This window comes from Trachurus trachurus (assembly GCF_905171665.1).
Source record: "Trachurus trachurus genome assembly, chromosome: 16".
In the NCBI taxonomy this organism is placed as follows: Eukaryota; Metazoa; Chordata; class Actinopteri; order Carangiformes; family Carangidae; genus Trachurus; species Trachurus trachurus.
Genome location: NC_139902.1, coordinates 31,805,535 through 31,877,623, shown reverse-complemented (window position 1 = coordinate 31,877,623; position 72,089 = coordinate 31,805,535). Strand labels below are relative to the sequence as shown.

The 72,089-nt window shown below is 41.3% G+C and overlaps 7 protein-coding genes across 7 annotated transcripts in view; all 7 read right to left on the bottom strand.

Moving 5' to 3' along the window:
- Positions 1 to 4,981, bottom strand: part of LOC310999799 (uncharacterized protein) — a gene marked incomplete at both ends in the record, with an annotated part of 5,130 nt that extends 149 nt beyond the window's left edge. Inside the window, 2 exons of the mRNA XM_083990365.1 lie at positions 1 to 1,699; positions 3,320 to 4,981. The exon at positions 1 to 1,699 is cut by the window's left edge and continues 149 nt beyond it. Coding sequence (XP_083846491.1) covers positions 1 to 1,699; positions 3,320 to 4,981 — 3,361 coding nt within the window. The remainder of the gene's footprint in view (positions 1,700 to 3,319) is intronic.
- A 3,187-nt stretch (positions 4,982 to 8,168) lies between these two features.
- LOC310999798 (tripartite motif-containing protein 16-like) lies at positions 8,169 to 9,839 on the bottom strand (the record flags this gene model as incomplete). The annotated part of the gene is made up of 2 exons (XM_083990364.1): positions 8,169 to 9,302; positions 9,369 to 9,839. The coding sequence occupies 2 exons, from the start codon at positions 9,837 to 9,839 to the stop codon at positions 8,169 to 8,171; spliced, it is 1,605 nt and encodes a 534-aa protein (XP_083846490.1).
- A 2,021-nt stretch (positions 9,840 to 11,860) lies between these two features.
- Positions 11,861 to 17,036, bottom strand: LOC310999797 (uncharacterized protein; the record flags this gene model as incomplete). Its single annotated transcript, XM_083990363.1, is given in 3 exon segments — positions 11,861 to 13,711; positions 15,295 to 16,980; positions 16,983 to 17,036. Coding segments are annotated over 3 exon segments (3,591 nt in total).
- An 8,095-nt stretch (positions 17,037 to 25,131) lies between these two features.
- Positions 25,132 to 31,746, bottom strand: LOC310999796 (uncharacterized protein; the record flags this gene model as incomplete). Its single annotated transcript, XM_083990362.1, has 2 exons — positions 25,132 to 26,802; positions 30,088 to 31,746. 2 exons carry the CDS (start codon positions 31,744 to 31,746, stop codon positions 25,132 to 25,134), a joined length of 3,330 nt encoding a protein of 1,109 aa, XP_083846488.1.
- A 4,135-nt stretch (positions 31,747 to 35,881) lies between these two features.
- LOC310999021 (tripartite motif-containing protein 16-like) lies at positions 35,882 to 37,549 on the bottom strand (the record flags this gene model as incomplete). Its single annotated transcript, XM_083989320.1, has 1 exon — positions 35,882 to 37,549. One exon carries the CDS (start codon positions 37,547 to 37,549, stop codon positions 35,882 to 35,884), a length of 1,668 nt encoding a protein of 555 aa, XP_083845446.1.
- Positions 37,550 to 51,100: 13,551 nt separating this feature from the next.
- LOC310999030 (tripartite motif-containing protein 16-like) lies at positions 51,101 to 52,954 on the bottom strand (the record flags this gene model as incomplete). The annotated part of the gene is made up of 1 exon (XM_083989332.1): positions 51,101 to 52,954. The coding sequence occupies exon 1, from the start codon at positions 52,772 to 52,774 to the stop codon at positions 51,101 to 51,103; it is 1,674 nt and encodes a 557-aa protein (XP_083845458.1). The 5' UTR covers positions 52,775 to 52,954.
- A 3,043-nt stretch (positions 52,955 to 55,997) lies between these two features.
- LOC310999033 (tripartite motif-containing protein 16-like) lies at positions 55,998 to 57,999 on the bottom strand. The gene has a single exon (XM_083989335.1). The coding sequence runs from the start codon at positions 57,982 to 57,984 to the stop codon at positions 56,323 to 56,325; it is 1,662 nt and encodes a 553-aa protein (XP_083845461.1). The 5' UTR covers positions 57,985 to 57,999; the 3' UTR covers positions 55,998 to 56,322.
- Between the last annotated feature and the right edge of the window lie 14,090 nt (positions 58,000 to 72,089).

Sequence of the window (72,089 nt, the reverse complement as noted above, 5' to 3'; positions counted from 1 at the left end):
GATACACTCCTACTCTGGAGGACTGAGGACCTGAGACTGGAGTCTGGATGTTGTTGAACATAAATGTGAAACTGTTGTTGTAACAATCTAATGACCAAGATTTGTCGTTACCTCCAAACCAACTTTTATCCCCTGCTCTGCTGATATTCTTGTATGCGACTGCTACAGAAACTCCTTCTCCTCTCCACTCCACCTCCCAGTAACAACGTCCAGTCAGACTCTCTCTACTCAGGACCTGAACATATGAAGTGAATCTGTCTGGGTGACTAGAATAAGACTGATCTTTACCCCATGTTACTTTCCTGTTTCCCTCAGATAATAACAGGCAACTGTTTGCTGTGTTTGGATCCAGTGTGATTTCCTGTGAATATCTTAAGAAGTCAGCTCTGGTCTTGGGCTCTGGTGGTGGTGTCAGTAAAACATCCACTTGAGTCTCTGTCAGTGAGACGTTTGTCCATGTGTCTCTCAGAAGGTCCTGTAGTTTGTCTCTGAGCTCTGACACAGCTGCTGTCACATCCTCAAAGTGTCTGAGAGGACGGATGTTGATGCTGGATGAGTGTGTAGATGGACTGAGTGCTGACAGTGAGGGGTAGTTGTGTAGAAACTGGGTGTGATCCTCTGTGTGCGACAGCAGCTTCAGCTCAGCGTCTTTCCTCTTCAGCTCAGTGATCTCCTGCTCCAGCTTCTTCTCAAGCTCTTTGACTCCACTCACTTGAGTTTCCTGCTGGGATCTGATCTGCTGCTTCAGCTCAGAGCTTCTTTTCTCCATCAGACGGATCAGCTGAGTGAAGATCTTCTCACTGTCCTCCACTGCTTTATCAGCAGAGCCATTGATGGCCTCCACCTCCTGTTGAAGCACCTTCACGTCTTTCTCTCTGAGCTGGATTCTCTGCTGGATGTTTTGTCGACTCAGCTCCAGCTCTCTCTGCCTCTCAGTCCTTTCTGCTGCAGCTGAGACTGTGTCGTGGCCTTTATGTTCATCCACAGAGCAGAGATAACAGATACACTGCTGATCAGTGCGGCAGAAAATCTTCATCACCTCATCATGACGAGAGCAGATGTTCTCCTGGAGCTTCTTGGAGGGCTCCACCAGCTTGTGATTCTTAAATGAAGGAGATTCATAATGAGGCTGCAGGTGTTTCTCACAATAAGAGACCAGACATACCAGACAGGACTTGACAGCTTTGAGTTTCCTCCCAGTGCAGACATCACAGGCCACATCTTCAGGTCCAGCATAGCAGTGATCAGCAGCAGCAGCTTGGAGTCCAGTCTTCTTCAGCTGCTCCACTAAAGCTGCTAACATGGTGTTTTTCACCAGAGGAGGCCTCGGTGTGAAGGTCTGCCTACACTGAGGACAGCTGTAGATTTTCTTCCCATCCTCTGCATCCCAGTGGGTTTTAATACAGCTGAAGCAGTAGCTGTGTCCACAGGGAATAGCCACTGGATCCTTCAGTAGATCCAGACAGATGGAACAAGAGAAAGTCTCCTGGTCCAGATGAACTCCTTTCTGCGCCATTTCACCTCTCACAGACGACGACGACGACTGTCTGAGTTTCTGTTGCTCAGAAGTGAAACTAGTCTGAGCTCTGATCTCAACAACATGTGTCTGTGCGGTGAACGGGGCCTGTCGGCTCCTCCTCTTCACCACATGTTGGTTCCACCCATCTTCAAACTGTAGATCTGAAGGGGAGGGAACAAGGAAACACATGATCAGGGAGCAGCAGCTCAGTGTGTTTGAGAGCAGATAATCAGATATTTCCTCATTCCAGTGCGAGGAGCAGCAGCTGTAAATCTCAACTCCTCCTATTTACAATGAAGTCTGGTTATATTCAGTGGTGGACAGTAACGGAGTAAATTTACTTGAGTACTGTTCTTTAGTACATATCCAGAGGATTTGTACTTAACTTGAGTATTAGATTTCTTTGGTACTTATTACTCTTACTTGAATACATTTCCAAGACAAATATTTTTACTTTTACTCGAGTTAATTTCTAGGAAGGCTGAAAAGTACTCGTTACTTTCAGGTCTGCTCTTTTTTTTTTTTTTTTTTTTTAATCCTATTGGACACAAGCTGTGTTTGTCAAAGAAGGAAACCCTAACCCCTAAAAGCAGCACATCAGTGCAGCTGCTTTCAAAGAGTTCATTCTCAGAAACAAGAGTTAAAAGCTCCTTAAATTCATTTAGAAAAAATTATAGTAATTCATTGATGTGAAAAATAAGAAATTTACTCTTACTCTTACTTTTACTTAAAGTAAATTTAAACGCATGTACTTTTGGATACTTAAGTACCTTTAGAAGCAAGTACTTTTTTACTCTTACTCGACTGAGCTACTTTTACTTGTAACAGAGTAAATTTTGACCAGTAGTATTTGTACTCTTACTCAAGTACTGGGGTGAAGTACTCTGTCCATCTCTGGTTATATTATTGTTACCTTATAGACTCAAGAAAACATCCATTCCAGACATGGAAGATGCTGCTCAACATATTTATTTTCAGTTCCCACACACCATATACATACAAAGTGCAAAAATATAAATCACACAAAGTTTATTGTCAACAACATTAACTATATATTCAAACATTTCACTCAGAGAATGCAAACATTGGTCTGTTAGCTGTCATACATCATTCTCTGTAGTGTAATGATCTCATCTATTGATACCTGGAGTTCAACATACACTGATTGTTTCTGTAAAGTTGGGACAAGAGCAACAAAAGGCTGGAAAAGTAAATGATAGGAATAATAAACAGCTGGAGGAGCAACTAGTTAGGTTCATTAGTAACATGGATATGATTATAATCATGATGTTTACACTTTGATTAAAGCTCATAGACCTTATTAGTGAGTGGATTTTAACAACAACAACATTTGATCTGACAAACACATCAATGTAAATGTGATTGTAGATTTCTTAGTTTCCACAGTGAGAACAAAGCTCAGTGATACAGGAAGGTCAAACAACAACAACACAAACACATCAACACAAATATCCAGCAAACATTCAGAGCTCAGAGAAGTTTCTATTTCCATGTGGAGAAATGTGAGTTTAGGTAAAGAAACATCATCATGAGCAGTGATCTCCTCCACGGCTCCAGCTCCACCTCAACAAACTCAAACATCAACACAACAAGAGAAATGACAACAAGAGGTCAAAGTCCCGCCCACAATGTTTAATGATTGACAGCTGATCTCTGTGCAGTGCAGAGACACAACAGCAACGAGCTTTTAGCAACAAACATGGAGAGTAAAGAAAGTGATGAACTAAAATACAGATTTTAACCAACTGCTCCTTCAATGATCTTTGTCTATTTGAGTTTACACAACTCTGCTGTGACTCCACTATAAGGCCAGTAAAGCCGAACTCCAGCGTGTAGAGGCTGAGTGAATGTGGTCTGGACTCTGTGGAGGAGAGTCATGGTTTCAGAGACACTGTAGAAGGACAGAATACCTGCTCTGTGATCCAGATACACTCCTACTCTGGAGGACTGGGGACCTGAGACTGGAGTCTGGATGTTGTTGAAACTAAATATGAAACTGTTGTTGGAACAATCTAATGACCAAGATTTGTCATTACCTCCAAACCAACTTCCTCCCCCTGATCTGCTGATATTCTTGTATGCGACTGCTACATAAACTCCTCCTCTCCACTCCACCTCCCAGTAACAACGTCCAGTCAGACTCTCTCTGCTCAGGACCTGAAGATATGAAGTGAATCTGTCTGGGTGACGAGAATAAGGCTGATCTTTACTCGTAGATGTTACTTTCCTGTTTCCTTCAGATAATAACAGTTCTCTGTATGCTGTGTTTGGATCCAGTGTGATTTCCTGTGAATATCTTAAGAAGTCAGCTCTGGTCCTGGGCTCTGGTGGTGGTGACAGTAAAACATCCACTTGAGTCACTGTCAGTGAGACGTTTGTCCATGTGTCTCTCAGAAGGTCCTGTAGTTTGTCTCTGAGCTCTGACACAGCTGCTGTCACGTCCTCAAAGTGTCTGAGAGGACGGATGTTGATGCTGGATGAGTGTGTAGATGGACTGAGTGTTGACAGTGAGGGGTAGTTGTGTAGAAACTGGGTGTGATCCTCTGTGTGCGACAGCAGCTTCAGCTCAGCGTCTTTCCTCTTCAGCTCAGTGATCTCCTGCTCCAGCTTCTTCTCCAGCTCTTTGACTCCACTCACTTGAGTTTCCTGCTGGGATCTGATCTGCTGCTTCAGCTCAGAGCTTCTTTTCTCCATCAGACGGATCAGCTGAGTGAAGATCTTCTCACTGTCCTCCACTGCTTTATCAGCAGAGCCATTGATGGCCTCCACCTCCTGTTGAAGAACCTTCACGTCTTTCTCTCTGAGCTGGATTCTCTGCTGGATGTTTTGTCGACTCAGCTCCAGCTCTCTCTGCCTCTCAGTCCTTTCTGCTGCAGCTGAGACTGTGTCGTGGCCTCTATGTTCATCCACAAGGCAGACGAGACAAATACACTTCTTATCAGTGCGGCAGAAAATCTTCATCACCTCATTATGACGAGAGCAGATGTTCTCCTGGAGCTTCTTGGAGGGCTCCACCAGCTTGTGTTTCTTAAATGAAGGAGATTCATAATGAGGCTGCAGGTGTTTCTCACAATAAGAGACCAGACATACCAGACAGGACTTGACAGCTTTGAGTTTCCTCCCAGTGCAGAAATCACAGGCCACATCTTCAGGTCCAGCATAGCAGTGATCAGCAGCAGCAGCTTGGAGTCCAGTCTTCTTCAGCTGCTCCACTAAAGCTGCTAACATGGTGTTTTTCACCAGAGGAGGCCTCGGTGTGAAGGTCTGCCTACACTGAGGGCAGCTGTAGATTTTCTTCCCATCCTCTGCATCCCAGTGGGTTTTAATACAGCTGAAGCAGTAGCTGTGTCCACAGGGAATAGCCACTGGATCCTTCAGTAGATCCAGACAGATGGAACAAGAGAAGGTCTCCTGGTCCAGATGAACTCCTTTCTGCGCCATTTCACCTCTCACAGACGACGACGACTGTCTGAGTTTCTGTTGCTCAGAAGTGAAACTAGTCTGAGCTCTGATCTCAACAACATGTGTCTGTGCAGTGAACGGGGCCTGTCGGCTCCTCCTCTTCACCACATGTTGGTTCCACCCATCTTCAAACTGTAGATCTGAAGGGGAGGGAACAAGGAAACACATGATCAGGCTGCAGCAGCTCAGTGTGTTTGAGAGCAGATAATCAGATATTTCCTCATTCCAGTGCGAGGAGCAGCAGCTGTAAATCTCAACTTCTCCTATTTACAATGAAGTCTGGTTATATTCAGTGGTGGACAGTAACGGAGTAAATTCACTTGAGTACTATATCCAGAGGATTTGTATTTTACTTGAGTATTAGATTTCTTTGGTACTTATTACTCTTACTTGAATACATTTCCAAGACAAATATTTTTACTTTTACTCGAGTTAATTTCTAGGAAGGCTGAAAAGTACTTGTTAGTTTCAGGTCTGCTCTTTTTAGTGTTCACACTATTGTTCTTCTGTTCGGCCATTTTCTTCCGCCTTTTTACAGTCTTCTTCTAGTCCTTCATACTTTGTGCTATTTCAACAATTCATACATCAAATCGTGTAGCTTTTTCTGGACATTATCGGAATTACATTACTTTTCTCTTTTCAAATATTCATACTTTTTGCAATATTCAACTATTTCTGATTTTTTTTCCCCCATAGAGAATGCATTGGAACAGTCTTCAAACTCTTCAAATCTTCTTACTTCTTTCAGCCACTAAAGCTTCACCATACTTTCTGCTAGAGATTTCATTCAAATTCTAAGCTGTAGACAAACTTTTTAAGTGTTCCTCTATGACTCAGCTTATTGATATCTTCAACAGTTTCTGATATTTGGCAGTATTAAAATCATTAAGTTTTTTGACAAAATCCAGCTCTATAATGGGTGAATGTTGCGTCTAACGAGCAGAGCTAGAGTGTTGACATCGTCAGCCAGAGTGGAGAGAGGCAAAAAAACATTCTCGAATTTTTCTGGCTAAACTGTCAGCACGGCCACAAATTAAACTCTAGACACATTATTTTCTCCAGTTTTGTTGCCACACTTGTCTTCTGGCTAAAATTCTGGTCAACAATGCAAAGAGACTTAGATAATAATTTAAAATATTTTTTAAATGCAGCCAGGGAGCTCTCTGCTCTCATTCACCCCAATGCATTTTTTTCACAGCAGCAGGAGAAGGAGCTCAACTTTGTAACTTGCTGTTAAGTGCTTTTTAATTCGTTTTAATTCACCAAAAAATGGTCACAGGTCACAAAAAAGTCCTCTTCTTACTTGGTGTGGCTAATTTCTGCACTTTCCTTACTTTTTTTTTTTTAAGCAGAAGCCAGTGATCCTCTTATTAAAGGTTTTCTTTGCCTCTCACATACTGTCTGTGTCTGTAGCCTAGTGGTCAGCTCACTGGGCTGAAGACCTGAAGGTTGTTGGTTCATATCTTGCCTCAACAACAATTATAGTGAATTACTTTCCCGGTCGTCCTATGTTGACTTCTGATAACTTTCTTCATGTTGAACCTGCTGCTCTCAGCCTGAAATTCACAGAAATTTTAATTGTAAGTCATTCAAGCTTCACTCTCAAGCTTTCTTGGTGTTGACACAGTGTGTTTCCAACAGGTGCAGCTTTGGACTCATTAACTTCAGAGTGAGACAGAGTGCAGCTCATCGACAGACAACAGTCTTTGCAACTGTGTGTACACTGTGGCCTAGAGGCAGAGTGAAAGTCTACTGACCATGAGGTTGTGGTTTTGATTCCTACCTTGGTCAAACATTTGTATGGTGATCACTGCTTGTACTATTTGCTAATTCTGCAATAGCGTCCAGCTGCTTTCAGCATTCACACGCATTTCCATCAGGAAATGCTACTTTATCTAGTTTTTTCTAAAATCCTATTGCACACAAGCTGTGTTTGTCAAAGAAGGAAAGCCTAACCCCTAAAAGCAGCACATCAGTGCAGCTGCTTTCAAAGAGTTCATTCTCAGAAACAAGAGTTAAAAGCTCCTTAAATTCATTTAGAAAAAAATATAGTAATTCATTGATGTGAAAAATAAGAAATGTACTCTTACTCTTACTTTTACTTAAAGTAAATTTAAAAGCTTGTACTTTTGGATACTTAAGTACCTTTAGAAGCAAGTACTTTCTTACTCTTACTCGACTGAGCTACTTTTACTTGTAACAGAGTAAATTTTGACCAGTAGTATTTGTACTCTTACTCAAGTACTGGGGTGGAGTACTTTGTCCATCTCTGGTTATATTATTGTTACCTTATAGACTCAAGAAAACATCCATTCCAGACATGGAAGATGCTGCTCAACATATTTATTTTCAGTTCCAACACACCATATACATACAAAGTGCAAAAATATAAATCACACAAAGTTTATTGTCAACAACATTAACTATATATTCAAACATTTCACTCAGAGAATGCAAACATTGGTCTGTTAGCTGTCACACATCATTCTCTGTAGTGTAATGATCTCATCTATTGATACCTGGAGTTCAACATACACTGATTGTTTCTGTAAAGTTGGGACAAGAGCAACAAAAGGCTGGAAAAGTAAATGATAGGAATAATAAACAGCTGGAGGAGCAACTAGTTAGGTTAATTAGTAACATGGATATGATTATAATCATGATGTTTACACTTTGATTAAAGCTCATAGACCTTATTAGTGAGTGGATTTTAACAACAACAACATTTGATCAGACAAACACATCAATGTAAATGTGATTGTAGATTTCTTAGTTTCCACAGTGAGAACAAAGCTCAGTGATACAGGAAGGTCAAACAACAACAACAACACAAACACATCAACACAAATATCCAACAAACATTTAGAGCTCAGAGAAGTTTCTATTTCCATGTGGAGAAATGTGAGTTTAGGTAAAGAAACATCATCATGAGCAGTGATCTCCTCCACGGCTCCAGCTCCACCTCAACAAACTCAAACATCAACACAACAAGAGAAATAACAACAAGAGGTCAAAGTCCCGCCCACAATGTTTAATGATTGACAGCTGATCTCTGTGCAGTGCAGAGACACAACAGCAATGAGCTTTTAGCAACAAACATGGAGACTAAAGAAAGTGATGAACTAAAATACAGATTTTAACCAACTGCTCCTTCAATGATCTTTGACTATTTGAGTTTACACAACTCTGCTGTGTCTCCATTAGACGAGTAAAGACCAACTCCAGCGTGTAGAGGCTGAGTGAATGTGGTCTGGACTCTGTGGAGGAGAGTCATGGTTTCAGAGACGCTGTAGAAGGACAGAATACCTGCTCTGTGATCCAGATACACTCCTACTCTGGAGGACTGAGGACCTGAGACTGAAGTCTTGATCCTGTTGAAATAAAATGTGAAACTGTTGTTGGAACAATCTAATGACCAAGATTTGTCATTACCTCCAAACCAACTTTCCCACTCTGCTCTGCTGATATTCTTGTATGCGACTGCAATATAAACTCCTTCTCCTCTCCACTCCACCTCCCAGTAACAACGTCCAGTCAGACTCTCTCTACTCAGGACCTGAGGCCAGTAAGTGAATCTGTCTGTGTGACTAGAATAAGACTGATCTTTACCCCATGTTACTTTCCTGTTTCCCTCAGATAATAACAGACGTCTGAATGCTGTGTTTGGATCCAGTGTGATTTCCTGTGAATATCTTAAGAAGTCAGCTCTGGTCCTGGACTCTGGTGGTGGTGACAGTAAAACATCCACTTGAGTCACAGTCAGTGAGACGTTTGTCCACGTGTCTCTCAGAAGGTCCTGTAGTTTGTCTCTGAGCTCTGACACAGCTGCTGTCACATCCTCAAAGTGTCTGAGAGGACGGATGTCGATGCTGGATGAGTGTGTAGATGGACTGAGTGCTGACAGTGAGGGGTAGTTGTGTAGAAACTGGGTGTGATCCTCTGTGTGCGACAGCAGCTTCAGCTCAGCGTCTTTCCTCTTCAGCTCAGTGATCTCCTGCTCCAGCTTCTTCTCAAGCTCTTTGACTCCACTCACTTGAGTTTCCTGCTGGGATCTGATCTGCTGCTTCAGCTCAGAGCTTCTTTTCTCCATCAGACGGATCAGCTGAGTGAAGATCTTCTCACTGTCCTCCACTGCTTTATCAGCAAAGCCATTGATGGCCTCCACCTCCTGTTGAAGCACCTTCACGTCTTTCTCTCTGAGCTGGATTCTCTGCTGGATGTTTTGTCGACTCAGCTCCAGCTCTCTCTGCCTCTCAGTCCTTTCTGCTGCAGCTGAGACTGTGTCGTGGCCTTTATGTTCATCCACAAGGCAGACAAGACAAATACACTTCTTATCAGTGCGGCAGAACATCTTCATCACCTCATTATGACGAGAGCAGATGTTCTCCTGGAGCTTCTTGGAGGGCTCCACCAGCTTGTGATTCTTAAATGAAGGAGATTCATAATGAGGCTGCAGGTGTTTCTCACAATAAGAGACCAGACATTGCAGACAGGACTTGACAGCTTTGAGTTTCCTCCCAGTGCAGACATCACAGGCCACATCTTCAGGTCCAGCATAGCAGTGATCAGCAGCAGCAGCTTGGAGTCCAGTCTTCTTCAGCTCCTCCACTAAAGCTGCTAACATGGTGTTTTTCACCAGAGGAGGCCTCGGTGTGAAGGTCTGCCTACACTGAGGACAGCTGTAGATTTTCCTCCCATCCTCTGCATCCCAGTGGGTTTTAATACAGCTGAAGCAGTAGCTGTGTCCACAGGGAATAGCCACTGGATCCTTCAGTAGATCCAGACAGATGGAACAAGAGAAGGTTTCCTGGTCCAGATGAACTCCTTTCTGCGCCATTTCACCTCTCACAGACGACGACGACTGTCTGAGTTTCTGTTGCTCAGAAGTGAAACTAGTCTGGGGCGTCGCGTGGCGTAGTGGTTAGAGCGGGCGCCCCATGTATAGAGGCACAGTCCTCGCTGCAGTCGGCCCTGGTTCGAGTCCCGCGTCGGGCGCCATTTGCTGCATGTCGTTCCCCCTCTCTCTGCCTCCCCATTTCCTGTCTGTCTCAACTGTACTATCTATAAAGGCATAAATGCCCAAAAAATATACAAGAAAAAAAAAGAAAGAAGTGAAACTAGTCTGAGCTCTGATCTCAACAACATGTGTCTGTGCAGTGAACGGGGCCTGTCAGCTCCTCCTCTTCACCACATGTTGGTTCCACCCATCTTCAAACTGTAGATCTGAAGGGGAGGGAACAAGGAAACACATGATCAGGCTGCAGCAGCTCAGTGTGTTTGACAGCAGATAATCAGATATTTCCTCATTCTAGTGCGAGGAGCAGCAGCTGTACATCTCAACTTCTCTTATTTACAATGAAGTCTGGTTATATTCAGTGGTGGACAGTAACAGAGTAAATTTACTAGAGTACTACATATCCAGAGGATTTGTACTTTACTTGAGTATTAGATTTCTTTGGTACTTATTACTCTTACTTGAATACATTTCCAAGACAAATATTTTTACTTTTACTGGAGTTAATTTCTAGGAAGGCTGAAAAGTACTTGTTACTTTCAGGTCTGCTCTTTTCTTTTCTTTTTTCTAAAATCCTATTGGACACAAGCTGTGTTTGTCAAAGAAGGAAACCCTAACCCCAAAAAGCAGCACATCAGTGCAGCTGCTTTCAAAGAGTTCATTCTCAGAAACAAGAGTTAAAAGCTCCTTAAATTAATTTAGAAAAAAATATAGTAATTCATTGATGTGAAAAATAATAAATGTACTCTTACTCTTACTTTTACTTAAAGTACATTTAAAAGCATGTACTTTTGGATACTTAAGTACCTTTAGAAGCAAGTACTTTTTTACTCTTACTGGAGTAACATGTCGACTGAGCTACTTTTACTTGTAACGGAGTAAATTTTGACCAGTAGTATTTGTACTCTTACTCAAATACTTGGGTGGAGTACTCTGTCCATCTCTGGTTATATTATTGTTACCTTATAGACTCAAGAAAACATCCATTCCAGACATGGAAGATGCTGCTCAACATATTTATTTTCAGTTCCCACACACCATATACATACAAAGTGCAAAAATATAAATCACACAAAGTTTATTGTCAACAACATTAACTATATATTCAAACATTTCACTCAGAGAATGCAAACATTGGTCTGTTAGCTGTCACACATCATTCTCTGTAGTGTAATGATCTCATCTATTGATACCTGGAGTTCAACATACACTGATTGTTTCTGTAAAGTTGGGACAAGAGCAACAAAAGGCTGGAAAAGTAAATGATAGGAATAATAAACAGCTGGAGGAGCAACTAGTTAGGTTCATTAGTAACATGGATATGATTATAATCATGATGTTTACACTTTGATTAAAGCTCATAGACCTTATTAGTGAGTGGATTTTAACAACTACAACATTTGATCTGACAAACACATCAATGTAAATGTGATTGTAGATTTCTTAGTTTCCACAGTGAGAACAAAGCTCAGTGATACAGGAAGGTCAAACAACAACAACAACAACACAAACACATCAACACAAATATCCAGCAAACATTTAGAGCTCAGAGAAGTTTCTATTTCAATGTGGAGAAATGTGAGTTTAGGTAAAGAAACATCATCATGAGCAGTGATCTCCTCCACGGCTCCAGCTCCACCTCAACAAACTCAAACATCAACACAACAAGAGAAATGACAACAAGAGGTCAAAGTCCCGCCCACAATGTTTAATGATTGACAGCTGATCTCTGTGCAGTGCAGAGACACAACAGCAATGAGCTTTTAGCAACAAAGATTGGAGACTAAAGAAAGTGATGAACTACAATACAGATTTTAACCAACTGCTCCTTCAATGATCTTTGTCTACTTGAGTTTACACAACTCTGCTGTGAATCCATACCAGTAAAGCCGAACTCCAGCATGTAGAGGCTGAGTGAATGTGGTCTGGACTCTGTGGAGGAGAGTCATGGTTTCAGAGACGCTGTAGAAGGACAGAATACCTGCTCTGTGATCCAGATACACTCCTACTCTGGAGGACTGAGGCCCTGAGACTGGAGTCTTGATGCTGTTGAACCTAAATGTGAAACTGTTGTTGGAACAATATAACGCCCAAGATTTTTCGTTACCTCCAAACCAACTTTCATTCCCTGCTCTGTTGATATTCTTGTATGCGACTGCTACATCAACTCTTCCTCCTCTCCACTCTACCTCCCAGTAACAACGTCCAGTCAGACTCTCTCTACTCAGGACCTGAGGCCAGTCAGTGAATCTGTCTGTGTGACTAGAATAAGACTGATCTTCACTCATGAATTTTACTTTCCTGTTTCCCTCAGATAATAACAGACATGTCTTTGCTGTGTTTGGATCCAGTGTGATGTCCTGTGAATATCTTAAGAAGTCAGCTCTGGTCCTGGGCTCTGGTGGTGGTGACAGTAAAACATCCACTTGAGCCACTGTCAGTGAGATGTTTGTCCACGTGTCTCTCAGAAGGTCCTGTAGTTTGTCTCTGAGCTCTGACACAGCTGCTGTCACGTCCTCAAAGTGTCTGAGAGGACGGATGTTGATGCTGGATGAGTGTGTAGATGGACTGAGTGCTGACAGTGAGGGGTAGTTGTGTAGAAACTGGGTGTGATCCTCTGTGTGCGACAGCAGCTTCAGCTCAGCGTCTTTCCTCTTCAGCTCAGTGATCTCCTGCTCCAGCTTCTTCTCAAGCTCTTTGACTCCACTCACTTGAGTTTCCTGCTGGGATCTGATCTGCTGCTTCAGCTCAGAGCTTCTTTTCTCCATCAGACGGATCAGCTGAGTGAAGATCTTCTCACTGTCCTCCACTGCTTTATCAGCAGAGCCATTGATGGCCTCCACCTCCTGTTGAAGCACCTTCACGTCTTTCTCTCTGAGCTGGATTCTCTGCTGGATGTTTTGTCGACTCAGCTCCAGCTCTCTCTGCCTCTCAGTCCTTTCTGCTGCAGCTGAGACTGTGTCGTGGCCTTTATGTTCATCCACAAGGCAGACAAGACAAATACACTTCTTATCAGTGTGGCAGAAAATCTTCAACACCTCATTATGACGAGAGCAGATGTTCTCCTGCAGCTTCTTGGAGGGCTCCACCAGCTTGTGATTCTTAAATGAAGGAGATTCATAGTGAGGCTGCAGGTGTTTCTCACAATAAGAGACCAGACATTGCAGACAGGACTTGATAGCTTTGAGTTTCCTCCCAGTGCAGAAATCACAGGCCACATCTTCAGGTCCAGCATAGCAGTGATCAGCAGGAGCAGCTTGGAGTCCAGTCTTCTTCAGCTGCTCCACTAAAGCTGCTAACATGGTGTTTTTCACCAGAGGAGGCCTCGGTGTGAAGGTCTGCCTACACTGAGGGCAGCTGTAGATTTTCTTCCCATCCTCTGCATCCCAGTGGGTTTTAATACAGCTGAAGCAGTAGCTGTGTCCACAGGGAATAGTCACTGGATCCTTCAGTAGATCCAGACAGATGGAACAAGAGAAGGTCTCCTGGTCCAGATGAACTCCTTTCTGCGCCATTTCACCTCTCACAGACGACGACGACTGTCTGAGTTTCTGTTGCTCAGAAGTGAAACTAGTCTGAGCTCTGATCTCAACAACATGTGTCTGTGCGGTGAACGGGGCCTGTCGGCTCCTCCTCTTCACCACATGTTGGTTCCACCCATCTTCAAACTGTAGATCTGAAGGGGAGGGAACAAGGAAACACATGATCAGGGAGCAGCAGCTCAGTGTGTTTGAGAGCAGATAATCAGATATTTCCTCATTCCAGTGCGAGGAGCAGCAGCTGTAAATCTCAACTTCTCCTATTTACAATGAAGTCTGGTTATATTCAGTGGTGGACAGTAACAGAGTAAATTTACTTGAGTACTGTACTTAAGTACATATCCAGAGGATTTGTACTTTATTTGAGTTTTAGATTTCTTTGGTACTTATTACTCTTACTTGAATACATTTCCAAGACAAATATTTTTACTTTTACTCAAGTTAATTTCTAGGAAGGCTGAAAAGTACTCGTTACTTTCAGATCTGCTCTTTTTTTTTTCTAAAATCCTATTGAACACAAGCTGTGTTTGTCAAAGAAGGAAACCCTAACCCCTAAAAGCAGCACATCAGTGCAGCTGCTTTCAAAGAGTTCATTCTCAGAAACAAGAGTTAAAAGCTCCTTAAATTCATTTAGAAAAAATTATAGTAATTCATTGATGTGAAAAATAAGAAATTTACTCTTACTCTTACTTTTACTTAAAGTAAATTTAAAAGCACGTACTTTTGGATACTTAAGTACCTTTAGAAGCAACTTTTACTTGTAACGGAGTAAATTTTGACCAGTAGTATTTGTACTCTTACTCAAGTACTGGGGTGGAGTACTCTGTCCATCTCTGGTTATATTATTGTTACCTTATAGACTCAAGAAAACATCCATTCCAGACATGGAAGATGCTGCTCAACATATTTATTTTCAGTTCCCACACACTATATACATACAAAGTGCAAAAATATAAATCACACAAAGTTTATTGTCAACAACATTAACTATATATTCAAACATTTCACTCAGAGAATGCAAACATTGGTCTGTTAGCTGTCATACATCATTCTCTGTAGTGTAATGATCTCATCTATTGATACCTGGAGTTCAACATACACTGATTGTTTCTGTAAAGTTGGGACAAGAGCAACAAAAGGCTGGAAAAGTAAATGATAGGAATAATAAACAGCTGGAGGAGCAACTAGTTAGGTTCATTAGTAACATGGATATGATTATAATCATGATGTTTACACTTTGATTAAAGCTCATAGACCTTATTAGTGAGTGGATTTTAACAACAACAACATTTGATCTGACAAACACATCAATGTAAATGTGATTGTAGATTTCTTAGTTTCCACAGTGAGAACAAAGCTCAGTGATACAGGAAGCACAAACAACAACAACACAAACACATCAACACAAATATCCAGCAAACATTTAGAGCTCAGAGAAGTTTCTATTTCCATGTGGAGAAATGTGAGTTTAGGTAAAGAAACATCATCATGAGCAGTGATCTCCTCCACGGCTCCAGCTCCACCTCAACAAACTCAAACATCAACACAACAAGAGAAATGACAACAAGAGGTCAAAGTCCCGCCCACAATGTTTAATGATTGACAGCTGATCTCTGTGCAGAGCAGAGACACAACAGCAATGAGCTTTTAGCAACAAACATGGAGACTAAAGAAAGTGATGAACTAAAATACAGATTTTAACCAACTGCTCCTTCAATGATCTTTGTCTATTTGAGTTTACACAATTCTGCTGTGTCTCCATCAGACCAGTAAAGCTGAACTCCAGCATGAAGAGGCTGAGTGAATGTGGTCTGGACTCTGTGGAGGAGAGTCATGGTTTCAGAGACGCTGTAGAAGGACAGAATACCTGCTCTGTGATCCAGATACACTCCTACTCTGGAGGACCGAGGACCTGAGACTGGAGTCTGGATGCTGTTGAACCAAAATGTGAAACTGTTGTTGGAACAATCTAATGACCAAGATTTGTCATTACCTCCAAACAAACTTTCACTCCCTGCTCTGCTAATATTCTTGTATGCGACTGCTACATTAACTCCTTCTCCTCTCCACTCCACCTCCCAGTAACAACGTCCAGTCAGACTCTCTCTACTCAGGACCTGATAATACCCAGTGAATCTGTCTGGGTGACTAGAATAAGACTGAACTTCACCTCGTCTTACTTTCCTGTTTCCTTCAGATAATAACAGTAGTGTGTTTGCTGTGTTTGGATCCAGTGTGATTTCCTGTGAATATCTTAAGAAGTCAGCTCTGGTCCTGGGCTCTGGTGGTGGTGACAGTAAAACATCCACTTGAGTCTCAGTCAGTGAGATGTTTGTCCACGTGTCTCTCAGAAGGTCCTGTAGTTTGTCTCTGAGCTCTGACACAGCTGCTGTCACATCCTCAAAGTGTCTGAGAGGACGGATGTTGATGCTGGATGAGTGTGTAGATGGACTGAGTGCTGACAGTGAGGGGTAGTTGTGTAGAAACTGGGTGTGATCCTCTGTGTGCGACAGCAGCTTCAGCTCAGCGTCTTTCCTCTTCAGCTCAGTGATCTCCTGCTCCAGCTTCTTCTCCAGCTCTTTGACTCCACTCACTTGAGTTTCCTGCTGGGATCTGATCTGCTGCTTCAGCTCAGAGCTTCTTTTCTCCATCAGACGGATCAGCTGAGTGAAGATCTTCTCACTGTCCTCCACTGCTTTATCAGCAGAGCCATTGATGGCCTCCACCTCCTGTTGAAGCACCTTCACGTCTTTCTCTCTGAGCTGGATTCTCTGCTGGATGTTTTGTCGACTCAGCTCCAGCTCTCTCTGCCTCTCAGTCCTTTCTGCTGCAGCTGAGACTGTGTCGTGGCCTTTATGTTCATCCACAGAGCAGAGATAACAGATACACTGCTGATCAGTGCGGCAGAACATCTTCATCACCTCATTATGACGAGAGCAGATGTTCTCCTGGAGCTTCTTGGAGGGCTCCACCAGCTTGTGATTCTTAAATGGAGGAGATTCATAGTGAGGCTGCAGGTGTTTCTCACAATAAGAGACCAGACATACCAGACAGGACTTGACAGCTTTGAGTTTCCTCCCAGTGCAGACATCACAGGCCACATCTTCAGGTCCAGCATAGCAGTGATCAGCAGCAGCAGCTTGGAGTCCAGTCTTCTTCAGCTGCTCCACTAAAGCTGCTAACATGGTGTTTTTCACCAGAGGAGGCCTCGGTGTGAAGGTCTGCCTACACTGAGGGCAGCTGTAGATTTTCCTCCCCTCCTCTGCATCCCAGTGGGTTTTAATACAGCTGAAGCAGTAGCTGTGTCCACAGGGAATAGTCACTGGATCCTTCAGTAGATCCAGACAGATGGAACAAGAGAAGGTCTCCTGGTCCAGATGAACTCCTTTCTGCGCCATTTCACCTCTCACAGACGACGACGACTGTCTGAGTTTCTGTTGCTCAGAAGTGAAACTAGTCTGAGCTCTGATCTCAACAACATGTGTCTGTGCAGTGAACGGGGCCTGTCGGCTCCTCCTCTTCACCACATGTTGGTTCCACCCATCTTCAAACTGTAGATCTGAAGGGGAGGGAACAAGGAAACACATGATCAGGGAGAAGCAGCTCAGTGTGTTTGACAGCAGATAATCAGATATTTCCTCATTCCAGTACGAGGAGCAGCAGCTGTAAATCTCAACTTCTCCTATTTACAATGAAGTCTGGTTATATTCAGTGGTGGACAGTAACGGAGTAAATTTACTTGAGTACTGTACTACTTAAGTACATATCCAGAGGATTTGTACTTTACTTGAGTATTAGATTTCTTTGGTACTTATTACTCTTACTTGTTTCCAAGACAAATATTTTTACTTTTATTGCTCCAGTTAATTTCTAGGAAGGCTGAAAAGTACTCGTTACTTTCAGGTCTGCTCTTTTCTTTTCTTTTCTAAAATCCTATTGGACACAAGCTGTGTTTGTCAAAGAAGGAAACCCTAACCCCTAAAAGCAGCACATCAGTGCAGCTGCTTTCAAAGAGTTCATTCTCACAAACAAGAGTTAAAAGCTCCTTTAATTAATTTAGAAACAATTATAGTAATTCATTGATATCAAAAATAAGAAATTTACTCTTACTCTTACTTTTACTTAAAGTACATTTACAACCATGTAGGCTACTTTTGGATACTGAAGTACTTTTTTTACTCTTACTCGACTGAGCTACTTTTACTTGTAACGGAGTAAATTTTGACCAGTAGTATTTGTACTCTTACTCAAGTACTGGGGTGGAGTACTCTGTCCATCTCTGGTTATATTATTGTTACCTTATAGACTCAAGAAAACATCCATTCCAGACATGGAAGATGCTGCTCAACATATTTATTTTCAGTTCCCACACACTATATACATACAAAGTGCAAAAATATAAATCACACAAAGTTTATTGTCAACAACATTAACTATATATTCAAACATTTCACTCAGAGAATGCAAACATTGGTCTGTTAGCTGTCATACATCATTCTCTGTAGTGTAATGATCTCATCTATTGATACCTGGAGTTCAACATACACTGATTGTTTCTGTAAAGTTGGGACAAGAGCAACAAAAGGCTGGAAAAGTAAATGATAGGAATAATAAACAGCTGGAGGAGCAACTAGTTAGGTTAATTAGCTCATAGACCTTATTAGTGAGTGGATTTTAACAACAACAACATTTGATCTGACAAACACATCAATGTAAATGTGATTGTAGATTTCTTAGTTTCCACAGTGAGAACAAAGCTCAGTGATACAGGAAGGTCAAACAACAACAACAACAACAACAACAACAACAAATACATCAACACAAATATCCAGCAAACATTTAGAGTTCAGAGAAGTTTCTATTTCCATGTGGAGAAATGTGAGTTTAGGTAAAGAAACATCATCATGAGCAGTGATCTCCTCCACGGCTCCAGCTCCACCTCAACAAACTCAAACATCAACACAACAAGAGATGACAACAAGAGGTCAAAGTCCCGCCCACAATGTTTAATGATTGACAGCTGATCTCTGTGCAGAGCAGAGACACAACAGCAATGAGCTTTTAGCAACAAACATGGAGACTAAAGAAAGTGATGAACTAAAATACAGATTTTAACCAACTGCTCCTTCAATGATCTTTGTCAAGGGAATTTACTTTTTCTGGACATTATCGGAATTACTTTTCTCTTTTCAAATATTCATACTTTTTGCAATATTCAACTATTTCTGATTTTTTTTCCCCCATAGAGAATGCATTGGAACAGTCTTCAAACTCTTCAAATCTTCTTACTTCTTTCAGCCACTAAAGCTTCACCATACTTTCTGCTAGAGACTTCATTCAAATTCTAAGCTGTAGACAAACTTTTTAAGTGTTCCTCTATGACTCAGCTTATTGATATCTTCAACAGTTTCTGATATTTGGCAGTTTTAAAATCATTAAGTTTTTTGACAAAATCCAGCTTTATAATGGGTGTGTGTTGCGTCTAACGAGCAGAGCTAGAGTGGTGACATCGTCAGCCAGAGTGGAGAGAGACAAAAAAACATTCTCAAATTTTTCTGGCTAAACTGTCAGCACGGCCACAAATTAAACTCTAGACACATTATTTTTCTCCAGTTTTGTAGCCACACTTGTCTTCTGGCTAAAATTCTGGTCAAAAATGCAAAGAGACTTAGATAATAATTTGAAATATTTTTTAAATGCAGCCAGGGAGCTCTCTGCTCTCATTCACCCCAATGCATTTTTTTCACAGCAGCAGGAGAAGGAGCTCAACTTTGTAACTTGCTGTTAAGTGCTTTTTAATTTGTTTTAATTCACCAAAAAATAGTCACAGGTCACAAAAAAGTCCTCTTCTTACTTGGTGTGGCTAATTTCTGCACTTTCCTTACTTTTTTTTTAAAGCAGAAGTCAGTGATCCTCTTATTAAAGGTTTTATTTGCCTCTCCCACACTCTAAAAAGTGTGACTGGGCTAAATTAATATTTACAAAATAAAAACTAGTAACCTATACATGAAAAAAATGACTTTGTGCAGTTTGGTATATTATTATGTTGATTTAATCAAATTTGAACTATTTATCAATTGCATTTTACTCATTTTTGTTTGAATAATATCAGCTCAAAATCACTGAGTAAGATTTAAAGCAGATATCAGCTTCACGGCCGTTTCGGCTAATGCTGCGTTCAAGGCAGGCTTTTGAAACCGTAAGTTACAGCTTCAAGTCACAACTACGACTTGGTAGCGTTCCAGGTAACCCGTAGCTCGTGTTTTTACCATCCTGTTGTCTGTGAAAGTTCCCTATAACGGCCACTCGTAACTTCCGACCCGTGAACTCGTACCAGATCGAACTGGTATGACTTCACAGGAAGGAAAAACACAAAGTACGAGTTTCTTTGAACGCACCATGAGTTAGCAGCCCCCGCCCTTGTCAGGCATCAATTGGTCCTCGTGCTACGTCACCACATTCACGTGCATCCCTTGGCTGCACACACAGCCCTTCATGCCGTTCTCTCTCCTCATTGGATAACACTTGTATCCCACAAGGAAAATTTTCTCCTCGGGTTACAGCAGAGCAGAGTGACGGAGAGACTCGTGTTTAGGCTGAAATACTTCATGTAAGTGATTGCTGACGGAAAATAGGACTATTTAGGACTTATATTAACAAAAACATTCCACTGATATCTGCTTTAATTATATTTTATCAGTAAAGTCAACAAAGTCGAAAAATTAATAAATTCTACTCAATGGGAACTCTTTGGTGTTAATCGCCGTAGCTACACTTCCGCCTGAGGCACCACACCAACATGTCTGCACAGCCAACACCGTCTTGTCTGTCATCTGCTCAAGGTAAGAAGCTTCAATAAAGACACTTTATTACTACGTTGCTCCAGCAGTTGAACACTGTTTTGCATTACCGCAAGTTATCTAACAAGTTTAACAGCATTGTATTAAGTTTAATATCGCGATTCAAAATCGGAGCTTCACCCCTCCCCCGCTTTTACCCTCTAAAGACGCTAACGGTCGAGCGAGAAGGCACACGTTTTTTTGAGGAGTGAGTAAATAAGAGTTTATTTATTGCACCCTGTGTCGGTTGTACTGTACTGGGGTGGGGTATCGGTAGCTGCGACACATGTAAACACTGCAGCATTTTTTCAGTCTTTCTTTCTATTTAATCACTTTGTCTGGCATTATGTTTACAGGGCGTCATGTTCTGGTATTTTTTGATAGAGGCTTGTGTGTTACCTGGTCGCAAAATGTTTTTTCCTACTATGGCCACGCCAAGACTCGCCTTTTAAATGTATTTTATAAAATTTTTTATAGGCACGAAAAATTCTGGTCACAAAATTATATTATTATCCTGTTATCATGTTTATAGGTGATGACCTTGTGGCAGTCTATCACAAGCAGACATAAAAACAAACATGTTGTTTTTTATCCCCCTCCAGGGCCTGAGGAACAGAAAACATATGTTATGATTGCCATCCAAATAATTATGGACCTTACTGTACATAGAAAAGTAAGTCTAAACTTTTATTACTCGTTTAGTTTATTTTCATGTATCACCCCCTCTGAGTTTGTGCTTAAAATATCAATTTATCCAAATGACTTAAAGCTATGCATTTCTTAGATGCACGCATAATCAGCAATTCAAGACCACTGTAGGCTATGTATTGCAATTGTGATTTGTCAACTATTTGATATAAAATAAGTTATCGTCATCTCATATATCATGTTTTTGTGTATTTTCAAGATCAAATATGGTTTACAGGCTACATCATTTGTCGTTCATATTCAGGATGAGTTTCACAGAATCACATGTCCAAGCTGGATGAATACTCTCTTCTGAACCTCCACCATTCAAAGGGTGGGACCACGGGACTGAGGTGGCAGACTATCCTACTGAAGGTATTGTAACTTTGACCATATGTTTTTTTAATTTATATTTATATTAAATCTACAGGAGGACATGTTAGCCTGTGACTGTATGCATAACTTTTTAATTTCAGACATTTGTATGTTATTTCAGGCTCCTACCATCAACATAACCAGAGACATCGTTATTGTCCGATGTTGTACCCTGGGGATTCAGCTCCTTAAAGAGTATGATGTAAGTTGAAAATACATTTTAATATGTAAAGAAGTCTGTCTCTGTCTCTCTGCTGTACAGTCTAAAATACAAAATGTTCTTGTTATTGTACGTAGGATGAAGACAGTGTGGCAAGCGATGAAAATCAACAGCATCCAAACTAATCTGTCAGAAGACCTGAGGACATCGGAACAAAGGTCCTAACAGCTCTGGGTAACTTTCCAAAGGCTTGTGCCATGCTCATTGGCTTGACACATAGTGAATCTTGCCTATCCCAAGGAGCTCAGGTACACTTCTGAAGCCTTTCAGAAACACAGTCCACTTTCACATAGGCAGACACACAAGTGGTTGTTGTTCTCCAGAAATATGTTATCACTCTGCTTGCAGGCCTCATAGCTCCAGAAAATTTGGAAATATACATATACATCTGTTTTATCTGATGTAGTTGTTGATGTTTCAAAGATTGCGGATGGTCTGTATGTAATTGTTAAGTCACTGTCAAATGGTTTACTTCAATGCTTTGCCTGAGTTTCAGTGCTGCAGTTCTAGTTTGTCATAGTCATTTGAGGGGAGGGTTATAATTTTAAGGACTCAATATTGGCATAACTTGCTGCTGTGTTGCATGGGATGTTGCATGTTTTAATGGAGGAATTTGGTTTGGACATAATGATTTGGGTGCCACTTTAGTTAATGAAGAACCAAGCAAAAGTACCTGACCTTTATCCCAGACTTGAGCCAGTCAGCACAGGGATGTTTTGATTTCTTTTAATTGTTAAAAAACATATTTGCCTTTTTTATCATTTCTGCAAACATTTTAAAGGTTTTTGCAGTTTAAAAAAACTTACTGTGAATCACACCCAAAAGTCCTTCTGTGCATGCAACAGCAACATGTTATGGGCAGAGGTCAAAGGTCATTCTGCACTTTATATTTACATTTATAGATCTCTCTGATCTTTCCTTGTGAACATGAGACCACTTGAGAATTAGCTTTGATCAAAATACATAATAAACAGATTGTCAGCATACATATCCTTATTGTATACATTATGTCTGTTTTTCTATACTGCCTTCCTCTCTATGTCTTTGTATTTTTGCATTTTACCAAAAAGAAATCTTTTTGAAAAATGTTAAAATGTGTATGTAAACAAAGCTGCATAAATAAATGTTTACCTGCTGTTTTCCTACATGGTAATTTGTTAACTGACTTTCAGTAAATTCTTGCAACAAGAAGACATGGTATTGAGTAGATTCAACATAAATAAATTATGGCAACAAAGTGACAATTAATAACATTAAATAGATTTTAAGTCATGTGGTACCAATTATAAGTTGATATAACTTATTTCATTTATTTAATCCAAATCATTCTTAACCAAATATTTAGAAAGATAGCCTCAATTTCACACATAAAATTAGTGAATATAAAGCATTATCATCCACATATTTAGTAAATCTAAATCAATTCCACCTAATTAATTAGTAAATCTAAATCACTTTATCACAAATATTTGGTAAATCTAACTTAATTTTCTTCAGATACCTAGTAAATATTTATTCAATAGTTTTGTTTTGTTTAAATTTACTTAATTAAATCAATAGTTTTTAATCAAAGTTGAAGTAATAAAATTCTATTCAATTATATTAGGGGAATATATATTAATTGTCACTTTGTTGCCTTAATTTTTTTAAGTAGACAATGGTCAAACTTTTTTGAATGCATACTGTCTGTGTCTGTAGCCTAGTGGTTAGCTCACTAGGCTGAAGACCTGAAGGTTGTTGGTTCAAATCTTGCCTCAACAACTATTATAGTGAATTACTTTCCCAGTCGTCCTATGTTGACTTCTGATAACTTTCTTCATGTTGAACCTGCTGCTCTCAGCCTGAAATTCACAGAAATTTTAATTGTAAGTCATTCAAGCGTCACTCTCATGCTTTCTTGGTGTTGACACAGTGTGTTTCCAACAGGTGCAGCTTTGGACTCATTAACTTCAGAGTGACACAGAGTGCAGCTCATCAACAGACAACAGTCTTTGCAACTGTGTGTACACTGTGGCCTAGAGGCAGAGTGAAAGTCTACTGACCATGAGGTTGTGGTTTCCATTCCTACCTTGGTCAAACATTTGTATGTTGATCACTGCTTGTACTATTTGCTAATTCTGCAATAGCGTCCCGCTGCTTTCAGCATTCACACGCATTTCCATCCGGAAATGCTACTTTATCTAGTTTTTTCTAAAATCCTATTGAACACAAGCTGTGTTTGTCAAAGAAGGAAACCCTAACCCCTAAAAGCAGCACATCAGTGCAGCTGCTTTCACAGAGTTAATTCTCAGAAGCAAGAGTTAAAAGCTCCTTAAATTCATTTAGAAAAAATTATAGTAATTCATTGATGCGAAAAATAAGAAATGTACTCTTACTCTTAATTTTACTTAAAGTAAATTTAAAAGCATGTACTTTTGGATACTTAAGTACCTTTAGAAGCAAATACTTTTTTACTCTTACTCGACTGAGCTACTTTTACTTGTAACAGAGTACATTTTGACCAGTAGTATTTGTACTCTTACTCAAGTACTTGGGTGGAGTACTCTGTCCATCTCTGGTTATATTATTGTTACCTTATAGACTCAAGAAAACATCCATTCCAGACATGGAAGATGCTGCTCAACATATTTATTTTCAGTTCCCACACACTATATACATACAAAGTGCAAAAATATAAATCACACAAAGTTTATTGTCAACAACATTAACTATATATTCAAACATTTGACTCAGAGAATGCAAACATTGGTCTGTTAGCTGTCATACATCATTCTCTGTAGTGTAATGATCTCATCTATTGATACCTGGAGTTCAACATACACTGATTGTTTCTGTAAAGTTGGGACAAGAGCAACAAAAGGCTGGAAAAGTAAATGATAGGAATAATAAACAGCTGGAGGAGGAACTAGTTAGGTTCATTAGTAACATGGATATGATTATAATCATGATGTTTACACTTTGATTAAAGCTCATAGACCTTATTAGTGAGTGGATTTTAACAACTACAACATTTGATCTGACAAACACATCAATGTAAATGTGATTGTAGATTTCTTAGTTTCCACAGTGAGAACAAAGCTCAGTGATACAGGAAGGTCAAACAACAACAACAACAACAACAAATACATCAACACAAATATCCAGCAAACATTTAGAGTTCAGAGAAGTTTCTATTTCCATGTGGAGAAATGTGAGTTTAGGTAAAGAAACATCATCATGAGCAGTGATCTCCTCCACGGCTCCAGCTCCACCTCAACAAACTCAAACATCAACACAACAAGAGAAATGACAACAAGAGGTCAAAGTCCCGGCCACAATGTTTAATGATTGACAGCTGATCTCTGTGCAGAGCAGAGACACAACAGCAATGAGCTTTTAGCAACAAACATGGAGACTAAAGAAAGTGAAGAACTGAAATACAGATTTTAACCAACTGCTCCTTCAATGATCTTTGTCTATTTGAGTTTACACAACTCTGCTGTGTCTCCATAACCAAGATAAAATCCAGCGTGTAGAGGCTGAGTGAATGTGGTCTGGACTCTGTGGAGGAGAGTCATGGTTTCAGAGACGCTGTAGAAGGACAGAATACCTGCTCTGTGATCCAGATACACTCCTACTCTGGAGGACTGAGGACCTGAGACTGGAGTCTGGATGTTGTTGAACCGAAATGTGAAACTGTTGATGTAACACTCTAATGACCAAGATTTGTCGTTACCTCCAAACAAACTTTCCAGCCCTGATCTGCTGATATTCTTGTATGCAACTGCTACATCAACTCCTCCTCCTCTCCTCTCCACCTCCCAGTAACAACGTCCAGTCAGACTCTCTCTACTCAGGACCTGAGAACATCTAGTGAATCTGTCTGGGTGACGAGAATAAGACTGATCTTCACTCATCAATGTTACTTTTCTGTTTCCCTCAGATAATAACAGACATGTGTTTACTGTGTTTGGATCCAGTGTGATTTCCTGTGAATATCTTAAGAAGTCAGCTCTGGTCCTGGGCTCTGGTGCTGGTGACAGTAAAACATCCACTTGAGTCACAGTCAGTGAGACGTTTGTCCACGTGTCTCTCAGAAGGTCCTGTAGTTTGTCTCTGAGCTCTGACACAGCTGCTGTCACATCCTCAAAGTGTCTGAGAGGACGGATGTTGATGCTGGATGAGTGTGTAGATGGACTGAGTGCTGACAGTGAGGGGTAGTTGTGTAGAAACTGGGTGTGATCCTCTGTGTGCGACAGCAGCTTCAGCTCAGCGTCTTTCCTCTTCAGCTCAGTGATCTCCTGCTCCAGCTTCTTCTCAAGCTCTTTGACTCCACTCACTTGAGTTTCCTGCTGGGATCTGATCTGCTGCTTCAGCTCAGAGCTTCTTTTCTCCATCAGACGGATCAGCTGAGTGAAGATCTTCTCACTGTCCTCCACTGCTTTATCAGTAGAGCCATTGATGGCCTCCACCTCCTGTTGAAGCACCTTCACGTCTTTCTCTCTGAGCTGGATTCTCTGCTGGATGTTTTGTCGACTCAGCTCCAGTTCTCTCTGCCTCTCAGTCCTTTCTGCTGCAGCTGAGACTGTGTCGTGGCCTCTATGTTCATCCACAAGGCAGACAAGACAAATACACTTCTGATCAGTGCGGCAGAAAATCTTCAATACCTCATTATGACGAGAGCAGATGTTCTCCTGGAGCTTCTTGGAGGGCTCCACCAGCTTGTGATTCTTAAATGAAGGAGATTCATAATGAGGCTGCAGGTGTTTCTCACAATAAGAGACCAGACATACCAGACAGGACTTGACAGCTTTGAGTTTCCTCCCAGTGCAGCAATCACAGGCCACATCTTCAGGTCCAGCATAGCAGTGATCATCATCAGCAGCTTGGAGTCCAGTCTTCTTCAGCTGCTCCACTAAAGCTGCTAACATGGTGTTTTTCACCAGAGGAGGCCTCGGTGTGAAGGTCTGCCTACACTGAGGACAGCTGTAGATTTTCTTCCCATCCTCTGCATCCCAGTGGGTTTTAATACAGCTGAAGCAGTAGCTGTGTCCACAGGGAATAGCCACTGGATCCTTCAGTAGATCCAGACAGATGGAACAAGAGAAGGTCTCCTGGTCCAGATGAACTCCTTTCTGCGCCATTTCACCTCTCACAGACGACGACTGTCTGAGTTTCTGTTGCTCAGAAGTGAAACTAGTCTGAGCTCTGATCTCAACAACATGTGTCTGTGCGGTGAACGGGGCCTGTCGGCTCCTCCTCTTCACCACATGTTGGTTCCACCCATCTTCAAACTGTAGATCTGAAGGGGAGGGAACAAGGAAACACATGATCAGGCTGCAGCAGCTCAGTGTGTTTGACAGCAGATAATCAGATATTTCCTCATTCTAGTGCGAGGAGCAGCAGCTGTACATCTCAACTTATCCTATTTACAATGAAGTCTGGTTATATTCAGTGGTGGACAGTAACGGAGTAAATTTACTTAAGTACTGTACTTAAGTACATATCCAGAGGATTTGTACTTTATTTGAGTTTTAGATTTCTTTGGTACTTATTACTCTTACTTGAATACATTTCCAAGACAAATATTTTTACTTTTACTCGAGTTAATTTCTAGGAAGGCTCGTTACTTTCAGGTCTTCTCTTTTTAGTGTGAATGCTGAAACACTATTGTTCTTCTGTTCGGCCATTTTCTTTATTAGTGTGAATGCTGAAATTTTCTATATACTTATTCCGAGTTCTTCTCCCCTTTTTTGGTCTCTAACTAGTCCTTCATACTTTGTGCTATTTCAACAATTCATACATCAAATCGTGCAGCTTTTTCTGGACATTATCAAAATGACTTTTCTCTGTTCAAATATTCATACTTTTTGCAATATTCAACTATTTCTGATTTCTTTTTGGCCCATAGAGAATGCATTGGAACAGTCTTGAAACTCTTCAAATCTTCTTACTTCTTTCAGCCTCTAAAGCTTCAGCATACTTTATGCTAGACTTCATTCAAATTCTGAGCTGTAGACAAGCTTCCAATGTATTCAACCGGTGTACAACTTTTTCATATCTTGTAGAGTTTTTGAGATAAATCCTTTAAAAGCACATGAGGATTTCTGACAAATTTCACACTTTTCAATGAGTGCGTATTGCGTTGGCTAGAGTGAGTGACGTCGTCATCAGAGTGCAGGAGATCCAAAAAAGCGACTGGAACTTTTATTCTGAAACTGCCAGCAAAGCTACAAATGACACTCTACACACAAGAATTGGCCACAGTTTGTAGCCACACTTGTCTTCTGGCTAACAATCTGGTCAAAAATGCAAAGAGATTTAGAGAATGATTTAAAATATGTTTTAAATGCAGCCTGGGTGCTCTGTCTCTGCCATTCAGCCCAATGCATTTTTTTTCAAAGCAGAGTAGAAGGAGCTCAACTTTGTAATTCACTGGAATGGGCCTTATACTTTGTTTGATTTCATCAAAAAATAGTCACAGGTCACAAAAAAGTCCTCTACTTACTTGTTGTGGCTCATTTCTACTCTTTTCTTTTTTTTAAGCATAATTGAAAAATCTCACATTCATCAAAGTCTCAACCTCTACTTCACCAGAAGTGTTTGAATATCCCACTGGTTAGGGTTCCTGCTTTCCAACCACAAGGTCACGGGTTCGAAACCAAGGGAACCATTCTGTTATGTTGAATTCTGCTCCCCTCCCCCACCTTCAATTGATTACAGGTGTTCGTTAAGAGACTCACTGATTGCTCGTGCCACAGTTTGCAGCACATCATCACATTACAATCAATGACAACATGCTTATGTGTGTGCCCTCTGTGGCGAAGCAGCAGAGTAAAGGTTTAGTGATCATGAGGTCATAGGTTCTATTCCGGCCTCAGTTATGTCACGTCATTGCTTGACTTTTGATTCCAACTATTCAGCTGTCATTGGACAGTTTTTAATTCCTCATAGTATAAAGCTAATTGTAACTCAGGTCCTCTGTGGCCATATGGTTAGTGTGTCAGGTTACCACTCGTGAAGTTGTGGGTTCAATTCCTGCCTGGGACATGTTTGCGTGTCATTCTGCGTGTCTTTGTCAATTTATTCAGCATGGTTCAGCAATGGCTTTCAGCATTCCCACGTATTTCCTTCAGGAAATACCAATTCTATTTTTTTTTTTAAATACTATTGAACACAAGCTGTGTTTGTCAAAGAAGGAAACCCTAACCCCTAAAAGCAGCACATCAGTGCAGCTGCTTTCAAAGAGTTCATTCTCAGAAACAAGAGTTAAAAGCTCCTTAAATTCATTTAGAAAAAAATATAGTAATTCATTGATGTGAAAAATAAGAAATTTACTCTTACTCTTACTTATACTTAAAGTAAATTTAAAAGCATGTACTTTTGGATGCTTAAGTACCTTTAGAAGCGAGTACTTTTTTTACTCTTACTCGACTGAGCTACTTTTACTTGTAACGGAGTACATTTTGACCAGTAGTATTTGTACTCTTACTCAAGTACTGGGGTGGAGTACTCTGTCCATCTCTGGTTATATTATTGTTACCTTATAGACTCAAGAAAACATCCATTCCAGACATGGAAGATGCTGCTCAACATATTTATTTTCAGTTCCCACACACTATACATACAAAGTGCAAGAATATAAATCACAAAAAGTTTATTGTCAACAACATGAACTATATATTCAAACATTTCAGTCAGAGAATGCAAACATTGGTCTGTTAGCTGTCATACATCATTCTCTGTAGTGTAATGATCTCATCTATTGATACCTGGAGTTCAACATACACTGATTGTTTCTGTAAAGTTGGGACAAGAGCAACAAAAGGCTGGAAAAGTAAATGATAGGAATAATAAACAGCTGGAGGAGCAACTAGTTAGGTTAATTAGTAACATGGATATGATTATAATCATGATGTTTACACTTTGATTAAAGCTCATAGACCTTATTAGTGAGTGGATTTTAACAACTACAACATTTTGATCAGACAAACACATCAATGTAAATGTGATTGTAGATTTCTTAGTTTCCACAGTGAGAACAAAGCTCAGTGATACAGGAAGGTCAAACAACAACAACAACACAAACACATCAACACAAATATCCAACAAACATTTAGAGTTCAGAGAAGTTTCTATTTCCATGTGGAGAAATGTGAGTTTAGGTAAAGAAACATCATCATGAGCAGTGATCTCCTCCACGGCTCCAGCTCCACCTCAACAAACTCAAACATCAACACAACAAGAGAAATGACAACAAGAGGTCAAAGTCCCGCCCACAATGTGTAATGATTGACAGCTGATCTCTGTGCAGTGCAGAGACACAACAGCAATGAGCTTTTAGCAACAAACATGGAGACTAAAGAAAGTGAAGAACTAAAATACAGATTTTAACCAACTGCTCCTTCAATGATCTTTGACTATTTGAGTTTACACAACTCTGCTGTGACTCCATTAGACCCGTAAAGACCAACTCCAGCGTGTAGAGGCTGAGTGAATGTGGTCTGGACTCTGTGGAGGAGAGTCATGGTTTCAGAGACGCTGTAGAAGGACAGAATACCTGCTCTGTGATCCAGATACACTCCTACTCTGGAGGACTGAGGACCTGAGACTGGAGTCTTGATGCTGTTGAAGCAAAATGTGAAACTGTTGTTGTCACACTCTAATGACCAAGATTTGTCGTTACGTCCAAACAAACTTTCTCCCCCTGCTCTGCTGATATTCTTGTATGCGACTGCTACATCAACTCCTCCTACTCTCCACTCCACCTCCCAGTAACAACGTCCAGTCAGACTCTCTCTACTCAGGACCTGAGCCCATGTAGTGAATCTGTCTGGGTGACTAGAATAAGACTCTGGTTTACTCATGAATGTAACTTTCCTGTTTCCCTCAGATAATAACAGATATGTTCTTGCTGTGTTTGGATCCAGTGTGATGTCCTGTGAATATCTTAAGAAGTCAGCTCTGGTCCTGGGCTCTGGTGGTGGTGACAGTAAAACATCCACTTCAGTCACTGTCAGTGAGACGTTTGTCCACGTGTCTCTCAGAAGGTCCTGTAGTTTGTCTCTGAGCTCTGACACAGCTGCTGTCACATCCTCAAAGTGTCTGAGAGGACGGATGTTGATGCTGGATGAGTGTGTAGATGGACTGAGTGCTGACAGTGAGGGGTAGTTGTGTAGAAACTGGGTGTGATCCTCTGTGTGTGACAGCAGCTTCAGCTCAGCGTCTTTCCTCTTCAGCTCAGTGATCTCCTGCTCCAGCTTCTTCTCCAGCTCTTTGACTCCACTCACTTGAGTTTCCTGCTGGGATCTGATCTGCTGCTTCAGCTCAGAGCTTCTTTTCTCCATCAGACGGATCAGCTGAGTGAAGATCTTCTCACTGTCCTCCACTGCTTTATCAGCAGAGCCATTGATGGCCTCCACCTCCTGCTGAAGCACCTTCACGTCTTTCTCTCTGAGCTGGATTCTCTGCTGGATGTTTTGTCGACTCAGCTCCAGCTCTCTCTGCCTCTCAGTCCTTTCTGCTGCAGCTGAGACTGTGTCGTGGCCTTTATGTTCATCCAGGCAGAGGTGACAGATACACTGCTGATCAGTGCGGCAGAACATCTTCATCACCTCATCATGATGAGAGCAGATGTTCTCCTGGAGCTTCTTGGAGGGCTCCACCAGCTTGTGTTTCTTAAATGAAGGAGATTCATAATGAGGCTGCAGGTGTTTCTCACAATAAGAGACCAGACATTGCAGACAGGACTTGACAGCTTTGAGTTTCCTCCCAGTGCAGACATCACAGGCCACATCTTCAGGTCCAGCATAGCAGTGATCAGCAGCAGCAGCTTGGAGTCCAGTCTTCTTCAGCTGCTCCACTAAAGCTGCTAACATGGTGTTTTTCACCAGAGGAGGCCTCGGTGTGAAGGTCTGCCTACACTGAGGACAGCTGTAGATTTTCTTCCCATCCTCTGCATCCCAGTGGGTTTTAATACAGCTGAAGCAGTAGCTGTGTCCACAGGGAATAGCCACTGGATCCTTCAGTAGATCCAGACAGATGGAACAAGAGAAGGTCTCCTGGTCCAGATGAACTCCTTTCTGCGCCATTTCACCTCTCACAGACGACGACGACTGTCTGAGTTTCTGTTGCTCAGAAGTGAAACTAGTCTGAGCTCTGATCTCAACAACATGTGTCTGTGCGGTGAACGGGGCCTGTCGGCTCCTCCTCTTCACCACATGTTGGTTCCACCCATCTTCAAACTGTAGATCTGAAGGGGAGGGAACAAGGAAACACATGATCAGGGAGCAGCAGCTCATTGTGTTTGAGAGCAGATAATCAGGTATTTCCTCATTCCAGTGCGAGGAGCAGCAGCTGTAAATCTCAACTCCTCCTATTTACAATGAAGTCTGGTTATATTCAGTAAATTCACTTGAGTACTATATCCAGAGGATTTGTATTTTACTTGAGTATTAGATTTATTTGGTACTTATTACTCTTACTTGAATACATTTCCAAGACAAATATTTTTACTTTTACTCGAGTTAATTTCTAGGAAGGCTGAAAAGTACTCGTTACTTTCAGGTCTGCTCTTTTTAGTGTTCACACTATTTTTCTTCTGTTCGGCCATTTTCTTCCGCCTTTTTACGGTCTTCTTCTAGTCCTTATACTGTGTGCTATTTCAACAATTCATACATCTAATCATGTAGCTTTTTCTGGACATTATCTGAATTACTTTTTTCTTTTCAAATATTCATGCTTTTTGCAATATTCAACTATTTCTGATTTTTTTTTTCCCCATAGAGAATGCATTGGAACAGTCTTCAAACTCTTCAAATCTTCTTACTTCTTTCAGCCACTAAAGCTTCACCATACTTTCTGCTAGAGACTCCATTCAAATTCTAAGCTGTAGACAAACTTTTTAAGTGTTCCTCTATGACTCAGCTTATTGATATCTTCAACAGTTTCTGATATTTGGCAGTTTTAAAATCATTAACTCTTTCGCGACCATTGACGAGTTAACTCGTCACAGCCTGCCGAACGTTCACGACCATTGACGAGTAAACTCGTCAAAACCGTTTTTTTACAGATTACGATAACAGACACTCTGAGGTACCCTGTGTGTGAATATGGTAGTCCTCTGATATGTAAAACTGTTTTAAACTAAAATCAAAACATAATGTTTTTTTATAAACTGTGTGATCTTGGTTTTGTTTGAGTAATCGTTCTCCTTGAATGCTGCTCTGGGGACAGCGTGCAGCGCTGTGCGGCTGTCGGCTACATTGTTGCGACTTTCTCGCTGAATCTGGCGACTTTCCAAACCCTCTTTTGACAAAAGCGACCGACGACAAACCTGGCGAGTTTACCCGGTGCTGTTAGAAACGTTTCTGGTTTGGAGACTCGGATCTGAAAGCCCGTTATCACAGCTGTTTTCACGGTGCAGCGGAGCGGGCGCTCTGCAGCGGGGGCTGTGACCGACCGCCCCCGCCTCAGAGCACTCACCCGGCGGCCAGTCACACAGCAGTGTCACGGAGCTGCTGCGCTGCAGCCAGAGACCCACACCGCTGCACCGCTGCTCTCCACGCTGCCACACCCCCCAGATTTGCCTACAAATATATTTATTTAGCCGTAGAAATGATTTGGGAGACATGCCACACTGCAGAGTACCGGTAAAATGAGCCGATTGCCACTTGACACAAAAGTGCGTTTTTCTCTAAAACTAGAGCGGGAGCTCCGTTTTTGGAAAAACCCAGCTCTCTTCTTCTCCTTCGCACGCACGAACGAAACGGCGGAAAAACTCGCCGTTTTTTCATGGAGCACGTTGGAAAGTCACTCTTCAACCAAGTGAAGACCGTTTGTTTCTAGGTGATGTACAGAGTTCGGTTCGACGTGAGATAAAAGGTAAACAAATAGCCAAAAACATGTGGTCCTGAGCGGATGTGCTGAGGAATTAGTGTGGTCGCGAAAGAGTTACGTTTTTTGACAAAATCCAGCTTTATATTGGGTGTGTGTTGCGTCTAACGAGCAGAGCTAGAGTGGTGACATTGTCAGCCAGAGTGGAGAGAGGCAAAACAACATTCTAGAGTTTTTCTGGCTAAACTGTCAGCACGGCCACAAATTAAACTCTAGACAAATTATTTTCTCCAGTTTTGTAGCCACACTTGTCTTCTGGCTAAAATTCTGGTCAAAAATGCAAAGAGACTTAGATAATAATTTAAAATATTTTTTTAATGCTGCCAGGGAGCTCTCTGCTCTCATTCAGCCCAATGCATTTTTTTCACAGCAGCGGGAGAAGGAGCTCAACTTTGTAACTTGCTGTTAAGTGCTTTTTAATTCATTTTAATTCACCAAAAAATAGTCACAGGTCACAAAAAAGTCCTCTTCTTACTTGGTGTGGCTAATTTCTGCACTTTCCTTACTTAAGCAGAAGCCAGTGATCCTCTTATTACAGGTTTTCTTTGCCCCTTACATACTGTCTCTGTCTGTAGCGTAGTGGTTACCTTGCTGGGCTGGAGACCTGAAGGTTGCTGGTTCAAATCTTGCCTCAACAACAATTATAGTGAATTATTTTCCCAGTCGTCCTCTGTTGACTTCTGATAACTTGCTTCATGTTGAAACTGCTGCTCCCAGCCTGAAATTCACAGAAATTTTAATTGTAAGTCATTCAAGCGTCACTCTCATGCTTTCTTGGTGTTGACACAGTGTGTTTCCAACAGGTGCAGCTTTGGACTCATTAACTTCAGAGTGACACAGAGTGCAGCTCATCAACAGACAACAATCTTTGAAACTGTGTGTACACTGTGGCATAGAGGCAAAGTCAAAGTCTTCTGACCATGAGATTGTGGGTTCGATTCCTACTTTGGTCAACCATTTGTATTTTGATCACTGCTTGTACTATTTGCTAATTCTGCAATAGCGTCCAGCTGCTTTCAGAATTCACACGCATTTCCATCAGGAAATGCTACTTTATCTAGTTTTTTCTAAAATCCTATTGAACACAAGCTGTGTTTGTCAAAGAAGGAAACCCTAACCCCTAAAAGCAGCACATCAGTGCAGCTGCTTTCACAGAGTTAATTCTCAGAAACAAGAGTTAAAAGGTCCTTAAATTCATTTAGAAAAAATATAGTAATTCATTGATGTGAAAAATAAGAAATTTACTCTTACTCTTACTTTTACTTAAAGTAAATTTAAAAGCATGTACTTTTGGATACTTAAGTACCTTTAGAAGCAAGTACTTTTTTACTTTTACTCGACTGAGATACTTTTACTTGTAACGGAGTAAATTTTGACCAGTAGTATTTGTACTCTTACTCAAATACTTGGGTGGAGTACTCTGTTCATCTCTGGTTATATTATTGTTACCTTATAGACTCAAGAAAACATCCATTCCAGACATGGAAGATGCTGCTCAACATATTTATTTTCAGTTCCCACACACCATATACATACAAAGTGCAAACATATAAATCACACAAAGTTTATTGTCAACAACATTAACTATATATTCAAACATTTCACTCAGAGAATGCAAACATTGGTCTGTTAGCTGTCATACATCATTCTCTGTAGTGTAATGATCTCATCTATTGATACCTGGAGTTCAACATACACTGATTGTTTCTGTAAAGTTGGGACAAGAGCAACAAAAGGCTGGAAAAGTAAATGATAGCAATAATAAACAGCTGGAGGAACAACTAGTTAGGTTCATTAGTAACATGGATATGATTATAATCATGATGTTTACACTTTGATTAAAGCTCATAGACCTTATTAGTGAGTGGATTTTAACAACAACAACATTTGATCTGACAAACGCATCAATGTAAATGTGATTGTAGATTTCTTAGTTTCCACAGTGAGAACAAAGCTCAGTGATACAGGAAGGTCAAACAACAACAACAACAACAACAAACACATCAACACAAATATCCAACAAACATTTAGAGCTCAGAGAAGTTTCTATTTCCATGTGGAGAAATGTGAGTTTAGGTAAAGAAACATCATCATGAGCAGTGATCTCCTCCACGGCTCCAGCTCCACCTCAACAAACTCAAACATCAACACAACAAGAGAAATGACAACAAGAGGTCAAAGTCCCGCCCACAATGTTTAATGATTGACAGCTGATCTCTGTGCAGAGCAGAGACACAACAGCAATGAGCTTTTAGCAACAAACATGGAGACTAAAGAAAGTGATGAACTAAAATACAGATTTTAACCAACTGCTCCTTCAATGATCTTTGTCTATTTGAGTTTACACAACTCTGCTGTGGCTCCATAGCAGTAAAGACGAACTCCAGCGTGTAGAGGCTGAGTGAATGTGGTCTGGACTCTGTGGAGGAGAGTCATGGTTTCAGAGACGCTGTAGAAGGACAGAATACCTGCTCTGTGATCCAGATACACTCCTACTCTGGAGGACTGAGGACCTGAGACTGGAGTCCTGATGTTGTTGAAGCAAAATGTGAAACTGTTGTTGTCACAATCTAATGCCCAAGATTTGTCGTTACCTCCAAACAGACTTTCTCTCTCTGCTCTGCTGATATTCTTGTATGCGACTGCTACATAAACTCCTACTCCTCTCCACTCCACCTCCCAGTAACAACGTCCAGTCAGACTCTCTCTACTCAGGACCTGATCGTAATTTGTAAATCTGGCTGGGTGAATAGAATAAGACTGAAATCCACCTCGTGTTACTTTCCTGTTTCCTTCAGATAATAACAGGTAACTGTATGCTGTGTTTGGATCCAGTGTGATTTCCTGTGAATATCTTAAGAAGTCAGCTCTGGTCCTGGGCTCTGGTGGTGGTGACAGTAAAACATCTACTAGAGTCTCAGTCAGTGAGATGTTTGTCCATGTGTCTCTCAGAAGGTCCTGTAGTTTGTCTCTGAGCTCTGACACAGCTGCTGTCACGTCCTCAAAGTGTCTGAGAGGACGGATGTTGATGCTGGATGAGTGTGTAGATGGACTGAGTGCTGACAGTGAGGGGTAGTTGTGTAGAAACTGGGTGTGATCCTCTGTGTGCGACAGCAGCTTCAGCTCAGCGTCTTTCCTCTTCAGCTCAGTGATCTCCTGCTCCAGCTTCTTCTCCAGCTCTTTGACTCCACTCACTTGAGTTTCCTGCTGGGATCTGATCTGCTGCTTCAGCTCAGAGCTTCTTTTCTCCATCAGACGGATCAGCTGAGTGAAGATCTTCTCACTGTCCTCCACTGCTTTATCAGCAGAGCCATTGATGGCCTCCACCTCCCGTTGAAGCACCTTCACGTCTTTCTCTCTGAGCTGGATTCTCTGCTGGATGTTTTGTCGACTCAGCTCCAGCTCTCTCTGCCTCTCAGTCCTTTCTGCTGCAGCTGAGACTGTGTCGTGGCCTTTATGTTCATCCACAAGGCAGACAAGACAAATACACTTCTTATCAGTGCGGCAGAACATCTTCATCACCTCATTATGACGAGAGCAGATGTTCTCCTGGAGCTTCTTGGAGGGCTCCACCAGCTTGTGATTCTTAAATGAAGGAGATTCATAATGAGGCTGCAGGTGTTTCTCACAATAAGAGACCAGACACACCAGACAGGACTTGACAGCTTTGAGTTTCCTCCCAGTGCAGAAATCACAGGCCACATCTTCAGGTCCAGCATAGCAGTGATCAGCAGCAGCAGCTTGGAGTCCAGTCTTCTTCAGCTGCTCCACTAAAGCTGCTAACATGGTGTTTTTCACCAGAGGAGGCCTCGGTGTGAAGGTCTGCCTACACTGAGGACAGCTGTAGATTTTCCTCCCATCCTCTGCATCCCAGTGGGTTTTAATACAGCTGAAGCAGTAGCTGTGTCCACAGGGAATAGTCACTGGATCCTTCAGTAGATCCAGACAGATGGAACAAGAGAAGGTCTCCTGGTCCAGATGAACTCCTTTCTGCGCCATTTCACCTCTCACACACGACGACGACTGTCTGAGTTTCTGTTGCTCAGAAGTGAAACTAGTCTGAGCTCTGATCTCAACAACATGTGTCTGTGCAGTGAACGGGGCCTGTCGGCTCCTCCTCTTCACCACATGTTGGTTCCACCCATCTTCAAACTGTAGATCTGAAGGGGAGGGAACAAGGAAACACATGATCAGGCTGCAGCAGCTCAGTGTGTTTGACAGCAGATTATCAGATATTTCCTCATTCCAGAACGAGGAGCAGCAGCTGTAAATCTCAACTTCTCCTATTTACAATGAAGTCTGGTTATATTCAGTGGTGGACAGTAACGCAGTAAATTTACTTGAGTACTGTACTTAAGTACATATCCAGAGGATTTGTACTTTATTTGAGTTTTAGATTTCTTTGGTACTTATTACTCTTACTTGAATACATTTCCAAGACAAATATTTTTACTTTTACCCGAGTTAATTTCTAGGAAGGCTCGTTACTTTCAGGTCTGCTCTTTTTTGTGTGAATGCTGAAACACTATTGTTCTTCTGTTCGGCCATTTTCTTTATTAGTGTGAATGCTGAAATTTTCTTTATACTTATTCCGAGTTCTTCTTCCCTTTTTTGGTCTCTAACTAGTCCTTCATACTTTGTGCTATTTCAACAATTCATACATCAAATCATGCAGCTTTTTCTGGACATTATCGAAATGACTTTTCTCTTTTCAAATATTCATACTTTTTGCAATATTCAACTATTTCTGATTTTTTTTTTGGCCCATAGAGAATGCATTGGAACAGTCTTGTAACTCTTCAAATCTTCTTATTTCTTTCAGCCTCTAAAGCTTCAGCATAATTTATGCTAGACTTCATTCAAAATTTGAGCTGTAGACAAACTTCCAATGTATTCAACCGGTGTACAACTTTTTCATATCTTGTAGAGTTTTTGAGATAAATCCTTTAAAAGCACATTAGGATTTCTGACAAATTTCACACTTTTCAATGAGTGCGTATTGCGTTGGCTAGAGTGAGTGACGTCGTCATCAGTGTGCAGGAGATCCAAAAAAGCGACTGGAACTTTTCTTCTGAAACTGCCAGCAAAGCTACAAATGACACTCTACACACAAGAATTGGCCACAGTTTGTAGCCACACTTGTCTTCTGGCTAACAATCTGGTCAAAAATGCAAAGAGATTTAGAGAATGATTTAAAATATGTTTTAAATGCAGCCTGGGTGCTCTCTCTCTGCCATTCAGCCCAATGCAATTTTTTTCAAAGCAGAGTAGGAGTAGCTCAACTTTGTAATTCACTGGAATGGGCCTCATACTTTGTTTGATTTCATCAAAAAATAGTCACAGGTCACAAAAAAGTACCTCTACTTACTTGTTGTGGCTAATTTCTACTCTTTTCTTTTTTTAAGCATAATTGAAAAATCTCACATTCATCAAAGTCTCAACCTCTACTTCACCAGAAGTGTTTGAATATCCCAGTGGTTAGGGTTCCTGCTTTCCAACCACAAGGTCACGGGTTCGAAACCAAGGGAACCATTCTGTTATGTTGAATTCTGCTCCCCTCCCCCACCTTCAATTGATTACAGGTGTTCGTTAAGAGACTCACTGATTGCTCGTGCCACAGTTTGCAGCACATCATCACATTACAATCAATGACAACATGCTTATGTCTGTGCTCTCTGTGGCGAAGCAGCAGAGTAAAGGTTTAGTGATCATGAGGTCATAGGTTCTATTCCGGCCTCAGTCATGTCACGTCATTGCTTGACTTTTGATTCCAACTATTCAGCTGTCATTGGACAGTCTTTAATTCCTCATAGTATAAAGCTCATTGTAACTTGGGTCCTCTGTGGCCATATGGTTAGTGTGTCAGGTTACCACTCGTGAAGTTGTGGGTTCAATTCCTGCCTGGGACATGTTTGCGTGTCATTCTGCGTGTCTTTGTCAATTTATTCAGCATGGTTCAGCAATGGCTTTCAGCATTCCCACGTATTTCCTTCAGGAAATACCAATTCTAGTTTTTTCTAAAATACTATTGAACACAAGCTGTGTAAAGAAGGAAACCCTAACCCCTAAAAGCAGCACATCAGTGCAGCTGCTTTCAAAGAGTTCATTCTCAGAAACAAGAGTTAAAAGCTCCTTAAATTCATTTAGAAAAAATTATAGTAATTCATTGATGTGAAAAATAAGAAATTTACTCTTACTCTTACTTTTACTTAAAGTAAATTTAAAAGCATGTACTTTTGGATACTGAAGTACCTTTAGAAGCAAGTACTTTTTTACTCTTACTGGAGTAACATGTCGACTGAGATACTTTTACTTGTAACGGAGTAAATTTTGACCATAGTATTTGTACTCTTACTCAAGTACTGGGGTGGAGTACTCTGTCCATCTCTGGTTATATTATTGTTACCTTATAGACTCAAGAAAACATCCATTCCAGACATGGAAGATGCTGCTCAACATATTTATTTTCAGTTCCCACACACCATATACATACAAAGTGCAAAAATATAAATCACACAAAGTTTATTGTCAACAACATTAACTATATATTCAAACATTTCACTCAGAGAATGCAAACATTGGTCTGTTAGCTGTCATACATCATTCTCTGTAGTGTAATGATCTCATCTATTGATACCTGGAGTTCAACATACACTGATTGTTTCTGTAAAGTTGGGACAAGAGCAACAAAAGGCTGGAAAAGTAAATGATAGGAATAATAAACAGCTGGAGGAGCAACTAGTTAGGTTCATTAGTAACATGGATATGATTATAATCATGATGTTTACACTTTGATTAAAGCTCATAGACCTTATTAGTGAGTGGATTTTAACAACTACAACATTTTGATCTGACAAACACATCAATGTAAATGTGATTGTAGATTTCTTAGTTTCCACAGTGAGAACAAAGCTCAGTGATACAGGAAGGTCAAACAACAACAACACAAACACATCAACACAAATATCCAGGGTAACACTTTACAATAAGGGTCCCTTAATTAACGTTAGTTAGTACATTATTAAGCATTAGTTAACTGTTTAATAATGCATGAACAACCGTTATTATGTATTACTTAGCATTAGGTAACACATTAGCTAATGTGTTAGTAAGCAGTTACTTAATGTTTACTACTCAACGTTAATTAATAAATTATTAAGCATTAATAAATGTTTAATAATGTAATTAGATATTATTATGCATGCACTACTCAGCATTAATTAACACATTAGTTCATATATTAGTAAGCCGTTAATAACGTTTCTAGTAATCATTTACTAATGGTGATTATTTGGAGTGGATAAGCATTAAGTAACAGCTAACTAATGCATTAATCATGAGCTATATGGCCCTTAGTATATGTGCCTCATAAGCATTACTTAACCATAGGTAACCATTAGTGAATGCTTTTTGGACCCTTATTGTAAAGTGTAAACATGTATCCCATAGGCAACACTTTATAAATGCTTAACTGCCTCATAAGCATTACTTACCCATAGGTAACCATTAGGGAATGCTTTTTGGACCCTTATTGTAAAGTGTAAACATGTATCCCATAGGTAACACTTTATAAATGCTTAACTGCCTCATAAGCATTACTTACCCATAGGTAACCATTAGGGAATGCTTTTTGGACCCTTATTGTAAAGTGTAAACATGTATCCCATAGGTAACACTTTATAAATGCTTAACTGCCTCATAAGCATTACTTACCCATAGGTAACCATTAGGGAATGCTTTTTGGACCCTTATTGTAAAGTGTAAACATGTATCCCTTAGGAAATGCATAACAGTTGTAAATAAGCATTACTTAACCACTATTAGTTGAAATGTAGTTGAAGCAATCACATACAGCATAAAACATTTTACAACTTTTATTTTAAACACATAAAAACAGATATAATCACTCAGAGGAGAATTTTGACATATTATCATCTGACCTCGTATTTACTGTAGTAAAGAACATACTGTAGAACAAAACAATGTGACGAGGGGGCATGAAAATAGAACTGTCTGTCTCCACCTGTCTGCCAGTCTCTCCCTGTCAGTCTGTCTCTACCTGTCTGTCAGTTTTTCCACTGTCAGTCTGTCTTCACACTGTCTGTCAGTCTATTCCTGTCGGTCTCCACACTGTCGCCAGCCTGTCTGTCTTTCAGTCTCCCAATGTCTCTACACTAGTCTACCTGTCTGCCCATTGTCAGTCTATCTGTCTGGCAATCTAAACTTTCTTTGTTATGCGCAGGAGCTTTCTATCATCCTTCATTTTAGTTATTGTAGCTGAAATGACTTGGTTGGCCTTTATAACTTCCTCACATCTTTTAGCAAAGTCTGCCACCGTCCCCCCCTTCTCAACCAGACCATATTCTTCTGGAGCAGCTATGGCAAGCTCAGCAATCGCTGCAGTCTTCACAATAGTAAGTCTGTCAACGCCATACTTCTCGAAGGATTTGGCCATATTCTTCCCCGTCTGGAAAATGGCAAGGACTTTCTTGTACCGCCTCACCACATCACCTGGTCCTCCAACTAATATAAACACACAAGAACAAGAGGGAATGTATCATTTAAATCATGAGATTGGTGAGAAGAAAAAAACACAATCATTGTATTATAATGCTGTTTGCTTATCAATGGGGTGCCCCTGAAAGACAGAAATCTAGACAAAGGTGCAATAGACCATTTCAACAGCAAACATCTTTACAGATTGATGTGCAAACCTACATGGTAGAGGCTAGATCCGATCAATGCAACAATGACACAGAACCCTAACTCTAACTCTAACCAGACACTTAACACTAACATCCAAACAAGTGCACTGTGTCCCCTGTCTGTTGCGTTGATCAGATCAAGCCTTTACCAAACTTAAGAGGGAGGTGATGGTGAGATAAAGGGATAGAGGCTGGTGATTGAGAAAAGGCAGATAAGCTATTTTATTTCTGACCAAATGTTCCTGTTGTTGACTTATGGATAGTGAAATAAATTTTTACTGTGGAGCTTATGTGGTATTATCTTACAGTGTGATTTTGATATCATAACATGCCTTACAAATAGCCTATTGCAATAAATATCATGGGCTTGATATTGATATTGATATTGATATTGCACGACCAGTGGGCTAGCGCAATGACCAGGACCAGCACACACACAGGGATTCCGCAAATACCTAAATTGGGAGAAAATGAGGGGGAAATGCTAAATACTGTAAAAATGGATAGATTTGGGGTCAATAATTTGGGGAAATTAACATTGATTTGGACTGTTCTGGTCCTTCTAGTACACCCCTCTGCTAGCGTGTGATGAGTGATTCAGTTACTTGTAGGAACATACAGACAGAACACATACAGCCCAAGCCAGTCAAGAAATACGCTTCACATACCCCGCTGGCGAAAGCCATGTTTGCTTCTCTTCGCCTTTTTCTCCTTCTTCCCTCTCTTCTTCCCACTCTTCTTTCTCTTCCCTTTCCCTTTCTTCTTCCTCTTTCTCTCCGGGGATGAATCAGAACTCTCTGAGCTGGACTCAGAGTCGTCTTCTTCACTATCGTTTTCACTGTATTGCTGCATCTGCACCTCTTCAACATCACTCTCATCTCTTTGAGACTCCTTAGCCTCCTTGAGACTCGCCAAAGCTGTGGATGCAAGGATTAATAGTACATATTACCAATTTGATTGCTTATTCGCTTACAACAACAAACACAGGTGAGGTTAGGTTGGAATGGTTTTCCAGAGAAGATGCACTTTTATTTGTGTGAATTGTACTTGAAATGTACAATCTGCTGGCTATGAGTATGAAATTTGTGTCTTGTAAGCCTAGGCTGGGCTCCTTAATTGGTGGATGACACATTAATAAAATAAATATTTAATTCACAGGTATGACAAAACCTTTGCACCCACAGTGCACACCCATCATATCCTGAAAGTAGCCTAGAATCTTCACTCACCATCTGAGAGTTGAGCCCTGCAAATGTCACGTTCTGTAGTGACATCTGAAAGTTTTTCCTCCAGGAACTCAGCACGTGTTTTCCACTTGTCCCTTTCCCCTCTTAGCTTGTCCATGGCAACTTTGGCAGTTGGGGCCTCTGTAGTCTTATTGCCTGAACATGTATCAGAATGGTAATAAGACAGACATGACACCATCATAGATATGACAGAGCACATGAAGGAATCTTGATGAATGTTGTCATTAATGTTGTTATTACATACAATATTTCTAGTTATTTCTAAGCTAGTTAAGAGCTAACTGTTGAACATGAACATCAATGTTAACTTACCATATTTTCCAGAAGAATGTCCTTCTTCTATTTTTCTCTTCTGAGTGTGTAGCCTCGTCTTGTGCGGAGGCGAGACGTCAAGCTCATCCATTTTGAGATGAGTCAAAGTCCTACAATAAGGTCTCTGGCCGCGTCTTGTGTATCTTGCTTCTTCTGTATCGAGCCTGGACTGGCCTGTCACACAGAGAAGCGGTCGGTGCGCGCGAAGAAAAAGCACAACGTTATGCAGCGTTCAATGTAACTCGGAGCTCAGGCTTTTCAGACCCTTTACTTGAAAAAGTGCACTGGAACGCAACCTTATGTCGGGGCTCCCATTCGGGAACCCGGAAAAAAAATCTGGAGAATCAGTTGTCTACCATCACACAACAGTAGGTAGTGTTACAGTAATGTCTGGAACGCTTTGAAGAAGGAATTTGGAGTTTTCAACGGGGAGTTCCCGAATTCCGAGTTGTCATGAACGCAGCATTAGCGCGCACCTGAACTCGCGATATGTTATCACGTTATCGCGATGAATAGTCGAACTAGTTTCCTGGCAGGACGACGGACGGACAGCAACATGCGTGGTTTAAAGTTGGTAAGAAAGTTGAAAAAGCTGACAGAAGGCAAAAAAACTACCAAGAAACACCTCAAACTAATTGAGTGGCTACAAAAGAAAAAAATACTGACAAGGAAAGTCAAGTGCAACCGGTGTCACCATAAAATGAAGCTGAAGAAAAAGATTGCCTCCGTGGACCGATTTGAATGGTAGGTAACGTTATGGGGTAAATTTTTCTGGTCATTGTACAGGCTAACTGCTTTACACGCCAGGGAGACTAGTGCTGTTCTAGCTAATGGGGATCCTTGAACATAAATACAGTAAGTTAGTGCAACTTCCAATAAATGGCGAAAATGTCTTTGTAGGCTACTACAGCTGCATTGGCTGTGTGAAGCTAACGTTAAATGTATGTTCTCCATGCTAATTAATCCTCTGAAATTGAATAGAAATTGTGATATAACTTAGCTATACTTTTGTACAATAGTGATAACATGCATACAGCATCCTTAAACTCCTCCTGACAAAGATATAGAAAGGATATTAATATTGTGTGTGTGTCTTGTCAGCTCAGCCCAGCCCAGCCCCCCCCCCCCCCCTTTTTTTTCTTTTTTTTTTGCAAAATGCTCTTTGATAATTATTCTTAATCTTTTATTATCATTATCATTATTATTATTTAGCTGTGCTTAAGGTACATAAGACCTTAGCCTTGGACAGAGACAGTTAACCGTCTTGCACTTCTCTAAATACTGTACAGAGTTCAGTCTTTGATGGCTAATTTATACATCTCCATAAACCTTCAGATTAAAAATACTATATTGATACATATCTAACATAACATCACATTTCATTTGGGGGTGGGGGCTGAACCCTGTACAGAACGTGTAAGCTACACTAATTTTTTCCTCTGTCATTATTTTGTCTTTCAGGAGGTGTCAGCAACGCAGCTGCAAGCGCAGACGAGTGAAAAAGTCAATTCGACACAAGTCGATTTTCACAAGATCAAAGATGTCTCTGTTTAACTGGATGCAATTTGTGTACAGGTTTGACTAATAATACATTTATTTTGTTTGGTGTTTGAATATGTGTAGCCCACTAAGCTTGTGTTATCACAATACTGAGATTTCTAGCTGTGATATGATACTGTGAAAAATACGGTCACTTTTCAATACCATGCAGTGGCATAGCTATTCCTTGATACCCTCTTTGACGGCGTCCAACAACAGCCTGTAGCCAACGTCGTCTCAATCATTAACTACAAAGGACAATTAATATTAGCTTAGTGGGGCGGTGTTTAGCTCAGTTGGTAGAGCATCCACCCCATGTGTTGAGGCTATAGTCCTCACTGCAGGCGTCCCTGGTTCAAATCCCACGCCGAGCGGCCCTGTCTGGCGTGTCATTCCCCCTCTTTCTGCCTCCCATTTCCTGTCTCTCTCAACTATCCTGTCAATTAAAGGCAAATATATATATATAGTAACCTAGCCATTGTAGAGAAGGTTGATTTAACTCACCAGGCATCAACGCCTTCAGTGCTGCCAGCTCTTCCTGCAGGTCCAAGTGGAGTTTCCCCAAAACTGCAGCTTTCTTTGTCACTGCCTTCAAGGTTTGCCACAAGTGTTTGAGCACCTTGGCGTTATGGCCTTAGGCCTACACCTCACCCATGACTTAACCAGGGAGACACGCCAGGGGTGGAGGCTTGGCCAGTTGAACTTACAGTGAGAGTGAGATACACCACCAAAGCGACAACTCCCGTAAACATGTAGAAATCCAGCGTTACTATGCCGAGTTATTGACAATGGAATGTGCTACCCCACTCATGGGAGATTGTGAAGTATTGATAAGGAAGAAAATTACATCAAAACAGTGTTAAATATTCAGTCGCAATATTTGTCTATATTTTGAAACTTGTTGACAAAACTACTCAAAGTACATCAATAGCAGATTACCTATGAGTAAGCCTGAATTCATTTATGGGTTACTCTACATTAGTCATTGGGTTTTGACTGAACTTATTTTATATTTATACTGTTTTCAAGGTTTTCTCAAGGACTGAGGTTGCGCCAGCTTGATTTGATGATGGACAACGTTGCTGGGTCCTCAAGGACTTTAACAAGAATGGCAAAGCAACTGAGGGAGGTCTGTGTGACTGCAATGGAGAGACTACGTCGGAGAAAAGGACAGAGCATTGGGGGAAGGAGCCAGTTCGTGGTGATAGATGAGAGTCACTTCAGACATAAAAGAAAGGTAACTTTTTATATTAACTGCTACAAATTGTTAAGATGCTAATTATGACCTAGTCCTGATGACCTAGATGCTCAACGTCCTGGGGTCTCATTTATAACCGTTGCGTACGCACAAAACGGGGCTGAAAGTGGCGTACGTGACTTTTCACGCCAAGGTTGTGATCTATAAAAAACAAACTTGACGGGAGAACGTGCGCAGCTCTAAGCAAACTCTGACCCAGGCGTACGCATGGTTTGGAGGAAAAGGGGAATAGGCGACACAGACGGTGTGGTGGTGAACTGAAGTCAGACTCAGGAAATGATGATTGAGAAGAACGATTATGTTTTTATTATCGGCCGTCACACATTTAATTTCAACCCGTATGCGTTAGATCCATGTTGCCACGGTGATTTAATTCAACAGCCTTATTTTGCATCGGACTGGTGTTTCAGAAACATCTTCTTAGAATCTAACTTAAAATTCAAAATCAAAATTCCTAATCTATATTTAATCACCGCCGTCTCTCTGTCATATTGTCCACTCCCAGAGCGCAGGAGGAGGAGAGGACGCCGCGGCTGCATGGGATAAATACATGGTGTAAATAACTATATGTTCCTGTGATACTGTGAACATATGATCGAGAGTCAATTAAATCTCAAACCCTGGGGGAAAAAAATCCAGTAATCGTTCCCACAATTGTTACATTCTGTTTTCTTGTTATCAAGAGAAGTGTCATGTTTGATCATTCCTCAGAATGTAACTGATTCTGCTAATTATTCAAAGTTTTATCGATCAGTCTAATTACTGTAAATAATACAGCGGTGAGCCCCGTGCGTAATTCTGCACCACGGCACCGCTGGAGGAGAAAGGAGGGAGAGGGAGACCATGATGAATAGTTAATAACTCGTTTCAGATTAGAACTGTTGTCATTGTTGTAACTGTGTGCCGAACCGGGTCCAGCATGTGAGAGGCAGCGCACCAAAACAACACCGCGTGCGCTCTGAGCCGCTGACGCCGTTAACAGCTGCAGCAACACGTCATGTCGCCACTTTCACACCTGCAGCTAATTCACAACACCGACAGAACAACAGCACGTCAGGCTCATTGACATGCAGATCGCATTCATGTGGTGGTTTGCATTGACCATCTAGGGTTAAAACAGGGCGTGTACAGGGCGGGACGTGAAGCGGATTCAGCTGCGCACACTTGTAGGAACTCTGTGATTTATAAAGGGAAGTTTGCTTGCAAGTGTGCGTACGCAGGGTTTTATAAGTCTGAATATTTACTGGCGCACGCAAAACTTGGCTTTTGGGCGTACGTACACTTTTAGTAACGATCCCACGCACAGTTTTATAAATGAGACCCCAGGTCGGGACTGGACGAGACTTGAACATCTGGGGAAATTACTGTAGGATTTTGTCCACTTTTCCATGTCACCAAAGTGGAAAATAAATATGTAGTATATTCTATAATGATTAAAGGGTCAATATTTAAAATTTTATCATATTATATTTTAAAATTGATCAAAATCTCGGGGTAAAACGTTTCAATATCAACTACAATTATCATAAATATGTTTAGAAGAAAGAGTTTAATATGTAAAGTGGTTGTCGGTGTGATATACAGTTGTTAAAATTAAACATATGGCACCCTTAATGAAAATCAATTTCCTCTAATTCCTGCCAACTTTATTAGTTTATCTGACAACCTCTGCTTTCTTCTTCTGCCATTTTCCCCAAAACACAGTATGGACGGGGCAGGTTTGCTGGGGGCTGGAACCGGAGGAAGTGGGTATTCGGAATGCTGGGGGTGCAACGCACTCAAATAAGAAGATGGTCAGGGAAGCCGGTGCTTCGCTTGGTGGCAAAGAGGTCCAGGAGGGAACTGGTGCCACTCATAGCCCATCATGTGAAAAGGGGCTCATGTGTAATCAGCGACGAGTGGCGAGCCTATCGAAATGCTCTGCCTCCACTGGGATACAGGCATTTCACAGTGAATCATAGTGTCTCCTATGTAAATGCTGAGACAGGGGCCCACACCCAGCACATCGAAAGAGCTTGGAGGTCATACAAAGAGACAGTGTGGAGATTAAGGGGAAACCGCACTGAGCAGCTGCTGATAGACCACCTGTATGTCATTGAGTGGCACGCGTGGCTTGGGGAAAAGCATCGCCATGGTCCCCTAGGCAGGCTACTCCATGACATGAGACAGAAAGACAGGTAGACTAACAGACAGTGGGGAGACTGACAGGGATAGACTGACAGACAGGTGGAGAAAGACAGACAGTGGGGAGACTGACAAGGGATAGACTGACAGGGATAGACTGACAGACAGTGGGGAGACTGAAAGGGATAGACTGACAGACAGGTGGAGAAAGACAGACAGTGGGGAGACTGACAAGGGATAGACTGACAGACAGTGGAGAGACTGACAGAGTGTGGAGACTAAGAGACAGGTCGAGACTGACAGAGAGTGGAAAGACAGACAGGTGGAGACAGACAGTTCTATTTTCATGCCCCCTCAGCAAATTGTTTTGTTCTATTTTTTTTTTTTCTCTTTCTCTTTTCTTTCTCTGCAAGTGGTAATGCGTCGCCTAGCATTGTCACTTGCATTATTATTATTATTTATTTTATTTTTTTAATTCTTTTTTTTATTATTATTATTGTTTGTTCTTTATTTATTTATTTATCTTTTTTTTTCTTTCTTTCTCTGCAAGTGGCAATGCGTCGCCTAGCATTGTCACCTGCATTATTATTATTATTATTTATTTTATTTTTTTTAATTCTTTTTCTTTATTATTATTATTTGTTCTTTATTTATTTATCTTTTTTTTTCTTTCTTTCTCTGCAAGTGGCAATGCGTCGCCTAGCATTGTCACCTGCATTATTATTATTATTATTATTATTATTATTATTATTATTATTATTATTATTTATTTTTTTTTTTTTCTTCTGTGAAAGTGAAAGTATCAAATACAGTTACTTAAGATTGTCTGTGGTGTTTTTAATCATAATTTAGTTAATAATACTGTAATTAGTTTAAAAAAGTATTTTCATCAGATTTCAGTCAATTACCTTCAGGCGACCCTATTTGAATTCCAGGTGACCACATGGGGTCCCGACCCCAAGGTTGAAAAACACTGTGTTAATATGTCAAAATTCTCCTCTGAGTGATTATATCTGTTTTTATGTGTTTAAAATAAAAGTTGTAAAATGTTTTATGCTGTATGTGATTGCTTCAACTACATTTCAACTAATAGTGGTTAAGTAATGCTTATTTACAACTGTTATGCATTTCCTAAGGGATACATGTTTACACTTTACAATAAGGGTCCAAAAAGCATTCCCTAATGGTTACCTATGGTTAAGTAATGCTTATGAGGCAGTTAAGGATTTATAAAGTGTTACCTATGGGATACATGTTTACACTTTACAATAAGGGTCCAAAAAGCATTCCCTAATGGTTACCTATGGGTAAGTAATGCTTATGAGGCAGTTAAGCATTTATAAAGTGTTACCTATGGGATACATGTTTACACTTTACAATAAGGGTCCAAAAAGCATTCCCTAATGGTTACCTATGGGTAAGTAATGCTTATGAGGCAGTTAAGCTTTATAAAGTGTTACCTATGGGATACATGTTTACACTTTACAATAAGGGTCCAAAAAGCATTCCCTAATGGTTACCTATGGGTAAGTAATGCTTATGAGGCAGTTAAGCATTTATAAAGTGTTACCTATGGGATACATGTTTACACTTTACAATAAGGGTCCAAACAGCATTCACTAATGGTTACCTATGGTTAAGTAATGCTTATGAGGCACATATACTAAGGGCCATATAGCTCATGATTAATGCATTAGTTAGCTGTTACTTAATGCTTATCCACTCCAAATAATCACCATTAGTAAATGATTACTAGAAACGTTATTAACGGCTTACTAATATATGAACTAATGTGTTAATTAATGCTGAGTAGTGCATGCATAATAATATCTAATTACATTATTAAACATTTATTAATGCTTAATAATTTATTAATTAACGTTGAGTAGTAAACATTAAGTAACTGCTTACTAACACATTAGCTAATGTGTTACCTAATGCTAAGTAATACATAATAACGGTTGTTCATGCATTATTAAACAGTTAACTAATGCTTAATAATGTACTAACTAACGTTAATTAAGGGACCCTTATTGTAAAGTGTTACCATCCAGCAAACATTTAGAGTTCAGAGAAGTTTCTATTTCCATGTGGAGAAATGTGAGTTTAGGTAAAGAAACATCATCATGAGCAGTGATCTCCTCCACGGCTCCAGCTCCACCTCAACAAACTCAAACATCAACACAACAAGAGAAATGACAACAAGAGGTCAAAGTCCCGCCCACAATGTGTAATGATTGACAGCTGATCTCTGTGCAGTGCAGAGACACAACAGCAACGAGCTTTTAGCAACAAACATGGAGACTAAAGAAAGTGAAGAACTAAAATACAGATTTTAACCAACTGCTCCTTCAATGATCTTTGACTATTTGAGTTTACACAACTCTGCTGTGACTCCATTAGACCCGTAAAGACCAACTCCAGCGTGTAGAGGCTGAGTGAATGTGGTCTGGACTCTGTGGAGGAGAGTCATGGTTTCAGAGACGCTGTAGAAGGACAGAATACCTGCTCTGTGATCCAGATACACTCCTACTCTGGAGGACTGAGGACCTGAGACTGGAGTCCTGATGCTGTTGAAGCAAAATGTGAAACTGTTGTTGTCACACTCTAATGACCAAGATTTGTCGTTACGTCCAAACAAACTTTCTCCCCCTGCTCTGCTGATATTCTTGTATGCGACTGCTACATCAACTCCTCCTACTCTCCACTCCACCTCCCAGTAACAACGTCCAGTCAGACTCTCTCTACTCAGGACCTGAGCCCATGTAGTGAATCTGTCTGTGTGACTAGAATAAGACTCTGGTTTACTCATGAATGTAACTTTCCTGTTTCCCTCAGATAATAACAGATATGTTCTTGCTGTGTTTGGATCCAGTGTGATTTCCTGTGAATATCTTAAGAAGTCAGCTCTGGTCCTGGGCTCTGGTGGTGGTGACAGTAAAACATCCACTTCAGTCACTGTCAGTGAGACGTTTGTCCATGTGTCTCTCAGAAGGTCCTGTAGTTTGTCTCTGAGCTCTGACACAGCTGCTGTCACGTCCTCAAAGTGTCTGAGAGGACGGATGTCGGTGCTGGATGAGTGTGTAGATGGACTGAGTGCTGACAGTGAGGGGTAGTTGTGTAGAAACTGGGTGTGATCCTCTGTGTGCGACAGCAGCTTCAGCTCAGCGTCTTTCCTCTTCAGCTCAGTGATCTCCTGCTCCAGCTTCTTCTCAAGCTCTTTGACTCCACTCACTTGAGTTTCCTGCTGGGATCTGATCTGCTGCTTCAGCTCAGAGCTTCTTTTCTCCATCAGACGGATCAGCTGAGTGAAGATCTTCTCACTGTCCTCCACTGCTTTATCAGCAGAGCCATTGATGGCCTCCACCTCCTGTTGAAGCACCTTCACGTCTTTCTCTCTGAGCTGGATTCTCTGCTGGATGTTTTGTCGACTCAGCTCCAGCTCTCTCTGCCTCTCAGTCCTTTCTGCTGCAGCTGAGACTGTGTCGTGGCCTTTATGTTCATCCACAAGGCAGACAAGACAAATACACTTCTGATCAGTGCGGCAGAAAATCTTCATCGCCTCATTATGACGAGAGCAGATGTTCTCCTGGAGCTTCTTGGAGGGCTCCACCAGCTTGTGATTCTTAAATGAAGGAGATTCATAATGAGGCTGCAGGTGTTTCTCACAATAAGAGACCAGACATACCAGACAGGACTTGACAGCTTTGAGTTTCCTCCCAGTGCAGAAATCACAGGCCACATCTTCAGGTCCAGCATAGCAGTGATCAGCAGCAGCAGCTTGGAGTCCAGTCTTCTTCAGCTGCTCCACTAAAGCTGCTAACATGGTGTTTTTCACCAGAGGAGGCCTCGGTGTGAAGGTCTGCCTACACTGAGGACAGCTGTAGATTTTCCTCCCATCCTCTGCATCCCAGTGGGTTTTAATACAGCTGAAGCAGTAGCTGTGTCCACAGGGAATAGTCACTGGATCCTTCAGTAGATCCAGACAGATGGAACAAGAGAAGGTCTCCTGGTCCAGATGAACTCCTTTCTGCGCCATTTCACCTCTCACAGACGACGACGACTGTCTGAGTTTCTGTTGCTCAGAAGTGAAACTAGTCTGAGCTCTGATCTCAACAACATGTGTCTGTGCGGTGAACGGGGCCTGTCGGCTCCTCCTCTTCACCACATGTTGGTTCCACCCATCTTCAAACTGTAGATCTGAAGGGGAGGGAACAAGGAAACACATGATCAGGGAGCAGCAGCTCAGTGTGTTTGACAGCAGATAATCAGATATTTCCTCATTCCAGTGCGAGGAGCAGCAGCTGTAAATCTCAACTTCTCCTATTTACAATGAAGTCTGGTTATATTCAGTGGTGGACAGTAACGGAGTAAATTTACTTGAGTACTGTACTTAAGTACATATCCAGAGGATTTGTACTTTACTTGAGTATTAGATTTCTTTGGTACTTATTACTCTTATTTGAATACATTTTCAAGACAAATATTTTTACTTTTACTCAAGTTAATTTCTAGGAAGGCTGAAAAGCATGTAGGCTACTTTTGGATACTTAAGTACCTATGCGTGTGCATGCATGCGTGTGTGTGTATGTGTGCGCATGTGTGGGTATGTACTGTACTGAAGAAAAATATGTAGTACACGAGCATGTATTCCTTGTTCTCTTGTGTGTGCCGGTGTTCTGTATTTTGTTTTGTTTTTAGCGTGTCTTATAAGCCCATGAGGGCTGGGCACCTATGGTGCATGACACCAAGTTTAAATTAAAAAAAACTACTACTACTACTACTACTACAGTATTAGATTTCTTTGGTACTTATTACTCTTACTTGAATACATTTCCAAGACAAATATTTTTACTTTTACTCGAGTTAATTTCGAGGAAGGCTGAAAAGTACTTGTTACTTTCAGGTCTGCTCTTTTTAGTGTCACACTATTGTTCTTCTGTTCGGCCATTTTCTTCCGCCTTTCTTCTTCTAGTCCTTCATACTTTGTGCTATTTCAACAATTCATACAACAAATCGTGTAGCTTTTTCTGGACATTATCGGAATTACTTTTCTCTTTTCAAATGTTCATACTTTTTGCAATATTCAACTATTTCTGATTTTTTTTTTCCCCCATAGAGAATGCATTGGAACAGTCCTCAAACTCTTCAAATATTCTTACTTCTTTCAGCCACTAAAGCTTCACCATACTTTCTGCTAGAGACTTCATTCAAATTCTAAGCTGTAGACAAACTTTTTAAGTGTTTCTCTATGACTCAGTTTATTGATATCTTCAACAGTTTTTGATATTTGGCAGTTTTAAAATCATTAAGTTTTTTGACAAAATCCAGCTTTATAATGGGTGTGTGTTGCGTCTAACGAGCAGAGCTAGAGTGGTGACATCGTCAGCCAGAGTGGAGAGAGGCAAAAAAACATTCTCGAATTGTTCTGGCTAAACTGTCAGCACGGCCACAAATTAAACTCTAGACACATTATTTTCTCCAGTTTTGTAGCCACACTTGTCTTCTGGCTAAAATTCTGGTCAAAAATGCAAAGAGACTTAGATAATAATTTAAAAATATTTTTTAAATGCAGCCAGGGAGCTCTCTGCTCTCATTCACCCCAATGCATTTTTTTTCACAGCAGCGGGAGAAGGAGCTCAACTTTGTAACTTGCTGTTAAGTGCTTCTTAATTCATTTTAATTCACCAAAAAATAGTCACAGGTCACAAAAAAGTCCTCTTCTTACTTGGTGTGGCTAATTTCTGCACTTTCCTTACTTTTTTTTTAAAGCAGAAGCCAGTGATCCTCTTATTAAAGGTTTTATTTGCCTCTCACGTACTGTCTGTGTCTGTAGCCTAGTGGTTAGCTCACTGGGCTGAAGACCTGAAGGTTGTTGGTTCAAATCTTGCCTCAACAACAATTATAGTGAATTACTTTCCCAGTCGTCTTATGTTGACTTCTGATAACTTTCTTCATGTTGAACCTGCTGCTCTCAGCCTGAAATTCACAGAAATTTTAATTGTAAGTCATTCAAGCTTCACTCTCAAGCTTTCTTGGTGTTGACATGTGTGTTTCCAACAGGTGCAGCTTTGGACTCATTAACTTCAGAGTGACACAGAGTGCAGCTCATCAACAGACAACAGTTTGCAACTGTGTGTACACTGTGGCCTAGAGGCAGAGTGAAAGTCTACTGACCATGAGGTTGTGGTTTCGATTCCTACCTTGGTCAAACATTTGTATGGTGATCACTGCTTGTACTATTTGCTAATTCTGCAATAGCGTCCAGCTGCTTTCAGCATTCACACGCATTTCCATCAGGAAATGCTACTTTATCTAGTTTTTTCTAAAATCCTATTGAACACAAGTTGTGTTTGTCAAAGAAGGAAACCCTAACCCCTAAAAGCAGCACATCAGTGCAGCTGGTGTCAAAGAGTTCATTCTCAGAAACAAGAGTTAAAAGCTCCTTAAATTCATTTAGAAAAAATATAGTAATTCATTGATGTGAAAAATAAGAAATTTACTCTTACTCTTACTTTTACTTAAAGTAAATTTAAAAGCATGTACTTTTGGATACTTAAGTACCTTTAGAAGCAAGTACTTTTTTACTCTTACTCGACTGAGCTACTTTTACTTGTAACAGAGTAAATTTTGACCAGTAGTATTTGTACTCTTACTCAAATACTTGGGTGGAGTACTCTGTCCATCTCTGGTTATATTATTGTTACCTTATAGACTCAAGAAAACATCCATTCCAGACATGGTAGATGCTGCTCAACATATTTATTTTCAGTTCCCACACATTATATACATACAAAGTGCAAAAATATAAATCACACAAAGTTTATTGTCAACAACATTAACTATATATTCAAACATTTCACTCAGAGAATGCAAACATTGGTCTGTTAGCTGTCATACATCATTCTCTGTAGTGTAATGATCTCATCTATTGATACCTGGAGTTCAACATACACTGATTGTTTCTGTAAAGTTGGGACAAGAGCAACAAAAGGCTGGAAAAGTAAATGATAGGAATAATAAACAGCTGGAGGAGCAACTAGTTAGGTTCATTAGTAACATGGATATGATTATAATCATGATGTTTACACTTTGATTAAAGCTCATAGACCTTATTAGTGAGTGGGTTTTAACAACTACAACATTTGATCTGACAAACACATCAATGTAAATGTGATTGTAGATTTCTTAGTTTCCACAGTGAGAACAAAGCTCAGTGATACAGGAAGGTCAAACAACAACAACAACAACACAACACATCAACACAAATATCCAACAAACATTTAGAGCTCAGAGAAGTTTCTATTTCCATGTGGAGAAATGTGAGTTTAGGTAAAGAAACATCATCATGAGCAGTGATCTCCTCCACGGCTCCAGCTCCACCTCAACAAACTCAAACATCAACACAACAAGAGAAATGACAACAAGAGGTCAAAGTCCCGCCCACAATGTTTAATGATTGACAGCTGATCTCTGTGCAGTGCAGAGACACAACAGCAATGAGCTTTTAGCAACAAACATGGAGACTAAAGAAAGTGATGAACTAAAATACAGATTTTAACCAACTGCACCTTCAATGATCGTTGTCTATTTTAGGTTACACAACTCTGCTGTGTCTCCATAACCAACCCAAAATCCAGCATGTAGAGGCTGAGTGAATGTGGTCTGGACTCTGTGGAGGAGAGTCATGGTTTCAGAGACGCTGTAGAAGGACAGAATACCTGCTCTGTGATCCAGGTACACTCCTACTCTGGAGGACTGAGGACCTGAGACTGGAGTCTGGATGCTGTTGCACCAAAATGTGAAACTGTTGTTGGAACAATCTAATGACCAAGATTTGTCATTATTTCCAAACCAACTTTCTCTCTCTGCTCTGCTGATATTCTTGTATGCGACTGCTACAGAAACTCCTCCTCTCCACTCCACCTCCCAGTAACAACGTCCAGTCAAACTCTCTCTACTCAGGACCTGTGAATATGTAGTGAATCTGTCTGGGCGACTAGAATAAAACTGATCTCTACCTCGTGTTACTTTCCTGTTTCCCTCAGATAATAACAGACCTGTGTTTGCTGTGTTTGGATCCAGAGTGATTTCCTGTGAATATCCTAAGAAGTCAGCTCTGGTCCTGGGCTCTGGTGGTGCTGACAGTAAAACATCCACTTGAGTCTCTGTCAGTGAGACGTTTGTCCACGTGTCTCTCAGAAGGTCTTGTAGTTTGTCTCTGAGCTCTGAAACAGCTGCTGTCACGTCCTCAAAGTGTCTGAGAGGACGGATGTTGATGCTGGATGAGTGTGTAGATGGACTGAGTGCTGACAGTGAGGGGTAGTTGTGTAGAAACTGGGTGTGATCCTCTGTGTGTGACAGCAGCTTCAGCTCAGCGTCTTTCCTCTTCAGCTCAGTGATCTCCTGCTCCAGCTTCTTCTCAAGCTCTTTGACTCCACTCACTTGAGTTTCCTGCTGGGATCTGATCTGCTGCTTCAGCTCAGAGCTTCTTTTCTCCATCAGACGGATCAGCTGAGTGAAGATCTTCTCACTGTCCTCCACTGCTTTATCAGCAGAGCCATTGATGGCCTCCACCTCCTGTTGAAGAACCTTCACGTCTTTCTCTCTGAGCTGGATTCTCTGCTGGATGTTTTGTCGACTCAGCTCCAGCTCTCTCTGCCTCTCAGTCCTTTCTGCTGCAGCTGAGACTGTGTCGTGGCCTTTATGTTCATCCACAAGGCAGACAAGACAAATACACTTCTGATCAGTGCGACAGAACATCTTCATCACCTCATTATGACGAGAGCAGATGTTCTCCTGGAGCTTCTTGGACGGCTCCACCAGCTTGTGGTTTTTAAATGAAGGAGATTCATAATGAGGCTGCAGGTGTTTCTCACAATAAGAGACCAGACATACCAGACAGGACTTGACAGCTTTGAGTTTCCTCCCAGTGCAGAAATCACAGGCCACATCTTCAGGTCCAGCATAGCAGTGATCAGCAGCAGCAGCTTGGAGTCCAGTCTTCTTCAGCTGCTCCACTACAGCTGCTAACATGGTGTTTTTCACCAGAGGAGGCCTCGGTGTGAAGGTCTGCCTACACTGAGGGCAGCTGTAGATTTTCTTCCCATCCTCTGCATCCCAGTGGGTTTTAATACAGCTGAAGCAGTAGCTGTGTCCACAGGGAATAGCCACTGGATCCTTCAGTAGATCCATACAGATGGAACAAGAGAAGGTCTCCTGGTCCAGATGAACTCCTTTCTGCGCCATTTCACCTCTCACAGACGACGACGACGACTGTCTGAGTTTCTGTTGCTCAGAAGTGAAACTAGTCTGAGCTCTGATCTCAACAACATGTGTCTGTGTGGTGAACGGGGCCTGTCGGCTCCGCCTCTTCACCACATGTTGGTTCCACCCATCTTCAAACTGTAGATCTGAAGGGGAGGGAACAAGGAAACACATGATCAGGGAGCAGCACCTCAGTGTGTTTGACAGCAGATAATCAGATATTTCCTCATTCCAGTGCGAGGAGCAGCAGCTGTAAATCTCAACTTCTCCTATTTACAATGAAGTCTGGTTATATTCAGTGGTGGACAGTAACGGAGTAAATTTACTTGAGTACTATATCCAGAGGATTTGTACTTTACTTGAGTTTTAGATTTCTTTGGTACTTATTACTCTTACTTGAATACATTTCCAAGACAAATATTTTCACTTTTACTGAGTTAATTTCTGGGAAGGCTGAAAAGTACTCGTTACTTTCAGGTCTGCTCTTTTTTTTTTTTTTTTTCTAAAATCCTATTGGACAAAAGCTGTGTTTGTCAAAGAAGGAAACCCTAACCCCTAAAAGCAGCACATCAGTGCAGCTGGTTTCAAAGAGTTCATTCTCAGAAACAAGAGTTAAAAGGTCCTTTAATTCATTTAGAAAAAAATATAGTAATAAGAAATTTACTCTTACTCTTACTTTTACTTAAAGTAAATTTAAAAGCATGTACTTTTGGATAGTGAAGTACCTTGAGAAGCAAGTACTTTTTTTACTCTTACTGGAGTAACATGTCGACTGAGCTACTTTTACTTGTAACGGAGTACATTTTGACCAGTAGTATTTGTACTCTTACTCAAGTACTGGGGTGGAGTACTCTGTCCATCCCTGAAAACCTGCAGAGAGAAGAGAAGAGATGAGCAGCGACACTTAGACTTAATTTTCCAGGAACACACGTTCACAGGATTTATTACCAAACAGTAAAGAGGAGGAGATTAAAGCTGTAACAGACCAGAGTCTTAAGATAAAAGGAATAGTTCACCAAAAAAATGAAATTCAGTCATTAGTGACTCCCCCTCATGCTGATGAATACTCCGGAGAACTATTGGTGAACTATTCCTTTAAAGAGTCAAAGTAAAGAGACGTTTACAAAGTTTAGATGACTCTGAGGCTGTGTCCGAAATCACAACCTCCTCCCTACTCACTATATAGTGAATTCAATATAGTGACTATATAGTGGACTCACTGATCAAATAAAAAAACACTTTCGGACACTAGTCCGCCGCACAGTTAATGACGTATTACGTCGTGTAATTAAAACGTTCCGACCGCGATCGTAACGGCCGGTGCAGGTACCATGGATACAACCATGGTAACGGCCGGTGTAGAGGAGTAAAGCAATATATTAACCGGTAATATATATATAATTAAGCATCAAAGATGTTCAATCAAAACCACATAGTTTGAAACAACATTCAAAACACACACAGCCAGTGTCACAACTAAGCATATAAAGTCTGCTAGCTTAATGCTTAATGCTTAATGTAAAACACCATAGACGGGCTAACAGAAATTAGCCTCGCTATCCAGAGCCTGTGCTCTGACGTTTGTTTAGGGAGTCTGTGGAAGCCGCGGCCGGACAACTCTGGCAGCCGGACACATTTATTGAGAGGCTGCTGCACTACTGCATAGGGGCGGCAGTGGCGCAGGTGGTAGAGCGGGTCGTCCAATGATCAGAGGGTTGGCGGTTCGAATCCCGCTCTGTCCCGGTTGCTGCCGTAGTGTCCTTGGGCAAGACACCTTACCCACCTTGCTCCTGATGGGTCGTGGTTAGCACCTTGCATGGCAGCTTCCGCCATCAGTGTGTGAATGTGTGTGTGAATGGGTGAATGTGATGTATGATATACTGTAAAGCGCTTTGGGTATCGTTTCCGATGGAAAAGCGCTATATAAAATACAGACCATTTACCATTTATTTGGTAGCTACACCGGTCACTACTTGCATTTATTTGGGAGCTACACCGGTCACTACTGCATTTATTTGGTAGCTACACCGGTCACTACTTGCATTTATTTGGGAGCTCCACCGGTCACTACTTGCATTTATTTGGTAGCTACACTGGTCACTACTTGCATTTATTTGGGAGCTCCACCGGTCACTACTTGCATTTATTTGGGAGCTACACCGGTCACTACTTGCATTTATTTGGTAGCTACACCGGTCACTACTGCATTTATTTGGGAGCTACACCAGTCACTACTTGCATTTATTTGGGAGCTACATCAGTCGCTCTGGGCTGGTGTGTTAACGGCGTCGATCCGTGACCGCAATGCATGATGGGATATCTTGCTCCGGTTAGTGACCATCGGATGCTCACTACATTTCGCGGTGAATTGTGGGATAGATTCAGTCACTATCTAGTGATCATTAATAATCACTAAACATTCGGACACCACTACAAAATGGCGTGGTCACTATATAGTGCACTATATAGTGAGTAGGGGGTGATTTCAAACACAGCCTCAGAGTGAAATATCCTGGTTTGTCACCTCATGGTGTCGTTGAGCAGCCGATGGAAACAGCTGCAATGTTTATATAAGGACTACAGATGGAAATTAGCGGCTCCGCTAAATCTGGTGCAGCCATCTTTTTATTGTTTCAATAACTAATATCACTGCACACTGTCCTTTTTAAATAAATAAATGAAAAAATATTCTGTCTGTGTTTTAAATCAATTTCCAGCAAACTGGCTCATGAAAGTTGAATCCAGTGCTGTTGTTGCAGCAAAGGATTGTGGGAAGGCCTTCTGTTTTCTTTCTCAGAAGAAGGTGTGGAAGACAAGAATCTTTAATTCCATTTTAGTCTTATTAGTCACTCAACCAAAGACTGGATTTAGTTAAAGTCACATTTTAGTCTTTTAGTTCAGTTTTGTTTTAGTTCAAATTTTGTCCATGGAAATCAGGAAGTGTTTCTGTGGGGACACACTAAAGTGAGGGACCAGGCTATAGGCTAAAGGCTAATGCTAAGCTAACAGTCTGTGTGGTCAATAACATGTGATATTGACGTTGCATTAAACCAAACAAACTCAGTTTATTGTCAAACCCACTAACAGGAAACTATCTGCACAACTTCTAAAGGCAAGAAGAAGGCCCAATTCCAGTCCGCCCCCTAAAGACTCAAGCCCTGAACCCTCAGTGACTAAAGTGACGTCAGCTCTAAGTGACAGAGTGTGAGAGTCTGTGAGGGTCCAGATGCTGTAAACATGAATGGAACAGCACTTACCCACTCTCACGACACGTTACCTTGACAACAAAATGTTTTTAACTCCGCCCTTGGACCAATAATTTACTGTACTTTCAATATGCACAAGGTGTGTGAGGGAGGCGGACTCAAAACAAAATGTTCCTGGATCAGATCTGATCAAATCATCATCAATAATCATAAACTGCACGTTAATACTGACAGTAAACTTACTCTTTTTTTTCTTTCTTTCTTTTTTTTGGCTCCAGTCCATTAACAATAAAGAGACAGCGGAGCTCTCTCTGACTACGTGTGTTAATTTACTTTTCTTTTTTTCAACACTCGCGTTCTCCTATGTGTTTGACTTCACAACGCTATGAACTGTGGGTAATTTGCTTACCCAAAGTCAGCATCGGTGCTGACTTACGGTAAGGGGGCAGTAAGGGCTCATTCACTGACTCATTGATGATCTGACAACGGAACAGCCCTCACACACTCAGGGACTTCCCGTGAACGCGCCTCTAAGTCAGTGAGCCCGTGAGGGGTCGGATTGGAATTGGGCCGAAGAACAACCCAGACCGGTCCCTCGCTTTATCGTGTCCCCAGAAACACTTCCTGTTGTGTTGTTGAAGTTCTTTTCTGAATTTGTGGTTGACCCCTCGGGGCCACCGTAGAAAAGAGTCATCAGGAGGAAGTCTGTTATTGTATAGCAGTTCCATAACCGTTGTAACCATGACAACACGGATCATCTATAATGGTGAGCAAACAAAGACCTCAATTCTTTTTTTTCTCCTAAAACCCAGACAAAGCCGTGACCGTTTCATTTATTAATGTCGTTACCACGGCGACAGAGGTTTAGCTGTGTTCTGTAGGATGAATGTCCCTCCGAGAAAACATAAAAACAAACTGATGTTTTCATGTTGTCATGGTGAAACTCTTCTTCTTCTTCTTGGTTCGTCCGTCGTGTTGCAGCAACTTCAAAGCTGCGTTCAACAACTTATTGAAAATATTAGTGTTAGTCAGTGACACGGTCCTGCTGCTGAACACATGCTAAGGATTTAAACATCTGATTATCTGCAGCTGGAGGAGGAGGAGGAGGAGGAGGAGGAGGAAGAAGCAGAAGAGGAGGAGGAGATGACGGAAGGAATGAGAGGAGGAATTACTGTAAGAGTTTAGAGTTTAGAGTTTATTTATTTAGCACACATTTAAATTCAATGGTGCACGGAGGGAACGAAGCCGGTTTACATAAGTTCCACCCCTATAACAAATTACAACAAGACAAATTTCTATGGCTATCAAGTAAACATAGAAAAAAAGGAGATAAAGTGCATACATAATCAACGTTAGGCTATATGAGCAAAATGAACAAAAAGGAGAAATAAAGAGCAAAGTGATTCAGTAACAAATACAGACAATAGAAAAGAAGGACAAAAAGAAGGAGAAGAAGAAAGAGAGAAGAGGAGAAAAAGGAGGTGAGGAAGGAAGCGAAGCGACAAGGTGAATATTGGGGGGAGAAGAAGGAAACGGGGGGGAGAAGAAAAGCAGAATAAAGAGAGAGTGAGAGGAAGATAAAAGATAAACGAAGGAGGTGAAGATGGACAAAGGAGGAGAATTGGAGAAAAGAAAAGGAGAGGGAGTGTGTGTATGTGTCAGTGAGAAACAACATGACAATGTCAATAAAGTTTATTCAAGTGACGACAAAATTATGACCCGGAGAGAAAATGAGGAGAAGATGGAAACAGATGTTGGAGAGTGAAGAGGAGGGAGGTGAAGGTGAAGGTGAGTGAAGGAAAAGAGGTGAAGCTGAGAGGAGGAGGAGGAGGTGAAGGTGAAGGGATGGAAGAGTTTAGAGGAGGTGAAAGATTAACAGTCTGTCAGTCAGACAGTCACACATGTGTTGGTGATTCAAACACACACACACACACACACACACACATGCTAACAAGCTGCTGTGTGTAACGTCTCTTCAGTGAAAGACAGGCAGAGCATATGTTATATGAGAGTGTGTGTGTGTGTGTGTGTGTGTGTGTGTAGTGACAGATGTGTGGTTTTGTGTTTCTCTCTCAAACTGTCGCTCAGTTTAATCTCTGTCACTTTTTCCAACGGTCAAACTGACTCCAGCTATTGTCTGCTTCATTTACATAAGAGGGGGCGGAGCCTGTTTTATACATTTAGTCTATTTATTCCTGAAAATATTTATATATTATTAAAAATAAACACATTTATTTCATAAACACTTTAATTAATGGGAGTTGTTTCATGCTGTTTGTGTGTAAATCCATTTTTAAATCCTCAGTATTTGTTCAATAAAGCCTATTAAAATGAATGAAAAGCTATAATACGTTTCCATGACATCACTCATGATGTCATATTTATTATTTGTTCATTTATATTATCAGTATGTTAATATTATTATCAGTATGTTACGACGGTGTATTAGGGCCACATTGACAAATTAAAAAATCACAAACTCATAAAACTAAATTTACAACTTTATTTCGTAATGTTATGACTTTTTTCTCATAGGAAATGTACGGCTTTATTCTCGTAAATTTACAACTTTATTCTCGTAAATTTACGACTTTATTTCGTAATGTTATGACTTTTTTCTCGTAGGAAATGTATGACTTAATTCTCCTAAATTTACGACTTTATTCTCGTAAATTTACAACTTTATTCTCGTAAATTTACGACTTTATCTCGTAATGTTATGACTTTTTTCTCGTAGGAAATGTACGACTTAATTCTCGTAAATTTACGACTTTATTCTCGTAAATTTATGACTTTATTCTCGAAGTCTGTGTTTTTTTTCTCAATGTGGACCTAATACTCCTGTCGTAATGTGTATATATGTATATGTATATATATATACGTTTGTGTGTGGTTATATAAACATATAATTCACATTCTCTAACCTGAAAATATGAATTAAATATGTATTTAATGTAATATATTGTGAACATGTACGGTCACACAACATATAATAATATAGAAACATACATGTGTTGAGTGTGTACATGTATGTTAATATATATGTTAATGTTTTGGTCTTTAATCGCTGGTTTGTGAGTGAATCTGTTGGTTTTACTGGATTTGTCTTCTCCTTCTCTACTAATCACATTAACGACCGCGACACAAACAAACAAAAAACTACATGAAACACTCTCCCAGTGAGACGCACACACACACACACACACACACACACACTGGCTTTAATCCCTTTACTACATGTAATTGAAGTTCCTGATTTAACAGCCTTGGATTGAGGACATCAAATACATTTATAGTAAAACTCACAACAACCAATTTTCAGAGCTGGTAATTGTGCGATCGCTCTTCTTGTCTGGTCGCCGGCCGACACACAAGGTTTTCTTTTTTTCTTTTTTTTAATTCGGCCTCGCTAATACCCACCCGGCTTCCCGCCCACCTCCACTCTTCTTCTCCTTCTTCCTCTCCTCTCTCCTTCTGTTGTGCTGGATGAAATGATCAAACACAGCAGATGTAAAAACAAAACGGGAACATTAATCCGCCGGGAGTTAATGGAGGAAAAGTGTTTGTGGTTGATTGTTCAGGCGTTTTCAGTGTGAGGATAACAGAGAAGAAGGAGGAGGAGAATGAGGTGGAGGAGGAGGAGGAGGAGGAGGAGAAGAGGAAGTGGTGGAGTTTCTGTTTTTCTTCTCCATCCTCCAGTTGAACGACGTCGACTCGGCCATTAAACCCGTCGAGACTCAGACGAGCTCTGAGGCCCAGAGAGAAGTTTTAAAGTGATAGTTCACCCAAAATTGAAATTTGAAACTCATTATCTCCTCCCCCTCATGTGGACTAAGGGCTGGGAGAAGTTTCAGAGTCCTCCGTGGCTTCTCTGAGTTACAGGGGGTCTCGGCGTAGCAGTGCATGTCCATATGACGGTTGTGAATGGATACCAACTGTCTTTGTAACAAAAAGACACACCAAAAAACATCCAAATACCTCCATGCTGCTCGTATGTCCCGAAAAAAATTAAATAAGTCTATATTTCAAGCTTGTTTTGTAGCGGAAGCTTCTCGAAGCTCCTTTTCCCGGTTCCTCCAAATTTGATGAACTGGGAAGAGGAGCATGGAGGTATTTGGATGTTTTTTGGTGTGTCTTTTTGTTACGAAGACAGTTGGTATCCATTTGCAACCGTCATATGGACATGCACTGCTACGCCGAGACCCCCTGTAACTCAGAGAAGCCACGGAGGACTCTGAAACTTCTCCCAGCCCTTAGTCCACATGAGGGGGAGGAGATAATGAGTGCAATTTCAATTTTGGGTGAACTATCCCTTTAAACGTCCGTTTGTACATGACAGAGAGGAAGTCCACATTCTTTCCCACACGCCTCCTCCTCCTCCTCCTCCTCCTCCTCCTCCTCCTCCTCCGCCTCCTCCGTCAGATAAAGGAGTTCTCTGCTGATTTAAAACTGTTCAAACTCATCACAGACGCTTCGAGCGGAGAGAATTCCCGACATCTGTAACGTGACAGTGAAGGGAACTCGTGTGTGTGTGTGTGAGTGTGTGAGTGTTGGTGTTGGAGCTGAGTTTGTGTCAACGTCACATCTCAGTCCAAGTAGCTGTGAGCTGAGGAGGCCAAGACCAACAGACTGACTGACGACCCCCCCGACCCCCCCACACCTCCTCCACTAATCAACGTCTTCTTACGTTAACAGTAGATCAGATGACAGAGTTGTGTAAAGAGTCAGCGCTTCACCTGAGGAACCACACAGGTCGGTTTTTAACGTGACCTTTTGACCTCCAGGACAGTGACTCAGTTCTCCGTTGACTTTACAGCAGAAATAAAAAAAATTTAAAAAAAGGCTGGATCCTGCAGAACAGGGCAGAGCTAAACATTTATTTGGATTTCATTGACGCATAATTGTTTGACTGTCTTTTAACACTGCCTAGATTTTGTTGCATTGATTTTACTGGCTTTGCTTATATCCCTTTACATTGGTTTAACTGACTTTTGACTACACCCACATTTGGTTTCATTGATTTAATGGACAGGCAACCTCGCCCACAGATGGTTTAATTGGTTTAACTGACTTTTAACAACGCCCACATTTGGTTTCATTGATTTAACTGGCTTTTAACTCCGCCCACTATTTGTTGCATCGATTTGTCTGACTTTTAACTTCGCCCATATCCGTTTTTGTTGGTTTAACTGACGTTTGACTCCGCCCACATCTGGTTTTACTGATTTAACTGACTTTTAACTCCGCCCACATTTGGTTTCATTGATTGAACTGACGTTTAACTCTGCTCACAGCCAGTTTCATTGATTTAACTGACTTTTAACTTCGCCAATATCGGTTTTCGTTGGTTTAACTGACGTTTGACGCCACCAACATTTGGTTTCATCGGTTTGACTTACTTTTTACCCCACCCATATCTGGTTTCATTGATTTACCTGACTTTTAACTCCACCCACATTTTGTTGCATCGATTTAGCTGACTTTTAACTTCACCCATAACTGTTTTCAGTGGTTTAGTTGATGTTTAACCTCGCCCATATCTGGTTTCATTGATTTACCTGACGTTTAGCTCCACCCACATTTCGTTTCATTGGTTTAACTGACTCTTAGCTCCGCCCACAATTGGTTTCCTTGGTTTAGCAGATGGTTAACTCTGTCCATATCTGGTTTCATTGGTTTGACTGACTTTTAACTCCACCTACTTCTGATTTAATCCCTTTTGCTTTTTCCTATAAAATGAAAGTGTAGTTGCATAAATGCTGCCAAGATGGCGTCGGTGGAGCAGCTTCAGGAAACTTCTTCTTCCATCTTTATTTATGTCTGTGGTCGTCGTGAAGCTGCGGCTCCATGGTTGGTGCCTGAAGCCTGAAGCCTGTTCTCACTGTAGACGTATCGACACTTGAACACAACCGGAGGCTGAAGCTGCTGTTGAATTTTTCCCTTTAATGCAGCAGGAAATTACTTTTTAAAGGTCACTCATCACCGCTGGTTTAACACCGGAGAAGCTGCTCAGTGACTGCAGAGTCAGTGGGTGGTTAGAGGTGAATCTGTGTGTTGACAGCGCTCAGCTGTTTGATTGTTTCCGTAGCAACGGCTGAGGTTCAGCGTGTTGAAGGCTGTGTCCTAAATCCCCCCCTACTCTCTATATAGTGACCACGCCATTTTGTAGTGGTGTCCAAATGTTTAGTGATTATTAATGTTCACTATATAATGACTGAATCTATCCCACAATTCACGGCGAAATGTAGTGAACATCTGATGGTCACTAACCGGAGCAAGATATCCCATCATGCATTGCGGTCACGGATTGCCGTTACCACACCAGCCCAGAGCCACCGGTGTAGCTACCAAATAAATGCAAGTAGTGACCGGTGTAGCTACCAAATAAATGCAAGTAGTGACCGGTGTAGCTACCAAATAAATGCAGTAGTGACCGGTGTAGCTAAAAAATAAATGCAAGTAGTGACCGGTGTAGCTTCCAAATAAATGCAAGTACTGACCGGTGTAGCTGCCAAATAAATGCAAGTAGTGCAGCAGCCTCAATAAATGTGTCCGGTCGCGGCTTCCACAGACTCCCACAACAAACGTTGGAGCAAATTTTCTAACAAGTGTTATAAACTGACCACAGGCTCGATGCTAATTTCTGTTAGCCCGTCTATGAGATTTTACATTATACGTTAGCATTAAGCTAGCAGACTTTATAATTATTAGTTGTGACTGGCTGTGTGTGTTTTGAACGTTGTTTCAAACTATGTGGGTTTGATTGAACAAATTGTTATGCTTATATTGCCGCTTAATATATTGCTTTACTCCTCTTTTTACGTTGGTACTACCTACCATGGTTGTATCCATGGTAACTACACCGGCCGTTACAATTCGCGGTCGTAACGTTTTAATTACGCGACGTAATACGTCATTAACTGTGCGGCGGAGTAGTGTCCGGAAGTGTTTTTTCATTTGACCAGTGAGTCCACTATATAGTCACTATATTGAATTCACTATATAGTGAGTAGGGAGGAGGGGATGAGGGAGGGATTTCGGACACAACCGAAGTGTTTCTGTCGGTCTCTGATGGACAGAGAAACCAGGAGGAGGAAGGAGCTCTGTCTGTCCCCTCGTTTCCTCGCTCACCTCCATCACGTCGTCACTCTCAGCCCCCTCCCCCCTCGTTTCCTCCCATTGATCCAAGCAGCAGCTCATTACAGCGGCGGGGCCCTCGGAGGACGGACGCCTGATATGTAGCCTCTGGATCACCTCCCACCGCCTGCGTTGGTTTCAGTCTGGTGAGGACGTCGTTCATCAGCAGCCGTCAGTCACAGCAGCTGAGGCGGCGGTGGCGGCGGCGGTGACAGCGGTGGAGGAGAGAGGGGCCACGGTCGTTAAACTTCCTGCTGAAACCTGGAACTGTGGGTAAAATAACTGATCGGTGAGAGAAACCTGAGGAACGGCAGAGAGAGAAGGTGATGAACGGAAACACGGTGTTTGTGTTTCTAGCCTGAGACAAAGCTGCTCTGTTCGTTTAACCATGAGAACCTGCTGTCAGAAACACAGGGATGCAAACAGCGCGCCGAAAAGCGCAACTCGCTTTTTTCGTGACCAATTAGGTGACTTGTGTGAATCGTTCAGATCCGAAGAGTTTTTGTTTGCATCTCAGCATCTCAGCTCGGGTCAGTAAAATGTTTTTCTAACAGGCTGACAGTGACAATCACGTGAAACTAAGGCGAACTCATTCATGGTTGTCTCTGATTATACTGATAACAGCCTACCTATTCACCAATGTAGATGCGACATGCACGCTCGTTACCCAAAGCGACGCGTAGCCACGTGCATTCGGTGCGATGGCGACGTTGTTTTTTCCCCCCGTGCATGTCCGTGGAGCTGTGCACCGCGGACATGCACGGTTCCCTACATACGCTGCTGTGTCAGGCAGATGTTTCCCACGGAGCTCTGCCCCGTTTCAGAGGTGCAGGAAGCCCTGAGTGGAAAGACATCGCCTCCGTGATGTAGAATGTGTTCAATTCAAAAAGTGAAACTACAACATTATATATGTGTCCATTACACACCGAATGAAACATCCGATGTCTTTGTTTATTCAATTTATTTTAATAGTAAAAATTATGACTGCCATTCAGTGAAGACCTTGTAACAGTTCGTGAGTGAGACTCGGTCGTGTGAGCAGGAAAAACAGTAATGTCCACAAAAATAGTTCACTTGGGACTTCACTCTTGCCCTTTTATTGAGCCGAACACTTCATACTATCATACATGACAAAGAAGCGGTCTCACTTTACTCACTGTTAGCTGAGTTAAGAAGAGGAAAAAAGGAGAAACCATAGGGAGAAACCAGCTCAGTAAGCTAATGGCATCCACTCATCGGGTAGCCTTCTTCTCAACTGAAAACAAAACAACGCGGCGCGACGCTCAATGACGTCCCGGCGCCTTCACGCTTACGTTCTTAAAGGAACATTTACAACTGTTACATATTCCCCCCAGTAAGACAAAGGCTGTCCCCAGCCGTACGCATCTGAGAAACAGGCTATACTTAACATACTCTCATACATGAAAAGCACTTAAGCTGTCATAACTAAACAGGGCAGTACACAGTATTTTATGCAGGCAGCTGGCATACATGTCAGTACCAAGCAAAAGTAAAGTCCTCCATTACATATTGAAATGAAAAACACAACACATTCTACCATAGCAAATATGAAGTCCCACTCCCACGTTATGAACAATATTCTTACACTTCTGTTATGAGAACACCTTGAAATAGTTATCAATACTTAAACAGTTTTCAATGGAAAAACACTCTCCCTACCACTCAGGTAGGCTGGATAGAAAACTTAAACCACAGGTATAGAACACACATTACCCATTAATACACATTTACATGAACCAAAACATTCACCTCAAGTCAAGTCTGTCAGTGTGATATGGATTAGTCCACCTACTGTCAGTCCATCCAGAGGTCACTCTGGGGTTCAGTCTGGGTCTCAGGCAAGTCAGGAGTCAGAGCATACAGTCTGTGGGTCAGAGCCTGCTTTTTTTTTTTTTTTTTTTAAGTCATTTTTTGAGTCAAAAGTCAACATGCAGCTATCAATACCTGCACTTTACAATACCACTTAGCACAGACATGTTAAGTGGAAAGGCCGTACAACTTGTTTAGAAGTGTCTTTTTTTTTTTTTTTCTAACCGCCCCCTGGATGGGGGTCTCGCAGCCGCCAGCCCTCTCCACCTTGGCTCCAACGACGCCACCGGATGCCTCCTCCGCCATGCCGCCGTGGAACTCCATCAGCTTGCCCACCTTAAACTCGGGTTTCTCTAGCCGTGTAGAGGGAAGATGGACTGGTAGGCCTTCTCAAAGTCCTCGTCCAACGGGAGCCGCTCGCCAGCCGCCGGCTGGAAGCTCCGCAGCGCGCCGCTGCCCGCACCAACAGGTCCGGAGATGGTGGAAGGTGAAGAAGAAGCCTCTCCGCCGGAGTTAGCACCGCCGCTACACCCGCCAGTTGCCTGTGATGTTGCCGCCGCACGCGGTGAAGCACAATACAGTCCAAAACGATGAGAAAACGATGAAGAAAAAACAACAACCTCCAGCTCGGTCTCGGAGAGTAAACTGCTTGTTGAGGAAAGGTCCAAGGAAAAAGAAAAAAATGTTCGGGCGCCACTTGTAACAGTTCGTGAGTGAGACTCGGTCGTGTGAGCAGGAAAAACAGTAATGTCCACAAAAATAGTTCACTTGGGACTTCACTCTTGCCCTTTTATTGAGCCGAACACTTCATACTATCATACATGACAAAGAAGCGGTCTCACTTTACTCACTGTTAGCTGAGTTAAGAAGAGGAAAAAAGGAGAAACCATAGGGAGAAACCAGCTCAGTAAGCTAATGGCATCCACTCATCGGGTAGCCTTCTTCTCAACTGAAAACAAAACAACGCGGCGCGACGCTCAATGACGTCCCGGCGCCTTCACGCTTACGTTCTTAAAGGAACATTTACAACTGTTACAACCTAAAATCCAGTATCTCCAAAATTGAAACATTGCAAAGGATTTTTTTTTAAAGCATTTTTAATATAGAAATGTTGGCCTTCTGAAAACTATGTACATCTATATGCACTCAATACTTGGTTGGGGTTGAACTACTGGAAATGGACTTTTCTGTGATATTGAAATGTAATTAATGGTGAGCGAGCCAGACAATTCCTCTCTTTTTTGGTCCTGACCCGTTTGCATCCCTGGAAACAAGGTCAGAGGTCGTCATAGTTACGTGATGCTGTCATGCGACATCTAGTGGTCGTAGTGACAATGACAGCAGCATGTGGCAATGCTGGAAAAAGAGACTTCAGCTGGGGTCATAGGTCATATGCACAACAAAACAGACATAAGTAGCCTAATAAAACACCAAAATACAAAAACTCCCAAAACAACAAGAAGTGTTTCTGGGGACACAATAAAGTGAGGGACCAGACAGAGACACGATAAGCTGAGTTTGTTTGGTTTATTAGAACGTCAGTATCACATTGTATTGATCATATTGATCATATTAGCTTAGCATTAGCCTTTAGACCCCACAGAAACACAAAATGATTAAGTTTTCTTTTATTTTTTGTATGAATTTGTAGCACATTCATGTCTTTGCATGTGTTGTTTTTTTCTTCAGCTGCAGTGCTTTGACCCTTCAGGGCCTCTGTAGTTGTAGTTTTGACCGTAGGCTGCTGACCCGTGTGGACGATGTGTTGGTCATGTGATCTGAAACAGCCGTCAGCTCCGTGTCTGAGGACGACCTCGTGTTGACAGGACGGCCTGCAGAGGAGGAGGAGGAGGAGGAGGAGGAGGAGGAGGAGGAGGAGGAGATCTTAATATAGAATCTACTGTCTTTGTCTCA

Excerpts from the sequence above, each read along its gene's own strand:
- LOC310999033 (XM_083989335.1), bottom strand. The coding sequence starts at position 57,984 with ATGGCGCAGAAAGGAGTTCATCTGGACCAGGAGACCTTCTCTTGTTCC.